The sequence below is a fragment of the Gossypium hirsutum genome, chromosome D07 (genome assembly GCF_007990345.1).
Source record: "Gossypium hirsutum isolate 1008001.06 chromosome D07, Gossypium_hirsutum_v2.1, whole genome shotgun sequence".
NCBI classification, from domain to species: Eukaryota; Viridiplantae; Streptophyta; class Magnoliopsida; order Malvales; family Malvaceae; genus Gossypium; species Gossypium hirsutum.
The window spans coordinates 25174255-25246343 of NC_053443.1; the positions used below are offsets into that span (position 1 = coordinate 25174255).

The 72089-nt window shown below is 33.4% G+C and overlaps 3 protein-coding genes, 1 long non-coding RNA gene and 1 other non-coding gene across 14 annotated transcripts; 1 reads left to right on the forward strand and 4 right to left on the reverse strand.

Annotated features, from left to right (window-relative positions):
- Positions 1-11225: 11225 nt before the first annotated feature.
- LOC121219461 (uncharacterized) lies at positions 11226-12619 on the reverse strand. The gene is made up of 2 exons (XR_005916241.1): positions 12457-12619; positions 11226-12348 (listed from the first exon to the last, which is right to left on the reverse strand). It is a non-coding gene; the product is annotated as an uncharacterized lncRNA (long non-coding RNA).
- A 7525-nt stretch (positions 12620-20144) lies between these two features.
- On the forward strand, positions 20145-24668 carry LOC107951646 (F-box protein At4g00755). Of its 4 annotated transcripts, none has more exons than XM_016886768.2 (6): positions 20145-20421; positions 21247-21444; positions 22664-23080; positions 23183-23331; positions 23771-23889; positions 24055-24668. In XM_016886768.2, exons 2-6 carry the CDS (start codon positions 21318-21320, stop codon positions 24323-24325), a joined length of 1083 nt encoding a protein of 360 aa, XP_016742257.1. In that variant the 5' UTR covers positions 20145-20421; positions 21247-21317; the 3' UTR covers positions 24326-24668. The 4 variants fall into 4 exon arrangements, with proteins under 4 accessions (XP_016742257.1, XP_040953603.1, XP_040953602.1 ...); XM_041097669.1 differs by having other exon boundaries at positions 20147-20463; positions 24035-24668; XM_041097668.1 differs by having other exon boundaries at positions 20147-20463.
- LOC107951647 (peroxisomal membrane protein 11C) lies at positions 24532-28056 on the reverse strand. Of its 4 annotated transcripts, none has more exons than XM_016886770.2 (8): positions 27506-28056; positions 26402-26611; positions 26064-26138; positions 25912-25986; positions 25739-25819; positions 25538-25612; positions 25280-25453; positions 24532-24874 (listed from the first exon to the last, which is right to left on the reverse strand). In XM_016886770.2, exons 2-8 carry the CDS (start codon positions 26591-26593, stop codon positions 24839-24841), a joined length of 708 nt encoding a protein of 235 aa, XP_016742259.1. In that variant the 5' UTR covers positions 26594-26611; positions 27506-28056; the 3' UTR covers positions 24532-24838. The 4 variants fall into 4 exon arrangements, with proteins under 4 accessions (XP_016742259.1, XP_040953604.1, XP_016742260.1 ...); XM_041097670.1 differs by having other exon boundaries at positions 27583-27887; XM_016886771.2 differs by having other exon boundaries at positions 27402-27876.
- Positions 28057-31111: 3055 nt separating this feature from the next.
- Positions 31112-31184, reverse strand: TRNAK-CUU (transfer RNA lysine (anticodon CUU)). Its single transcript has one exon. It is a non-coding gene; the product is annotated as a tRNA-Lys (tRNA).
- Positions 31185-31736: 552 nt separating this feature from the next.
- On the reverse strand, positions 31737-38439 carry LOC107951648 (protein-lysine N-methyltransferase EFM1). 4 transcript variants are annotated; one of them, XM_016886772.2, is made up of 17 exons: positions 38287-38439; positions 36555-36659; positions 36371-36464; positions 36094-36268; positions 35905-36010; positions 35726-35808; positions 35564-35590; positions 35249-35418; positions 34995-35108; positions 34792-34872; positions 34590-34654; positions 33537-33593; positions 33287-33358; positions 32827-33078; positions 32480-32595; positions 32274-32369; positions 31737-32038 (listed from the first exon to the last, which is right to left on the reverse strand). In XM_016886772.2, exons 2-17 carry the CDS (start codon positions 36603-36605, stop codon positions 31888-31890), a joined length of 1710 nt encoding a protein of 569 aa, XP_016742261.1. In that variant the 5' UTR covers positions 36606-36659; positions 38287-38439; the 3' UTR covers positions 31737-31887. The 4 variants fall into 4 exon arrangements, with proteins under 4 accessions (XP_016742261.1, XP_016742263.1, XP_016742264.1 ...); XM_016886774.2 differs by having other exon boundaries at positions 36555-36654; positions 38287-38423; XM_016886775.2 differs by lacking the exons at positions 36555-36659; positions 38287-38439 and having other exon boundaries at positions 36094-36279; positions 36371-36460.
- Positions 38440-72089: the final 33650 nt, after the last annotated feature.

Genomic DNA, 72089 nt, shown 5'->3' on the forward strand with positions numbered 1-72089 from the left:
CACGTTAACAATAAAATAAATTTTTAAAAGGAAAAATATTTTTATACTTTTTATTTTTATATATTTCAAAAATTAATTAATTTTAAACATGGCAGTCCATGTGTATGCCACTTTAGCAAAATTAATAAATGTTAACTTTTCTCTTCATTTATTGAGTGATTTGACAAACAACGCAAGTTTAAGAGATAAAAAAAAGCGAAAAATTAAATGAAAAACTAAAATGACTTTTCTTATGAAGTTAGAGGACCATTAAAAAATTAAATTTCTTTTCATTGATGATGTACTTAATAATAACTCTAATTTATATATAAATTAATTTTCTTATCCCATGTTACTCATGCGGTTTATAAAATTATTATTATTTAAATAGAGATTATTGACAAAATAATATTTAAAAGATATAAACAGAATAAAAAATATATACTTTAAGTTTTTTAAAGATAATATATTTATAATATTATGAATATAATTTATGCAGGGAAGAAAAGTTGAAAAATAAAACAATTATAATAAAGTTTAAAAGAATTTTAAAATTTTTAATTTTAGAAATTAACTTTTAAATAATTTATTTTGGTACGAAATAATATTTTAAATAATATAAAAGCATAGATTTGACTTTTTTTAAAAAAAAATCACTAATTTTTGTTTGTAATATGGATAGTGTTGTAGGTATAAATAAAATATTTAAAAATTATTACATAAGATAGGTTAAATTACATAAAAAAATTTAAAAATTTAAAAATAAAATTTAAAGAAAATATAACTCGACTATTATTAAATTTATTTTATATTAAAGGCACAATACAGTAAATAAGATATATGAACACACATTTTAAATATAGAGGAAGTATGAATATTAAATAAATATTATTTATCTTTATGATAAATATTATATATGTTTTATTTTTGAATTTCAAACTTTAAATTATATTTTAAGATAAATAAAAAATATGTTATTTAAATTATTTTTTATGAAAAATGTTAACTTTAAACTAAATATTAAAATTAATAAATTTAAATTAAAAATGTTAAAATTAAAATTGTGTTATGGATTTTTTATGAAAGGATAAAAAAATTTAAATATTAAGATAAATAATATTTAATTTAAATATTATTTATCTTTAGACTTTATGATAAATATCATCTTATGTTTTATTTTTAAAACTTAAACTTTAAACTATATTTTTTAAAGGAGAAATAAAAACATATTATTTGAAATATATTTTCTATGAAACTTTTAAATTTAAACTAAATACTAAAATTAATAAATTTAAATTTAAAATTTAAAATAAAAATATTAAAATTAAAATTGTGTTATGAATTTTTAAATTGTTGGGATTTTAAACTATATTTTTAAAGGATAAATAAGAAAATATATTATTTAAATTAAATTTTAAATGAAAATTTTAACTTTAAACTAAATGTTAAAATTAATAAGTTTAAAATAAAAAATAAAAAATAAAATTTTGTTATGAATATTTTATTAAAATTAAAATTAATATTTAAATCCATTTAAATTTAGAATTAAAATTAATATTTAAATAATGAACAAGTTTTTATATAGATTGGTTTTGGGATAACATATAAATTCCAAATGACAGTAACTTTAACTGGTTTAATATTTGTTTTTGTTGGGATAATTTTATAAAATTATTTAAATTCAGGATTTAAAATTAAATTAATGTTCATATAGTATATATTTTAATTAATTATTATTTAAATTTATTAGAATTATATTATATTTTAAATTTCTTCTATGATTTTTTTAAAAAACGTATATATCACTTAAATTAAATTTTAAATCTTAAATTGTAACATATTAGAACAAAAAAAAACATTTAAATTTTAAATTTTTTTAGATTTTATTATTAGTTTAAACCATATAATTTTAAATTATTATTCTGTATTAATTTTAAAAAACGGATATTATATAAAAAATAAATTTGTTGGGACGTAGGTTAGCTGAGAGCCTAATACCATTATCTGAATTATTTTTATTTTTAAAAGAGGTTCGTGAGAGGGTCCTCCCATTTAGGTAGGAATAGGATGGGCAGCAGGTATGGTTTTTGACTTTCATGCTTATAGCACTGGAAAAACAGACTCTTTTGCCTTCTAATTTTTTATATCAATATTTTCTTTAAATCTATTTATAACATTATATTAAATAATATTTGTTATTTTTTTTATCAATGGTATATATATTCATTTAGCATAATTTAATGTATATATTAGTCTAATAGCTAATCCTTTTATCTAATTCGGTTAAAATTCTAACATTTTCTTTTTAAAGATAAAATATAACGAGGTCTCTGTATTAGGAGTCAGTTTGTATTTTGCCATTTTTATTCAAAAATTGGGTAAATTGTGCTTAGACCAAAGAGCACATTAATTTTTTCTGTTAAAAATTTCATCCATTTTTTTTGTTGAAAATCGATGTGGTTGATAAAATGACTAAACAGTTATACGTGACGTGCCATGTGTACTTTATTTTGATTTACAGTGAACAGTCTTTAACAGCAGAAATAAATGAAATTTTAAATAGAAGGATTAATTTATTCTTTAACTTAATGTATAAAGATTAATTTGCCCATTTTTTGAATAGGACATTCTAAAAATAGATGAGTAAATTATGTCAAATTAAAATATAATGATTAAATATTGAGATTTAGTATAAAAAATTTGGATGGTACAATGAAATAGACGTATAGAAGATAATTAGATAGTGGAGGAATGTATGGATCAAAACTCATGTGATCCGTCTTCCTTCTATTAATAATATTACATATATTGCAGAGGCAACGCCGGAGTCACATTCGGATCAGTGCACTCTAATTTGGCATTCTTTCAAAATAAATAACCTTTCTTCTTTTGCACGTCTCCAAAACATAATTATTTAACTTAATATCTTACACTTTCTATTAGAGGTTCCCATGCCAGGCCAAATAAAAAATTTAGTTACATTTCTTAGGTTGAGTCCGACTCAAAAATGAATTTAAAATTTTGCTTAAACTCGATCTAGATAAAAAATATTAAAATTTAGCTTCGGCCCACTCGTATTAATTTTTTATATTATTTTTTAATAAATATAATACATCAAAAATACTAAAAATATTAAAATAAATGTTTTTTTAACAATTTAAAAACAAATTTAAAAATATATATGTGTGTGTGTATGTATGTATGTATGTATGTATGTATGTATGTATGTATGATGCGCTGCATGAAAATAATGATATGTGGTAAGCATGTGTGGGAGATCATGGGTGGGGAAGTAAGATCCTATTAAGAATACGAATGAAATCTATGTAAATGTGTCTATTAAGTTATCCTAGTAATGCATGATAAAGTATGGTTGGCGCAAACGGAGTGTCGGGAAAGTATGTGATATGATAATGGACCTTGCGGTGGTGTTTTGATGATGTTCACTGGTACAGTAAACACAAAGGCCAATATGGCGAAATGTAGTCTATTGGGACTGTAAACATGAAGCCAGTCGGGACAGTAAACACGATAAAAGACCAATTTGGCAATTATATGAAAATACCATAACCATAACATATTCTGGAAATGGTGGATGAGCCACAATTGTAACAGCCCAAATTTGGGGTTAGTCGGAATAGTAGTTTCGGGACCACAAATTCGACGAGAAAAAAATTTATTTTCATTATATTTTTATGGTCTACGATTTCACAAAATGATTTCGTGAAAATTTCGTTCGAAAATTTTGACGTTTGGGCACTCAATTTAGTCAAAAGGACTAAATTGTAAAAAGTGTAAAAGTTGAGTTCTATATGTTAGAGGTGTCCAATTGTTATGAAATTTTAAATTGGAGGTCTTTATATGGAATTAGACCATTGGTTAAGTTGGTGGACAAAAATGGGTATGGTTAGGCATGCTTCCAAAGTTTTTCATTAAGGGCATTTTAGTCATTTAGTTATTAAAATGAATTAAAAACAAAATTAAAAGCCAATTTTTATCCATCTTCAACCCCTAGGCCGAAAATTGCATGGAGAAACCATGGCTAGGGTTTTTCAAGCTTCCAAGCTCGATTGTAAGTCCGTTCTATCCCAGTTTTTAATGATTTTTACGTTTTTGAAATCCTCGTAACAAGATTTACCTATTTTTACCATTGTTTTGAACTAGGGTTTGTGTTTAAAAATTTACCCATGAATGATATGCATGTATTTTGACGTTTTATGGAAGAATATGAATGTTTGGAGTGTGATAAACAATTTGTACTAAGTAATTTTCGATGAAAATGCCTAAAATGATTAATTTGTAAAAGTTATAAAATATGTCACAAGTGTGTGAATAAGTGAGTATTGTGGACTGCTATAGTTATGAAAATGGTTCATCTAGGCCTAAAATGTAAAGAAATTGAATAAAAATTATTTTACGAGCTTAGGGGCAAAATCGTAATTTTGTGAAACTTTAGGGGCAAAAATGTAATTTTTCCAAAGTATGATTTTTGGACTGGAATGAATAGTGTGAAGGTTATATAAGTTAAATGTATTGTTATAAATCAAGAAAGACGAGAAATTGAAATTGATCGATAAAAAGAAAAGTGAAAAAAAGTGAAAAATTCCCGAATGAACCTTTGGAATAAAAAGGGATATGAATGAAATGACAGAAATTATCACATGTGTGGCACGGATTGTGTGTAGGCCACTATGTAAAAGTGAAAGTGATGGTCACATGTGTAGTACTATGTGCAAGCTACTACGTGTACCGGAATGATAGGTCGCATGTGTAGTACTATGTGCAGGCTACTATGCGTATCGGATAGTTTCGATCATGTGTGTAGTACTATGTGCAGGCTACTACGTGTATCGAATGGTAATGGTCACATGTGTAGTACTATGTGCAGGCTACTATGTGAACCGAATATCATTGTTTAGTAAAGTGGTTGCTATATGCTGATTCCACAGGACATCATTGATTAATAAGGTGGTTGCTATGTGCTGAATCCACCGAGTATTTGTTATTATTCCGAAGTGTTCATCAGGAAATTGACTAAGTGTAATTGAATAATGAATATAGGTGTGGAATTGAATTGAATATCGACTTAGAAATGGAAAAGTGAATTTTGAATTGAATTGTGATTGAAAGTGAAAAAGTGAAATTATGAAAGAGTACATTTAGCAATAAAACAGTTTAGATGGCAATAGTTGTGTGACTTTGAAAAATCACCAAAAATGAAGATTGAATTAGAGGCTGAATAATATATGAAATTGAAGCTGAATGAGTCTATTTTCACATAAAAGAAACAAAGCAATTAAAAGAGTTATATATTTTGAGATATTTGAAGTTTAGTTAGATAGAGTCAGAATAAGTTCGGAATCCCCTATTATGACTTTAGAAAATTTAAAAAAATTGTAAAAAAATAATTATGGGATAAAGTTTATATTTTTAGAATCTTCAGTGAATCTATTTTCAATAGAAGCAAATGAAAACAATATCCGAATTCTGTACAATAAGATAATTAATTTTTAGTGAAGAGAGGTCAGAACTGTCGAATAGTGAAACAGAGGAAACTTTAAAGAATAAATTGTACTATTTGGCTAAACCGAAAATTCCAAAAATTTTATGGTACGAAGATATGTAAATCTAGTTTCGAGGAAATTTTATAGATCTTAATTTGGAGTTCTGTAGCTCTGGGTAAAAATAATTTAGTGCCTCTGACTTGAATAGACAGCTTTGAATATACATGTGAGTGAATAGTGAAATAGTTAATATTGTTTAAGTGTGTTATACACATTAAGGATATGGAATAGAGGAGGAGGAGGAGGAAAATTGGAAGAACATATGAATGATTTGTGTATAATTGGCCATATGCTCGATTATAATCTATAAACGATTGAAAAGAAATGATATTTATAATTGTGCATTATTAGTTATAGTTAAAGTTCATGTGAGAAAATAAAGTTTCATAGTATGTGTATGCGGTATACTTGGTATATGATTTGGTATGTAGCACTGTCATAAATTGTTTATGAATTAACTCATGTTGATAAGTTTGATACATAAATAAATGTGGTGTTTATCCATGCTTATAATGCTTATACTATATGTTTATTTGGCTAGCATGTTTGGTGTGTATGCTTAGGCTTTGGCCAAGTTGTGGCTGGATTAAGCCACATTAAATTTATAAAATTATGCATTGAGATTGTAAATGTCTAGATGGAAATATGTTTGTGATCATAAAAGGGTGGTAAGGTTTAAAGTTTGTAATCTTTATTAAAATGGTTTATCATGTGGTTAGTCTTCAAAAAGACTAGCTTGTGACTATGGTTGAGTGTAATATTTATATCTTATGTGATATGCATATGTATTAGTATTGAACTTAATGAAATTGAATTGTACATGAATTAAATGGAAATTGCAAATGATATGATTTGAATTAAATGAATTATTGTGGTATTGAAATGTATATTGGATTGAGAAATTGAATTGAATTGTGAACATGAGAATCGTGAATTAAATGAAATGGAAATGAAGTATTGAATTGCATGAGTATGTATTGGGTCTCAGAAACCCTATTTGTTACAAATATAGTATTTTGAAGTTATAACGTGAAGATTTATAAAAGCATGTTAAAAATTTGAAGAGTTTAAATTTGAATGAAACTTTATAACTCGGTTTAACATGTTTATAAGTGTATGTGTTCTGGTAATTCCTCGTACCCTATTCCGGCATCGAATACGGGTAAGGGGTGTTACAATGTGACATCGCCAGATTCGGTCATAATGTTTAGACCAGATTTGGGGTGTTACAACAATCGTCTACTAGGGTTTGTGCGTGTCCCGGGGACGATGATAGGCAAACTTCAAGTGATGATGAGTTTAGGCAAATCCATATCGTAAAACACAGCAGTTTACATGAAGCCTCTGTAGCAATTCCCTTATAAAACTATTGAGGCGATTTATTTGGGAAGCCTCTATTGTGAGTCCCTTATAAAGCTTTTGTGGCAAGTCACCGTAAAGCTTTTGTAGCATGCTACCTGAAAAACCTATGTGTCATAATGTTTGGAAAGCCTGTCAGGCGAATTCCGTCACACCTAAGTGGCGAGTTAATAATCCGCCTTTGTGGCAAGATCTGGGTATGCCTTTGAGGCATTTTCTGAAAGAGTTTTTGGCAGTGTACTTGACTGATGAATCCGCCATAGTTATTCGTTAAGTCAGAAAGAGAGCTTGGCATATATGTAATTATGGGTGGTGTAAGTGTCCACTAATTTTGGAAGTTCTCACATTTTGTATCAAAGTCATCTGAGTTCTATTGGGTAACCTAAGATATTTCCTTCATCGAATCAAGTTCATCATTTGGATCGATTTAAAGATATGATGTAACTAGCGATATAACAGCTGCTAGAGCCAGTGTAAGAATCCATCGAGAGTAGAGCCTGTATGCCTATCATTCCAAGAAATGTATCCAACCTCTATCTCTAGGCGATTAAGAAATAGGAGTCCCTATAAGGTAGGAAGCTTGTGATCCGCCAATAGAGTGAAATGCGTATAAGGTGGTCAAGTTAGAGGTTGGCGTCTAGTTATCCACTAGGAATCAGAAACATATCCTCCAAAGTTTGAAAGAAAGTCTAGAAATTCCTAAGTCAATGAATTCAACAACACCATCTAAAGGTAATAATGGTTGAGAATCATTAATTTTTGTTGAACTTACATGCGTCTATTTGTGATGCAGGATTCTAGAATTGGAACTAGTGTGCCAAGAGGGACCAAGCTAGGAATGCGCCAAGATGGCAGAGCGATATTATGCATACAGAGGGGCATTTTTGGATAAAGTTTTAAGTTGTAATATATTAAACTTTTAAAAAAAAATTGTATTTAGTAAACGCCACTTTTAAGATCTTTTGACTTAGAAAGATTATAAACTAATAAGAAGTATGTTCAGTTTAGTTTTCACCTAATGAAAAATTCTGTTAGGTATTTATGTTTGGGGCATCTTATATCTGAGTTCGGTAAATCGGATTGAATATAGAGTGTTACAAGTTAATTATTATCAGAGCTTTTGATTTCACCAGTCCTCTAGAATTTAAGATAGGGTCAGCCCTGTATGCATGATACGCCGGGTTTGGCTTAGTCCCTCAGGTAAGTTAAATAAGTTAGTTATGGCAAATGCTCTAATACACCGTTGGTACTGTGGTAAGTCAAACATTTGGAAAGAAAGATGATAGTTTCATTACTAAGGAAAATAATACAAACTGAACAAAGAAATTAAATACAAGAAAAGGAAAAGGTCTTCAGTTTCCCTCCTATGCAAGCTGATCAATTGGGTCAGTAGGGGTTTCCTCTGTCCGAGGGCATTCTCTAGGGACTTTTTCAAGATCAATTAAATATTCCAAATTCTCCTCCTCTATCTCTGGCTCAATGAAAATGAAGAAGTTGGTCGATTACTTCCATTCCCTTTAGAACTTTTCCCAATCTTTGCCTTCAGGATTGTAAACATTGAAGTTTAGGGATTCAGTGGTGACCTTTTGTAGGCAATTAAAGTTCACCTAACTCAGATTGATAGAGCCCTACTAATTCATTTGATAATTTAATTAGTTTAATAAATCTATTAATTTGGACTACCACTACTAATTCGTGACTTAATTAGATTAGTAATTATTTTTTGTAATTAATATAATAATAATTTCTCTAATCTGCAATCACTTGGGTACGATTCTCAGAATACTTACCAATATTTTGTTGTAAACTTTACTATATTACAATTTGACTTGTACGCTTGTGGACACCTTCAATTTAATTTAATATATTTTTGTTTGATATTTTTACTATAAACGATAACACGTTTATAGGAAGCCAAATATTTAGCCTAAACCCAAACTAGCACATCACTCGATCTGATTCGTGCATCTCGAACATCGCGATAATTATCAATAGCACCTTGACATGCCAGATATTGCGATTAGCCAAAAATTCAGTCGGAATGTATTCTTGAATTCTCGGATCAGCGTATGGAATCCATTCAAACTATAATACGAAATTATAAAATTTATTAAGTACCTAATATTAAATTTCAAATATTTATGTAAATATTATATAATTTAAAATTTCAAAAATTAACATTGGCTTCTGATCGTTGATCTAACAATAGTCAAATATCTTCAAGCTCGTTCGCTATACCCACATGACTCACTTAATTGTTTCACCTATTCGAATAGTATGTTATTTAAAAAATATAATAATGAAAAAAATATTATGATAACTATATTATCAAATGAATTTACCTTATTGCGAGTGGGAAAGAATAAGGGGTGTTATTGTTGGGAAATGTGTCTATATTGTAGTAAACATGTAAATGTTTTTTATTAATTTAAACGATGAATAAATAAATAAAGTTATTTTCACATTTCACTATTATGTCCTTTTTATTTATGTCTTTTATATTTTACATGCATAGTGAAATTGTGACAAGCAAATATTAGTTCATTGATTGTCTATAGTTCAAACTGAAGATAAGTGGCATTGTAAAGAACGCTTACATTGCGAGAAAGACAACTTACTTCAGTAGATAATCTAAATGAGTCTGTAATCCCATAAAAGAATCAAAATTAGGATTTGATTCAAATATTGAGAAGGATTATTATGTCGTCTACAATTCCAATTAGTGAGATGGCTAATCTTGGCTATCGGAGCAGTTGACTCCATAAGTAGAGACATAGATGTATTCATTGGTAGAATGGTACATTGGACTGGACCCAAAATGAATTCATTCTGAATCCGTTTGTGAACTAATTCACTTGTGACGTTCATGGTGTGATTTACCTAAATCTTGAGTTAGTCACTGACCATGCATATGCAACTCATGTACTTTGATATAAGTGGAGGCTTGCGCTCTAAAGATGATCGAGTCCATAGCTGGTATGTTGGGTACATGACTAGTGTATGTCATGACTTTACTAGTAACAGTGGAATTCATAGCTCAATTAAAGAGTTAATGATATCCTCTCATTGACATTGTGTAGATTGATAAATATGAAACATGACCACAGGTTGCTTGTTCTCGAACGAGTAATTTATCATAGTCATTTGTTAATAGTGATCATATTAATCATTAAGAAAACACAATGGAGACAATGAGATAAAATAGGATTGTATTGAATGAACGTATTTAACTCAAATGAATCAATGATATCATATGAGGGTAATACACACATGACGATGTCATTGGACAAAATAGTTGGATAAATTGTTTTTGTAAAGAGTATACAATAAGGAGTTCTCAATCATGGTACTTCTTGTGGACTAACTTCATGATTAAGTAATTGTGAATTATCGAAATGATGTTTCTGGGCATAATTGCAATCACTAGAGCCTAATTGTATATGTCCGATTGGTCCCTCCGCAAGCTTAACAAAAGCTTGATCGAACTGCATTTGAATCAGAAGAAAATTTTACGAGTTTGAGAATAATTTAATTGAGTTGATTTATTTGATGTGGAATTAAATTAGGTGGTCGTGAGAATTATTCAACTAGAGAATTTGATTAAAGAATTTTCTTGAAAAATTAATTTGGAAAATCTAAGTGATTTTTGGAAAAATTAATTTTGATCAAGTAAAATTAAATTAATCAAATCAATTAACTTAATATGATATTTTTGGAAATTAATTTTAAAGTCAGATAATTGGCCCAATGGGTAATTGAATTTGAAAATTAGACCTGAGATCATAAATTTGGCCTAGGAGCCCAAAACCGATATCAAGACTCAAAAACTAGTCGAATCGGGCCTGGTATGTGAAATCAGGTCAACGGTCTAACCGATGGCTAGACTGGATTAGTCAGCTCGTTATTGACTCGAACCGAACCAAAAGTAGCCGGGTTGGCTCATGGTGCCGTAAGAGTGTCGCACCTGCATCATCAGGCACGGCGGTATCGGTGGTTGCAGCAACGGTGTCCCAGTGGCTAGCGGCAATTGGTTATTGGTGGTTGAGCAGTGGAAGAGTTACACTCCTATTGGGACTCTACTTGAGAATTTGATTTCAGATTAATTATTCCAAAAATAATATTATTTTAATATTTTAATATTAAATTTAATTTAATACTTATCTTAAGTATATTTTATTGATTTAATATTAAAGTGATTATCTTAATATTAAATTTAATTTAATGTTTATCTTGTAGATAAACATTCTATTCTTTTAATAAGATTTAATATTAAATTTAATCTTATATTTATTAATATGAATATTATATTAATTTAATATTAAAGTGGTTAAAGTTTAATCATAGTTGAACTCTCTAAACTCTCCATATATAAAGAGAGTCTTGAGTCATTATTTACAAACACTTGGATTCAAAAGAAAGTTGTAGAGAGAAAATTATCTAAAGAGATTATTTCAGAAAATTTCTAGAGATATTTTTTTGATTTACAACTTGACCTAAAAGTTTAGAGGAATTACAAAATTACCCCACTGGTAAGTTTTGTGAAATTTTTTTTGATTCAAAGCGAGCCCATACTCGGCAGATGTGAGCTTCAGGATAGCGGAGAAGACTACTCGGTCCAATCGCTCATCCTAGATGAATCGAAAATGTTCAATTATGATTAATTGTTTATTAATTTAGATATCACAACCAATATCTTGTTTTGGAAAAAATTTAAAAACTTTGGTTTTTACTTAAATTTATTTTTCGCTGCGTTTTTCAAACCCATTTTTCCAACAGTTTACTCAGGGACGTAAAAATTGTAGCTCGTACCATGCCCATGACTGAATAAGGAGTATGCAACCACAAATTTTAATTTTTTGTAGTTGCGTCGCCCGACACATCTCTCTGTACAATGTCGCCAACACAACTGATTCACAACTAAGTCCCCTCGCTTCTTTCAAGTTGACGAGTTATAGTAACCACCTTAAATGTACCAAAAATTGGAATTTATTAGACATTAAGAGACTTCTAATTAACTTCAGGATGAATATTCGGGAGTATTGTTCTCTTTCAACGGCACTCGCGGAGTTTTCGATATAATTGAAATTTTCTTCCAACCATTTCATCTTTATCTGACTACCAAAAAACTTATTTGACACCTTGCATAATAGTTGCTCACAAATTGCGCTCCAATCGCCAACGCCCAATGCCCCCATAACGGTTAACCCATCCACAGTAAACCGAGTTGTAAAGCTACGTCCTCGAGTGTAATTGTACACTCACTGCATGGAAGATGAAATATGTGTGTCTCGGGTCTCCATCTTTCTACCCAAATGCTGATAAGTGCGGGACCCAATTTAGTCCCTCCGAACATACGTGACACGTGCACAAATCTCGCCTCTTGCAAGTGTTGTTCAATAATACGCAATGCCCTCGCAATTACATTGTGTATGTATGTCTCTAAAATCTGATCTTCGATTTGATTATATAAATATAAAAAAATATAAATTTAATAATGTTAACAACTTAATAATGAACTTAATTAAAATTACAAAATTTAATAATATTTTCTTACCATTTGCAATGGGATGACGGAAATGTGTTTGTCATCCAAACGAATAAGCGGAACTATCATTATAAAAATCAATTAAAAACAAAGAAATTAAGAAATATAAAATTAAAACAATAATATTTTGAGAGAAAATGAATGAAAAATTGAGAACTAAATAGTTGAGAGAATAAATAAATTGAGAGAATTAGGAGAATGAGATTTGAATGCAAAATAAAGAAAATGACTTGAGTTTATATAGCAAATAAACTAGCTATTTTTAGCCATGGGAAAAAATTTTGTCGTTGAATTTTTTGACCATTAGGAGAAGTTACAATTGGACGAAAAAGCGTCCTGCTAGAAACTTTTCTATTTCACTCTCTAGAATTAGACTATTTCCCCCTCTAGAATTAGACTATTTCCCTAAATATCGAAAAAAAACCAACATATTTCCCCCAGTATCTTCCAAAATTGTCATATATTGCTAACTTACCCTTAAGTTTTCAAAAAGAGCCAAATTGCATTTTTAACGAAAATGCTAACTAAAACATTTATATTTTAACGATGTTGGCGTGACATTCCATATATAATTTATGCTAACATGACACTATTTGTCTTATATGTCATGCCAACAAATAATTTAAAATTATAAAAACATTCAAAAAATAAAAATTTCAAATTTTAAAAATATAAAAGGTTAATAAAAATTAAAAAAATAGAATGAAGTACATGTGAGTTTCTATACAAGCTTCTATATTTAAAAATTTAATGTCTTAGTGTTTCCATTAAAAAAACAGTTCAACTATTTTTTAAAAGTTTGATAGTCAAGTTCGACTCTTTTTAAAAAGTTGGGATGGTCAAATTTAGTTCAAAAAAATAATAATAGCTAAATTGACCAAATATATCAACATTAATGGCTAAACTTAACGCATGAAATGTTATTAAAAAAATGAAACTATCGTCATAAATTATGGAAAAATTACTTAATACATCAAACGTGAAAATGTTTTTAAAGTAATTAATAAAACTTGCAAAAAAATTACTTAATACATAAAATACTACTTAAAACATGAAAATATTTTAAAAGTAATTAATAAAACTTGAAAAAATTACTTAATACATAAAATATTACTTCAAAAAAATGTTTTTAAGAAATTAATTCATTTAAAATGGAAGAAGTACTTAATTAATTTAAAATGAGCTAGTATTTGGTACACTGACAATATATTTTTTATTCCACAAACAATCTTAAAAAATTGTCATGTGTCTATTCTTTTTAAAATATTTAATCTTTTTAATATTTTGTAAGACACTTATCAACCTCTAACTCTACTCCTGAGTCTTAAAAACTTCACCGGTAATATATATTAATATATGAAGTAATTGAAGAGATTAATTATTTGGATATAACCCTCCTACTAATGTAACCTTTAAGAATTGAAATTGAATTATTTCTTTAAAAGTATTAGGATGGATTTGGATAGATGATGTGTTTACTTGCTACTAATGTAAAAATAATAGTCACGATGAAATTAAATATTATAACGATACTATAATATAAAAAAATTTAAAAATCATTGATTAAAATAAAATCTTAAAAAAGAAGAAGCAATGAACGGTGTTGAATCTTTGTCCGGTGATCGGATTGGCGAGGGAGAGGATTCTATCATTGATCGTAACACCAAAAAAGTTCAATTTAAGGATGGAGGTGATGGCTCTTTGGCGAATATGGTGGTTGACTTGGCTTCGGTAAGCGGAGTTTCATGGAAAGACAAACTTTTGGGAGGATCGATTTCTAACTCTCTTGGTGGTGCCACTAATCTTGACTTAGTGTTTGAGGATGGTGATATCCTTAGATCCAACATTAATGGTATTCCTGCCATTGACATCTCGGATCGCATTAACAAAATTCTAGTAAAAGAAATGGAGTCCATTGTGGTGGTCAAGTTGCTAGGGTGCAATATAGGTTATGGGGTTTTGCATAATCGTATTACTAGTCTTTGGAAGCCTATTCAATCCTTTCGCCTAATGGACGTGGAAAATGGATATTATCTAGTTCGGTTCTAGAGTAGGGTCGATTATTATGTGGCATTGACATAAGGTCTTAGATAGTGTTTGGACACTATCTCATAGTCCAACCGTGGACAGTGGATTTTGACTTGTCAAGACCATTCCCTTGTGATGTGTTGGCTTGGATCTATTTTTTGGGCCTGCCGGGGTTCCTGTACCAAAAGAAGATTTTAGAGGAGATTGCAAGCTTGGTTGGTAAAGTGGTTAAACTTGATATTAAAACAAATAGTGGGTAAAGGGGACAATTCGCCCGAATGGTTGTTTTTGTCGATCTAGAGAAACCTCTTACCTCACAAGTATTGATCAACGGCCGATTACAACGCGTGGAGTTCGAGGCGTTACCTGAGATATGTTTCTCATATGGTAAATATGGCTATCTTAAGAGTTTGTGTATTTCTTCTTTGACAGATCGGAACAGTCACGGCGGTGAAGAGAATTCTAAGAGCTCCTTGAGTAGTGGAACAACTCCAGTGAAGAAAATGGATGTTCTACTGAAGACGGGCGAAGCCTTCGACTCGTGGATGGTGGTTGAGCGTAAATTTAGGCGCAAATAGGAAATGATTCGTGGATAAAAAGTAAAAATTTCAGAAGGAAATTTGGTAGGTTCTAGATTTGAAACTCTATCTTCTATGGATACAGAAGCCCTAACGTTAGGTATGGAGGTGCCTTCTAAGGATTTAGGTAAGGTTAGGTTTACTTAAGGTGATTTCATTAAAAATCTGAAAGGCAAAGGGCTTGAAAAGGTGAATAGGTCGATGGCTGTGGATAAGATGGGTGAAGAAATGTTGGGCCATGATGATGATATTGGGTCAGGCAAAAAATCTGGCCTTTAGAGGTTAATAGTGTGGGGTCTCATCGCGGGTTGGAGGCTTGGCGCCCGAAGGTTCTGAGTGACTTCCGGCATTGAGCCTTCCATATGAGTGTTCTAGGCCTCAGCAAATAGTGGGCTTTCAGTTGGAATGCCTTGGATTACAGCAGGCTGAGGGCCAGATCTCTAATTTGCGGGCCAGATCTCTAATTTATTAGGTTTGGGCTTAAATAGTGTAGCAGGTTTTGAGCATAAGGACCCAACAGTTTCTATTTCACTTTCCAATGATAAGGCTATCTCTTTACATATTAATCCCACTTTTGTAAAACATCCTGAGGTAAAAGTAGGCCTAATTTCTAATGTTTTTGACCCTAAAAAGCATACTGCTGTTACTTTTCAAGAGAATTTGGATAATAAATCCAAGTCAAAGGTGCGTGTGAATCCTTTGAGTATTCCTAAAGGGCATGACATAGTGTTGAAAGTAAGAAAAAGAATGGACATAGTGGGAAATCTTTATTTAAATCTATCCGTGGGCGTGGGGGGAAATTCAAACCTGCCAGTAGTTCACGAGTCTCTCTCTCAAAAGCCATGGATTCTATGGTAGAGCTTATTAGTGTGCAAACTGAAATTTTTCAGATAACCCAGATGTCAAATATGGCTGTGTCTAAGTTTCTGATATCTTTTAAGAGGTTAGTCTTTCTTATCATATTTATTTTATTTATGAATTTTACTATATTTTCTTAGAATTTTCAAGGATGTGCAAGTTCTAAATTTATTAGAGTATTCTAGGAATATAATCGAGAGCATCAACCAGATTTGATCAGTCTTTTAGAAACTAGGGTCAGTGGTGATAAAGTTGATTTGGTTATTGCTAAGCTCGGTTTTCAAAATTCTCATCATGTGGAAGCAGTCAGTTTTTCAGGTGGTATTTGGATTGGGTAGAGGGATTTAATTAGTGTGGAGGTTCTCCAAAGTTATCCCCAATTTGTCTTAGCTAAAGTTACTGATAGCTCCTTTCGGTAGACTTTTTCTAGTTTCCTTTATGTATGATAGTCCTAATAGTCAGAAAAGGAGACACTTATAGGAGGCACTACAAAGTTCTATTCCGTTGGATGGATCCCCGTGGGTGGCGATTGGTGACTTTAATGCCATCATTTCCTCTAGTGAGAAAAAAAGAGGGCGAGTTATAGGAAAAATGTGTTCGTTCTTTGGTAATTTTTTAGATTTCGCTTAGTTACAATATTTAGGTTTTCGGGGGTCGCAGTTAAATTGGCAAAGAGGGAGGATTGTTGAGCGCTTGGATAGGGCCATTTGCAATATTACTTGGAACACGAACTTTCTAAATTCAATGGTAACCCATTTACCACGACTCAATTCTAATCACAGACCTCTAAAATTGTCTCTTATGCCTGAAGTCCATTCCTTAAGAAGACGCCCGTTCAAATTTTTAGCAAGTTGGATTGAACACTCATCTTTTTCGAATTTTGTTAAAGAGAACTAGAAGGTGTCTGCTAGCATGTTGTCTCTGGATTCTAAGTTTACTGATCAAGTTAAGAAATGGAACAAAGAAGTTTATGGTCATATCTTTGCTCGTTAAAAGCTCCTGTCTCGTAAACTGGAAAATATTGAGATTGAACGTGATAGAACTAACTAGGAGTTTCTTAAGCAAGTCGAGATGGATGTGAGAGAGGAATTGGAGAATGTGCTACATCATGAAAAGGTCATTTGGTGGCAAAAAGCGCGTTGTGATTGGTTGGTTTTAGGGGACTGCAACACAAATTTTTTTCACTCGCACACTTTGAGGAGACGTAAATAAAATAGAATTACTGCTTTGAAAAATGGCTTGGGCGAGTGGATTATGGATGATGATCAACTGAAGCTTAAAGCGGTTAATTTTTACTGTAATTTGTATGGCGAGTATCCTAGGCCAATAAGATATTTTCCATCTATTGCTTTTCCATGCCTTAAAGATGAGGATTTTAATATCTTTAATAGACGGGTGTCGGATGAAGAAATTAATGCCGCTCTTTTTGATATGGCACTCTTGAAGACTTCAGGGAGTGACGGATATCATGCCTGGTTCTATCAAAGTCAGTGGGATCATGTTGGTAACTCGGTTTGTACGTAGGTTAATGAGGTCTTTGAAGGAAAAATCATTGATTTGGAGTTAAATAATTCTCTTGTTGTGCTTATCCCTAAAGTTCAGAATCCTGAAGATTTCTCTTAGTTCTGGCCAATTAGCTTTTGTTCCATTCTTTATAAGCTGGTCATGGAAATCATTGCTAATCGATTTAAAGTGGTCTTTCCAAGGCTTTTAGCTTCTGAGCAAGTTGGTTTTGTTGCAGACGAAACATCACTGATAACATTATCACTGTTCAAGAGGTTATTCATCCCATGAGAGGTACATAGAAAAACAAGAAATGGATGGCCATCAAAATTGACCTTGAGAAGGCTTATGATCAGGTACGGTGGGATTTCATTGATGCGTTGCTCCAAGCTGTAGGTATTCCTATTTTTTTTACGAAATGTTATTATGTCTACAATTTTTAGCTCTACTATGCAGGTATTGTAGAATGGTGTCCCAACTCAGAAATTTTAGCCAGTTAGGGGCGTTCGTCAGGGATGTCATTTATCTCATTATCTGTTTATTCTTTGCATGGAGTGGTTAGGTCATAATATCCGTAATGCTATTAATGTTGGTAGTTGGTCTCCTATTAGGTTGTCTCGAGGTGGCCCATCGTTATCTCATCTTTTTTTTGCTGATGACTTGATACTTTTTGGTCATGCTGATGATAATCAAGCTCGGGTAATTAAAAGTATTTTGGATGAGTTTTGTGACTATTCGGGGCATCAGATTAATTTACGAAAGACAAATATCTTTTTATCAAAAAGTGTAGACGACAACTTGGGGGCATATAAGTGGTTCCTTTGGTTTTTAAAGAGTTACAAATTTGGGATATTATCTTGGTGTACCACTTTTTCATGACAAGGTCATTAGCAGCACTTTGCGTTTCGTGGTGGAAATGGTGCGTAGTAAATTGTCTAGCTGGGATGCCAGTTAACTTTCTTTAGCTGGAAGGGTTACTTTGCGCAATATGTTTTTCTCTCGATTTCCAGTTATTTCATGCAGACAATGATGGTTCCCAAAGGTGTTTGCGATGAGATTGGGCGCATAGTTCAGAAATTTGTCTGGGGAGTTCATAACAACAGCTCAAAGACGGCCTTGGTTAGTTAGGATTCGGTGTGCCAACCTAAGTCTCACGGAGGTCGTGGTCTCAGATAGTTGAAAGATCGTAATACCTCATTCATGATGAAGGTTGGTTTTAACATCATTTCCAATACCAATGCCCTATGGATTCAGGTGCTTCGGTCAAAATATAGAGTCCTTAGTGGTTTACCAGAAGATTTATCAAGGAGTCGGTGTTTCTTTTTATGGAGATCCATTTCTAAGGTATAGCCCTTCATTCATGAGAACCTAATCTTGTCAGTTGGAGACAGAAATAGTATCAAATGCTGGCAAGACCCCTAGCTTCCAAATTGCAGTCCCTTATTAAATTTTATCCCTTCTTCTGCTATCCTTTTTCTAGATTGTTCCCTTAGTAGTATGGTTGCAGGTGATGACTCTTAGAACTTGGATCTTTTCAGGCTTTGGGTACCAGAGGAGATTATCAACAAAATAATAGGTGTACCATCGCCATATCCTTCGTCAAGTCCTGATAGAATTATTTAGGGAGCCACTTCGACGGGCTCTTTCTCTCTCAAAAGCACTTACGAGAAGGTTTGTGAAGGCACTTTTAATTTAAAAGAGTGGTTCTGGGAAATACCTTAAAATTTTCAAAGCCCTCATCGGATTCGTTTTTTCATCTGGTTGGCTCTAAAGCAACATCTCTTAAGAAACGTGGAAAGGGTAAGGCGAGGCTTTGAGAGTAGTAGAGCTTGTGGCCTTTGTGGACATGATTAGTATGTTTTGCATATACTTAGAAATTGTAATGCTGCCAGATGCATTTGGGATAACCTTATTCCACAGCAAGGTCTTTCTGATTTCTACACTAGATCTCTTCTCGACTGGATGAGGAACAATTTTCAGAGCCATTTTTCTTCCTCTTTGGATGGAATCGATTGGCCATGTCTCTTTGGGATTATCGTGTGGCATATCTGGAAGAATCAGAACTTGTTCATTTTCCAAGGCATTTCGTGGAGTGTTGATGAGATCATTAAAATCTCATATAGTTGGACGAAACGATATTCCTCTAATTCAATGATTTCATATCATAAAGCACGAAGTCATCTTCATAATTGGCCTTTACCTAATAGCTGGGTGAGTTTGAACACAGATGGTTCGGTTAGGTTTGACAAAGGTTTCGCAACAGATGGTGGCTGTATGAGAGATCATAATGGTGAATGAATCATTGGGTTCGCTAAATATTTAGGTAATTGCACCATTTTGGAGGCAGAGCTTTGGGGAATACTGGATGGGTTGAACCTTATTTTGGATAGACATTTTGAGAGAATCCTAATCCAACTTGATAGTATTGAAGCTATTAATGTAATGCTAGAAGATTCTTCAGGGAACTCTAAATTTGCCTTAGTCAGGAAAATTCATCATATTCTGAAGAGAGTGAAGCAGTGGAAAATTCAGTATATTCCCAGAAAAGAAAACTTAATTGCTGATAGTCTAGCTAAATCAGTTCGTACTAGGAGGCTAGGCTTAAGATTGTTTAAAGATCTTTGTTTGAGAGTCTAAGTTTATTAGCTTTGTATCTTTTTTTTTTTCAAAAAAAAAAAAAACTTTAACGTACTGCATATAAAAAACGACAGTAAGACGTAATAGTATGGGATGTTAGTGGCGTAAACACCATGTTTGTTAATATTTGTCTAAAAGCGTTTGCATGTTTTTAAAATGAGAAAGGGGAAAAAGGGAAATATATTAAAAGGAAGAAGTACGGGAAAAAGCTTGGGCTAGGTATAGTGAGTACGCCATCGCTCTGTTCCAGTTATCTCCAAATCCACCTCCAACAACCCCCTTCGCTCTCTCCTCATTTTCCATTGCTAGGGTTTTGCTCTCTTTGGGAGATTTTGATTTCATCTTTTTCTTTTTCCTTCTCAACAGAAAGGTGAGAATCCTTTCTTTCTTCTTTTCTTTTTTTCACCTATATGTAAGTTTTCTCCCTTCAAATATTCTCTCCCTTTCCCTTATACCCTAATATATATATGTTTTTTAATTTATTATTTTCTGAATTCTTAGAAATTTGGTTGCTTTATGGTGTATTCTTATTTACAATTTTGTGATTTGAAGTCAGTTTCCATTTTTTTTTAAAGTTATTTCTCGAACTTGTAGTTAAGCTCAATTGATTGGATTATTTGGTACTAATCATGATTCTGATTAGAATTGGCTGTTTTGAATAGGTTTTATGCATCAGAGAACTCTAAATACTGGTTGTAATAAACAAAATGTGATCGAACCCGTATAAAATTCTGTTTGTTTTACGGGAATTACTTCCCTAGCTTTGTCAGATTTAAGTTTGATGACAGTGTCATAGTTGGATTTGTCTTGTATATAGTTCAGTGAGTTCAATTGCTCAAAGGTTCTCTCTTGTAAATTTTGAACTTTATTCTTTGATTATAGGGTTGAAACTGAAAAGGGTACAATGTATTTTGGATACAATTGCGAAACATATTTTTGTGGGACTATAACCTGAAAATTTGACTTGCATGAATAAGAAACTTGGATTTTTGTCTAACCAACATGTTTGCATTGATGTTTTTCTCCTCCATAATATTTGGTCTGTTTAATCACATAAATATTACTATTTTCTTTTCATTTTTTTACAGCAATGTTTGGTTAACTGGAAAGAAAGTAGTACAAATGGGTACCAAATGGAACCTGAAAATTTTATTACTTCAAACATGACCTCTAACATTTTATTTATTTATTGAAGTGCTAAAGCAGAGGATGGAATTCTTGGCTGCATAGCTGCTTGACTCCTTTGTAGGAACTTAGACGAAAAAGATGAAAAATGGTGATGATTTCTTGAATTTCCTCCCTTGCGACTTGTCAATAAAGATACTTACTGCTTTAGAGGGTCCATCTGATCTTGTTCGCATCACTGCTGTTTCACGCAACTGGCGACGTTTTGGTGAGCTTAGATAATTTTTATATTCCTCCTCATTTAATATTAATATTTCTTTTTTCTTGTTAAATTGCTATAAAAACTCATGAGATCAAGACTGAATTTGAACTTTTTTCCATTTTGGTATAGTTCAAATGGAGCATAGCATCATCTGGATAATATTCTCAGGATGCAGTTTGGTAGTTGAGATTTCAATTTAGTTTTGTCATTTGGTCATTGCTTTTCTTGCCTCGTTTCTTGTTTCTCATTTATCTATCAAGGAATTTGTGCCTTTTTTAAGCAAAAAAGAAGAAAGAAAAAAAAAATTGTGTTTTGAAGTGAAATGGTTTTCAACAAAAATAATAGGTTATACTGTCTTTCTCTTTTCTTTTGGGGACTTTGGAAAGTAGCTGTAATTAATGGAAGTTGCATAGTGTTTCTTTGGCACTGAGCTAGTCATGGTTCAAATTAAAATGCATTCAAGCCTATCCCTCTTTCCTAGAGGGAAAAAGTAGAAGAGAAAGGAACAAAAGGAAGTGACTAAGTTCACCTGAAAAGCCTCGGAAATGGGGTAGAAATATAAGAAATTGTTGACACCAACGAAAGACACATTATTGTCATGGAGCCTGATGGGCTCTGCTCGTTTCCAGGTTATGTATAACATATGCAGAATGTGTTGCTTCTGTATGATTAGAAGATTGTGGATATTTTGTCCATTATATATCATTATAATTTCAGACTCCAACCTACTCTGCTTCTTTTAATTAGTTTTTCCAATCCAATGCACCAATGCATTGAACCAAAAAAAAAACAGAGAAATGCATTGATCCTTCTTCGTATTTCCTTTGATGTGACTCATTGTTCTTGTTTCATTATTACCAAAAAATTTGATACATAAACCTGTAGAATACTTTTTCTATTTATTCCTTTTTCTCGCTTCTGCATCTCTTTAGTCCTTGAGGACCACTGCTGATCTTGAATAAACTGCTTTATTTCCTATCTGGTCTTTTTTTTTCTTCTTTCTGATGTGGATTTGGTATACAACCATATCGTATTTAATATTCAAGTTCTGAAAAGCTAAAGCCTAAACTTGAACATTCTAAGAACTTGTTTCAGCATGTGTTGTGTTATTTAATGACATAATTTATATGTTCAAGATGATATCAATCTTGTTTTGCTGGTCTTTGATTGTCATGCATGATAGCTTGCAGTCATTGCTGACAAATTAGTTTTCAATGGTTTGCAGTGATTAGACATGGTCTATGTAAGCATCTGTCCCTCCAAATGTTTCCCCAATTATCTAGAGTTGATCGTGTCAACGAGCTAGGTGGCAGTACAAAAGGTCATGCTGGAGCTGGATCTAGCAATTTTATGGAGTGGGAAGCTTTGGAGAGGGAGCATAGAGCTTATGCCTTTTTAGCTCGATGTTGTTTGTCAACTACTGCTGGGGATTGCATCTCAGAAGCAATAATTGCTTCTAGCACTGATAATTATCCAGAGGAAAGCATATGTAATACTTTGGAACCAAGAGATAGGGTGGCTCGGACAGCTTCATACTGGTCTAGTAAAGGACAAAAGAATCCTGCCGTGCCTGAAACATTGACATATAGATTGATTGCTGATTTGTGTGTTGTTACAGAGATCAAGATAAGACCTTTCCAGGGTATTTGCTCCGATTGTCTAGCAACTTGTTTTTCCATTTTTTTATCCATCTGGTTTTTCTTAGCCTGAAAATTTTCTTATAAGATTTGTATTTTTGATCCAGCTTACTTCCAGTTTGGTTACCCTATATATTCAGCGAAGTCTGTGAGATTTCGCATGGGTCATATCAAGGATGCGGATGAGTCATGCCAGGATTCTGGTACTGACAGGTTTGCATGGACTTACACCTCACAAGAGTTTGAAATGGCTCAGGTTAGTTCAAGTAGCTGGGTTCCTTTTGCACTTATCTATTTGATTGATCTTTCTCTTTCATTACTACATCTGATCCAGTCATTCTGCCAGCATTCATTGCCCATACTGAATGAAATTAGTAATTATGTGTGATTCCGTTGTTGAAAATTGACTTGTATATATTCCATTGATCTTTTTCTATTTGTTACTACAAGAATATCAGATTTGGTCATTCTGTGAGCAACCATCAAAACTATATTCATTTGAAGTATAGTTGTAATTAAATATGATAGCAATGCATATGATCTACCAAAATGGCTCTTAACAGTATCATTTCTGTTTTCATTTGTTTCCATGTTCCAGGATGCGTTTTATTGAAGTTGGTTATTTTTTTCATTCATATAGTTTTGTAAGAACTTATACAAGAGCTCTGACAACATACAGTTTTTTACATAAACAGGAAAACCGCTTACAGACTTTCAAGCTTCCAGAGCCTATTCTTTGCATTGGTGGAATATTACAGATTGAGCTGTTGAGTAGGGTCCAGAGACAGGAAATAGATGGCTTGTTCTATATCTGGTACGGTCAAATGCACCCCTTCTCTACTCGTACATTGCAGTAGAGTTATGAGTATAGATTTGCCATAAATTTCAATCATAATATACATATCTAGGTATCTTTAGTTTTTCTATGACCATTTTGCCATGCCCCTCTAATAATGCAGTATGTGGGGCATCATTGCAGTGTGTCACATGTTCAAGTTGTGGGACGCCCATTATCTCCTGCTTTTAGTATTCAGATACTTGAACCTCCAGAAAAATTCGTGCTAGAGGTACAGAGTTATTCACTGCCAACTTTACCTGAGCAGATGAGCTCTATAACCAGTTTGCAGATGCGTGTGAGAGACTTGGAGCAGATTCTGAATTTACTGCAGGGAAATGGAGGTGAGGTGGAATATGGATATGAATGGGAAGTGGAATCAGACGAGGACGAGGAAGAATTTGACATGGAGTAACTTTCTGCTGTTCCTCCCCCCCCCCCCCGGGGGTCTGAACTAACCTTTCAAATGGAAGCTTGCTGGCAACTAAAGCGTGTAACCTTGTTCCGGATTAGCTTATTCTGGGTTCATGTGCTAGTGTTATATATCAAAGCCTTAGCCATTCAGAAATCGAATCTTGTTTTCTGCTAAATCGGGTATATGTTTATCCAAGTAATAAAATGTGTCACTAAATCGGGTATATGTTTATCCAAGTAATAAAATGTGTCAAACAGAGCACAGGATATATATATGAACTCTGCCTAAATTCATGAATGTGAAGAAATGATGGCAATGTATAATAGTATTATTTTTGTTGAAAGCCTGAAAGATATGCAACAACAGTGGTGCTATAAATAGGAAGTGTAATTTCAAGTTCACCCCCAAGTTGACGAATTCTTCAAACCTTGCACCGATATGAACTTAAATCCACAAGTTGAATTTATTTAGATGATGATGCTCAAGCTTGATGAGCAAAACAGGCTTCCCACTTCAGTTTACCTTGGACTTGGGTGGTGATGGAAGCAACTGCAACACACAGCACAACCTTGTCAGCCTCCGATCAGTCCAAAAACTTTTCACATTTGCTACATAAACAACAGAACTATAACCTAATGACGGGCTGTCCTATTTTTTTTATCCGTAAATAATATTTGAATTTAGGATCTGGTATGTCTTAATAACTTGATATAATTCCCAAGGTCACAACATTCATTCAATGATTAACTGTATCAGTAAGCTTCAATTCATAAGCTTGCATGATAGCTTGTATGCTATAACCTCTTAATTTCTTTACCTTTTCCTTAACCTTTAACCCTACATAATCAGTGATTTACGTATACATGCACTGAAAACATCCAACTGTCTACTAAGCAAAAAAGAAAAATAATAAAAAGAAGTCCAGTCTAAGACTACAAGCATAGAATCAAATACCTGATAACAGGAGATGAAAGATGTAGCGAATCCAAGAGCTCCTGTTACACGAGGGGTGACTTTCTTAGGTGCCAATTGAAGAAGGCCAACTGCTACCACTATATCCAGTCCTGCTTTAACAAGAGCTAGAGTCCTCTCATTTGATTTTTGGAGCTTGGCACAGTATTCCTCATTCTGTATAATCGGAAAGGGAGAAGACTGATTATAAGGACATTTGAGGAAAACGGCATATTAGAAACGTGCATGCTCTGAACATACCTTGTGCTTATCACTGTCCTTAAGATTCTTTTCCAACTTTTTCATTGATTTAGATAGCCTTCTGAGCTCCCCAAGCTGATAAAAAGATGGTATATGTCATAAATAAGTGGATACAGCTAATGAAACATGGTAAGTAAAAACAAGTTTGTAGGTAGAGACTCATTCTCAAATTGCTGAATGCTGAATAGCACAGCAACAAACCTCAACCAAGGTGGTACAGATTGAAGAACCCATCCAACAGAAAAGAGAAATTCGTCCAATGAGCTCAGTTCTTTCTTTGTTCTGTAAATGGCTTCCTTCAAGTTAACATTTGTAAACCAAGACTAACAAACTAAATAGAATAGAAAAAATGACGTGCATAACATATAGCATACCTTATAGATACCTGTTCTGCCAAGCCAGACAATTTGATCGAGAAACAAGAAAGTTGACAACAGTGCATTTTTGGACTGAAACAAGCATTACATTAACCCAAAAGCAGCATTAATTAAGTTGAGAGGTACAGAAAATTGGAAGTTTATCACACCTTTCCCAGCAGAGCAAGTGGAAGGGGAGTTCCTCGAGGAACTGGGCTAATAAGACCATGCAAATCATTGACAAACTGCAAATTCACAATTTAAAACAATAACCAAGTTACAATAATAATAAATAGTGTAAGAATTTAAGTTTGATACCAGATGCATTTTGTAGTAAAAAGTATAAATTTTATATGTTATGAGAAGTGTTCATTCAACCAAGCGTTAACTACTAAGTTGGAGTGTACTACTTTCACCCATAAAACAAAAAGGAAAAGATTATCAAATAAATACCCTTGTACAACATGCACCAACTTGTCATTTTTAGTATTAGGCATAGTGAGAGAACCTTAAAAAGACGGAAAACTTTCCGAGCCAAGCTGGTTGACTTGTCAACATTTTGGGCTGTGCCAGGTTGCCCATTACTTAAGAATTTCGAACCATATTGTATAGCCCTGCATATCTTATCCCTTGCTTCAGCCTTATTCAAATACAAAACTATAAGAGCAAGTTCTGCTCTAGTTGCGTCCAGCGTACTCATCTTTTATCTAAAAGACACCTGAAAAAGTCACAATAATTATATTTTCACATGAGCTTACACAGATCGAATGTAAAGAGCTAATCGAAGACAACATTATCAGCCAGTTTAAGCAAGCTACTAATAATGAAGAGGAGCTTCTACTTTCAATGAAAGACAAAGTACACGTCAAAAACTCGAACCCATCATTCTTTTGTGTGTGTGTAAACTTCATCATTACCAAGTATGTTGTTGCTTAAACAATCAAGGTCTAAGCAAATGGCTTGATCATCCTATAAACAAATTCGCAATCCCTAAATAGAATGCAGGCTCTAACAGCTTAAAGCCATGAAACTCAAAACAGAATATCCAAAAGCAAATTACCATTTGGTTTGATATCATTCAGTGAACTCCATAAAATATAAAGCACTACAAAGCATCAATTTCTTCTAACAATTTGGCTGTGCTGTCTGATGTTTATTCGCTTGCAAAAGATGATATAAGGAAGCTTTTAGCTTTAAATCTTTAACAAATAATATGCAAACACACACAGACACATAATCAGCTGAGTCTAGTACCTAAGGTTTAGCTTAGTTTTAGAATTCTCTCATAAAATACTCACAATAACGACAACCCAATCTAATTTAACACTTGCCCACTTCCCTGTCAACCAAGCAGACCATATCACCAAGACAAAGGGGAAAGTAAAAAAAAGAAAAGAAGTAGAAATTCACAAATGAATCCAAATCACCCATATTGAAAACCCCTGAATAAACCAACAAATCAAACAAGATAACAATAACCATAGAACATGGAAACAAACATTTCTTACAAGTAGTAACTAAAAGCATAAGAATAGTAGCAGAAGATAAAGGCATCTCAAAAACACAGGAATGAATCAAACAACAAGGTTTTGGTGAATTATAGTAAAAGTACCCAGATACAAGGAAAAGAGAGAATGGTAGCGAAGGAAGTGGCGGATGATTTGGCCTCGAAATCCACGAACTTTTTACCTTTCCTTTAAAAGGGAAGGGAGGTCTCAGTCTCTCTCACTCTTTGTGTCCTTTTTTAGTGTTCTCTATCTCTATGATAGAGGCATGTTTGGTCCAATCTTTTCCAAACCAAACCCCCGCTTTCTTCATTCCAATGTTTTGAGTTATGAACCGTTGGATTATGATCCTTGAAGACCCCATTGAATTTACGGCAAACACTGGTAATCACGCAACTCAAGAAATACGGCCTTATCCACATTCTTAGATTCTTGACTTTGGAGTTTGTTCTAAGAGAAGGAAAGGGTCCAATCCCATTGCCAATTGCTTAGCTGCAAAACTTGTTCACTTTGGTTTTTTTTATAACCATATTCCAATTCAAGTCCCAATCTAACAAAATTTCTTGATTCAACAATTTTTTTTTCCGAAGCATTATAATAAGGATTTCTTGATTATAAACAAAATTCTCTTCGATTGATTTTTGTTGAGTATTTATGTATCCTTTAGGAGGATGGAGCTACGCATTTATATAATATAATTATTAATCATTGATGTAATATGTAAGTAGGCTTTATGTTTGTCAACACGTATTTTACTCTAAATTTAATATGTATTTATACAGTCTCATGTGCGATCTCGTAGATGGGGTGTAAATGCCCTTTCTACAAACACTCAATGTCATGCGTGCTCGATATGTGAACCACTTAGAATCCAATTTAAATCCATTCCGATTATGGATCAATAATAGTAAATATCATACCAATTTTTTATTCAAATGTCATTTAAACTCGAGGATTGCTTTTTCTTATGGCCTATTTGAAAATAAGTTATTAGAAGAAATCTAAGCTCAATTTTATAAGAGATAAATTTTAGATTTTAAAATTTAAAAGTTGATTTAAAGTTTAGAATTTTTAAAAATCAATATTCATAAAATAAAATAAAAAAGTGTTTCGAAGTATCATTTTAAATTTATTGATATATAATATAAGTTGATTAATTAATTTCAGTAACTTAATTTAATTATTACAAGAGTTAAATGTTGAAGTGGGGTAGTGACCTATCAATACGATGCTCCTCAATGGTTGCAATTATGAGCATTTGCTTGTAGTTTTGAGTTCCCAAAACCCATCTAATTAGCTTCTTCTTTCTTCTTTCATTACTATATTTTAATTTTGAGATATTAAGTTTATGTATTCTTTTATTTATTTTAAAATCTTAGTCTCTCTATTAAATTTTGTCATTAAAATTAACAATGTCAAAGGTAAAATAATTTTTTAATCCTCAATATTTTTTTTTATATTTTAATTAAAAACATAAAAAATTAAAAACTCTTTGAAATTTAAAAAATACAAAATACAAAAGATTATAAAAATATAAAGAAAAATTCTAAAATTCTAAATGGACCAGACCGACTAGTCGAATCAAGAATCGATTGAGGTATCGATTCAATGCAAGTTAAAAAACCAGCTAACGCGAATCGGTACGGACTGGTTAAATTGAGCTAAAAATCAATTGAATCAATTTTAAATTGGTCAGACCAATTGGTTCCCAAAACAACCGGTTCAAAATAAATAAGTTATTAAAAATATTTAAAAAATTATAAAAATCGGTTCACTTACTTGTTCAATTGGTTTTTTAGCTCAACCTATACCAGTTTTTTACGTTTCACTAGACCATATCTCAATTGATTTTTTATTCAATCGGTTTGGTCCAATTTAAATAACATTAAATTTTATAATTTTTTAATATTTTAAAAACTAATTTTATTTTTTATTTTCAAATTTTAAAGTGTTTTATTTTTTTTTCATATTTTTATTTTTTTAAAATAATATTTTTTTTTGCTAAAAAGACCTCTACAGTCCTCTCAATTTTGATATTGAGCAAATTGGTCCCTCTCGAAAAAATCAAAGCAATTTAATTCCTTTCAATTTCGAAAATGAGCAATTAAGGACAGTTAATCACAACATTAATGTTTTTTTTTTGTCAATTTTACATAAATTTGATTGATACAATAACAAATTTAGCCCTCAATGTTTACATATTTTGTTAATTTGGTATTGATTCTAAAAAAACCCACAAAATTAGCCTCAATGTTTACACATTTACAAGAATATTATGGGCTAAATTTGTTAAATCATGACCAAATTGATAGAATGTGTAAATTATGAGAGCTAAACTTGTTATTGTACTAATCAAATTTATGTAAAATTGACGAAAACATTAACGTTATGATTAATTGTCCTTAGTTGTTCACTTTCAAAAATTTTAGGGATTGAATTGCTTTAATTTTTTTAAAAGGGACCAATTTGCTCAATATTGAAATTGAGAGTGACTGGAGAGGTCTTTTTAGCTAAATCTTTTAAAATATATTTTTATTTTGCTTAAAATAAGAAAAATAATATTTTTTATTATTTTTAAATTTACATACTTTTAAAGGGTATGGACTAAATTGACAAAAAAACTATAAATGTTGAGGGCTAAAAGAGTTTAGAAATTTTAAAAACCGGTTAATCTTCGAATTGGTACAAACTTTGTTGAACTGGGCTAAAAAATTTAGTTGAACCAATTTTTATATATTCTAATATTTTTATTTTTAATAATTTATTTGCTTTGAATTTGAATCGATCAAGTGGGTCATTTTGGGAACCAATTGGTAAGACCAATTTGAAAATTGTTCAACCAATTTTTTAGCTTGGTTCAACTAGTCTGTCCCGGCTCGAGGGTCAATTGATTTTTACCTCTTTGGATTGATACTCCAACCAATTCTTATCTAACTGGCCGGTCCAATCTAATTTAGATAACATTAAATTTTGAAATTTTTGTTCATATTTTTAAAATCATTTTTGTTTTTTGAAATTTAAAGAGTTCTTATTTTTTCATAAATTTTTTATTTATGTAAAAAATAATTTTTTAAATTTCTATGTTTTTATTTAAATTATGAAAAAAAAATTAAATTTTCTTTTAAAGAGTAAGGACTAAATTGACAAAATTGTAAATGTTAAGGGTTAAAAAAGTTATTTTACCTTTGACATTGTTAAGTTTAAGGGAAAAATTTAATAGAGGGACGAAGATTTTTAAATAAAAAATATAAGGAATCAATGTCTCAAAATTAAAGTATAGGAGCTAAATTTTAAATTTTGAAAAAATATGAGGATCTTTGACCTATTTAAACCAATGTTATTTCACATTTATTATATTTATGTATATATGATTAAATAGGAGGGATGATATTGATTTACAGTTAATTATTTTATTTTTATTTTTAATATTTTATAAATTTTAATATAATTTTATTTTAATATATTTTTAATTTTACCAAATTAATAGAATATATAAATATTAAATGCTAAATTTAATAATTTTTAAAAATAATATTAAATTAAAACATTAAGACTAAACTTATTATTATTATACCAAGTTAGATCAACATAGGTGGAATTACTAAAATGTAAGCATTTAATTGTACCTCGGAAAATCCAGCAAGTCCCTCCATAGTCCATACCACAAGATGTTTTGCTTATGTGAAAAAGCCGACAGAAAATACGAACTAAAACGCCCACCGTGGGGCTCGAACCCACGACCACAAGGTTAAGAGCCTTGCGCTCTACCGACTGAGCTAGACGGGCTTGTTGCTTTTTATATCTAAGATAATTAGATATATACATTAATAAGTCCTTGTGATCCACCAGACGCACGACTCGGTGACGTTGCCATACAGCAGAATCCCATAATCTTGGCATGTACAATAAATACGCTACCAGGGTAAGCAAAAGATTCTTAGCAAAGCGGCTGCTTTATTGTCATTCAAGGTGGTGAACATATTCCCCAAGTTTTGACAGCCCACAATTGAATGCTACCCCAACCGTCCAAAGAGGAAAGTAGCCCTGGAAGAATTGTCTTATCCTTCCTACTGCACCACACCTCTCATTCATTATCTTCAATCCCTTCACGGATAATGATTGGTTATGTTCATTACATTACAACATGCTTCATGTATGAGCTTGATCTTGTTCTTGGCATAGCCATTGACAAGGCCAAGATTGTTGGCCACAACCACCCAATTACCCGACACCGTCTTCTGAAACGTTGCCATTGCTGCCCTTGGTTGGATGTGTAGGAATATGGCTGGTCTTGAAGAACCAATCATGACCAAAGTGAAAATACGGAAGACACCGTGCTAAGTAAGAATTTTGTAAAACACATCTTTGAATGTTGAATTTTTTAAAGCGTATTCTATAAATCTTGAACATAGATAACACCCATGTTGTAATGACTAGTGACTAAATTAGCAAAACCACTCATTTGGAACAAGAGGAAGTCGATTTATACTCAATTTCCTTCACTTAGAGATAATTGCAAGGCATGTTCTGCTTCCTTAAGGAATAAACGAGTCAGTTCCTTCTGCCCTCTTCGATACACTATGCTACACCACCTATTTCTACTCATCAACTTCTGCTGGACCAAGTTGTTCGCCTCCTTGCTACAAAATAAAGCAAATAAGATGGTTCAATATTAACAGAGATATTTATTGTTCGATGCTATAAATTTTGCAAATGAAACAGAAAAGGCTGGATGTTCAGGGTGCAATATAATAGGAGGGGGAAAGGGAATTTTGTAAAGATTCAGAATGACTTGAATAGCCAGAACCAGCAAAAGTATAGATTGCAGTGACTGTCTTTTCATTGAAAGGAGGAAAGTTTAAACTTCTAGTATACCTTGTCTGCTGTTCTGCATTTCCAATAATGCAGGCATTCTCAAGTAGTTCAGAATCAGAGTCCTCTGTTCCGGAACTCTCTTCAAGGTCCATCATCCTTGCCATAGAGAATTAGAGTAATTCATTAAGACAGTTTTCTTTGCTAACACCTGAATAATACAGAAGTGTTAAGTTTCAAACTCTAAGAAGATTCTATGATTTACTTACTTTTTCTGAAGAAGGTCAACAAGCAATTGCAGAGCTCCAGAATCCCCACAGGCCTCCCATACAGCTGTTCTTATTTCTGTCTCAGAAGGCTGTCTTTCTCCTTCAGACCCAACAAGCTTGGAGAAGAAAAATAGTTTCAGTTAGGACAAAAAACAGTTTAAATCGTTTTTTTCATTTCTCAAGATGAGAGTGACTGACAGAGACTCAACTAGCCCCTTGAGGAATGTTAACATGTATTTTAGAGTAATATGATAGTAACTGCAATCAGTGTTTTTTTTTACTCCTCGTTGGACAATAACTGCAGTTCATTCAAGAAAGAACATGATGAAACAAAAGAGAAACCACACCTCTTCTAGCATTGCAGAAACCTTAGAAACCTCCTCATCTTTCATGGCTATGGTCCTCAAGGCAGTCATAAAATCTTCAGGAAAAACTAACTTACTCAAGTAAGAAGGTGTTTTGCGGTGACCACTCCAACTAAAATTGCAAATTCTATCATCGGCTTCAGAGGTATTGTTTGCTTTACAATTAGAGGATCCTGTTGGGAAAAACCCATGATCTAGCAAGTTTTTAGGTAGAAGGCACCGCATTGCAGCTTTCTGTGAACCAAAGCCAAATTAATCAGTAATACAAAATTGTTTTCAGGAGAATGGGAGAAAGGACAATAAGAATAACGAATGTAATGGTTCTACCAAAGAATATGAAGAAGAATACATCTCCATTGAAATATAAAAATAGCACTAAGTGGGATATTAACATATTGTCATTCATTATTTTCAAAAGAAAAAGTCATTCATGATCACTGACCTCGGCTACAAGTAGTTGCCCTTTGAAGTCAGAAAAGGAAATGTTCTGGATTGCCTCTCCGGGATAATGAATCTGTACAGTTGACAAATGTTAGCGAATAAGCTCAGAACAGCATGATAAAAGAAGTGAGATATAGTTGAAAGCCCCAATTCATGAATTTCTTCCGACTAAGTTGTACCTAAATAATAATATGATTCCTTTTGAAGAAAATATAGGAATTTGACAAACTGCAAATTTGGCATAAACATACCATGAGATAGTCATCTGGATTATTATCAACAACGAAACCATACAGGTAGAGAAGTTCCTGCATCAAATATGAGATGATCAAAACGGCCTCACATGTATCAATAAGTAAGTACAGTCCAGATAAGATACCGCCAAAAATTGATTATGAAAGAAATTTAATGTCATTTAGGCAGAGAGTGTTGTAAAACATGCCAAAGAGTGAAGGCGAAACTACTTCCTGATATACATGTTTTACATATCATGCTCACAGTTGAAAGCATGTTTCATGTCAGACCACCGGGGATCATCAAAATAGAAAGATGAACCAAAACAATCACAAAGAAATTAATCATGTAAATTTACCACAATAGTAACATTTAAAGTAATTTACAGAAAATCAGGGAGCAGATTTAACAATTTTCTTTTTCTTTTTTCTTTCTTGTAAAGTACATAATTCAATTCATAGAAATGACAAATACAAGAATAATCCATGGTTGTAAAAACCAGACGGCTATTCAATCATATAAGTTGACCGAAAAATCACATAAAAACTGGTAAAATTGGATATTTTATTTTATTTTACTTCTTTTATATTCTTTCAACAAAAAATTAGGCTTTTTCACCATGTTTATGTTCACTTTCATCCTTGGTTTTTTGTAAATAATTTTTTTTCCTAATTTTTGATGAATTTTTAAAAATAATATCTTTTTGAATTTTTTATGATTTTTTTCTTAATTATTATTAGTTTATATTTTTAAGCTTTCTAGATGGTGAATCACCTGGTTGAACCAGGAACCAGAGATCCAATCAGGTCAGCCTCTAGTTCAGTTTTTTCAACCAAGGAGCAATCTCTGGAAGTTGAGATACTTCTAGATATACAGAAATGCTACCAGCCATATTTAGCTTGCCATAAATATGGAGCATGCTCGCAAACAACAGCAACCATCTTGAAGTTAAACAGGGAATATCAAAGGGCACAGGAGGCTATCAATATTGACATATAAGTCTTTTAAAAGTATAGAAGAAACACTCATGTTTAGGAAGAAAGTTATCTGTTCAGGACAAAGCAAAGTACCTCATTTCCTTTGTTACCATAACTGATGGAAACTTCTTTGTCAACTGGCAATGGAGACTGTAAAGCTTTCCATTTTGAGTGAAAAAATAGTGCCACTCGTGGTTAGACTTCTCAATATTTAACACAAAAAAAGACCTCAAGTATAACAGATTTGATCAGAATATGTTACAAAAAGCAAACATGGGAGGCAAGAGGAGACTACCAGAAATAAGGTACATGGATAAAGGAATTTGAGTTATTGACCCTGTTCCATCAACTTCCCATGTTGCAACTGCCTTCAAGTCTAAATGTAAAATTAACAAACAAAAAACTTCAATAAGAATCGAGACTGAAAAACCAAGACTGCAGTAACAGACTGAACCAATTATAGACAAGAGAGCCGCCGACTAATAAGGACTAGCATACCATGGTTGCAAAAGTCAATGCCAGGGAGAAGACCCTCCACCCAGACAGTTTCTTCTTGTTTTGATGTCGAAGTTACTCCATTGACTTTGCTGTCATTCCCATGAGCCTCAAATCCTGATATAAATACATTGTAAATAAAAAACTTTAACCTCAGTCGAAAGTTAATGCAGTAATTTTCAACAGTAAAAGCAAATAAGAGGAAAGAGAGCTATACAGGAAATAAGTGGTAAATGAGAACTAAAGCATAACCTCACTTTTTCCATCGATTTCATTAATCGGCTCTTCACTATAACTATGACTGGTGGAACCCTCGGAATTTTTGTCAACTGGACAGGTTGTGCCCACATCGTCTTGAATTTGGGGGAATACATAAGAATGCGGAAGAGGAAGGTTCAAAGCACGAGACCAAAATATAGAATTTGCCCTAGCATTATAGAAATCATGCAATATTAGCCATCAAAGTTTTAGGAGCAGGGAATGTCATCATATCATTGTCAAGCTCTTCCATTTTCCCCACCCCACGCCAATTAAAGAGAGTTAGAAAGAGTTCATTTTGAGGGGATTCCTACCAAAGGAAATCTTCAAAGCACACCTCACTGCAAAAGAAGCATTAACAACAGTTCACGTTTGGGAAATAAGAAAATAACCAAATTATTCTTGACAAGACCAGAAACTCAACAATTTAAATGCAACAATGGATTGCTATCTTGTTTAATGTAATTAGTACAGACCTTTCTGAATCTCCATCAAGAACCAGAAGTTTCTTCACCAATTCCTTCACTTTATCTTCGTATACAGACATCAAATCCTTTTTCTATAAAACAATTGTACTAACTTTCATCATCATGGTTAGTCAAATTTCATCAATTTGATTTTCAAGAGAAACAGAAAACTAAATACTAATATTTACCCGCAATTCAGTTGCTCTATACAAGGTTGTTCCCCTCAACTCCAAAAGCTCATCATCAGTAAACCAAACCGGATTACCGAAAGTAGTAGGAAGCATATCAAGGTACCTGACCCAACCTTTCAATCCACATAAATAATAAAGGGAAAAAAAAGAACACTAAAATGCCAATCACATAAGTTAAGTACGTACGGTTTCCATGAAGAATTCTTTCGGAGACGTTCCACAATAAGAAATAAAATCATTAAGAACCTATCATCAACTTCTCCTTCTTCAAACATTGCTCTACACTCTGCTCCAATTAAAGGATCTTGCAGTACCCTCATTGGAGTTATTGCTAAATCCAGTGGAACAACAAGAAGAACCCCTGGCCAGTTTCTTTTCCTCATAAAATTTATGAAAACCTTACAAAGAATCAAACAGAATTCTATTTTTTAACTTCTTTGTTAAAGGGCTTTTTGCTACTGACCATCTTCGGGGGAACCATTGGTGGAATAAATACCGAAGCCTTTGGTGGAGTCGCAATACTTGATATTGCAGCCGCGGAATTGAGCTCCGTTTACCTGAATTAAAATCACTGTTAGTTGAACCAGAGGAATAGAAATGTAGAGTTGACGGCTTGAAGTTGAGTTCAGGGTGTTGGAGAACTAAACCTGAAGCCATTGAAGGAAGTGCTCGAGTTTTGCTTCCTCTGTACACGCCATTATCGTCGGTGATGGTTACTTGGCTCAAGTTGGCTGGTGACCAAAGGCACTACACTGAGGTTTAATAAGGGCTTTAGCAATTAGGTCCGAAAAAAAATTGAGAAACTTAAAACTGATCCCAGTTGGGGATGGCAGCGGGTTGGATATCTGCAATTTATGGATTATCCGAATCCACAAATTATCCAAATTTTACTATCCAATTTCGAATCAGAATTAAATACATTATCCGCCAAATATCTGAATCCGCAAAAAATCTGAATTTAACATTTTCAACCTTATGTCGGATATCTGAATCCAACATAACCCAAATCCAAATCCACTAAAACTAAAATTTTAAAAATAATATAAAATCAAATAAAAAATAATTTTAAATAAATTTTATTCATAACTAAAATAAATAAATGTAAAATAAATTAACAAAAAAAGCTAAATAATAATTCAAACAAACTAAACATAATAATTTCACAAAAATTTAAATATTACTAACAATTTAAACATAAAAATTCCAAGCAAATTAAAATTTCAATAACAATTCCAGACAACTTGATTTTCTAGTTCTGCTTCACTTCTTTGACTATATAATGATGGAATAGACCTCGATGGAGCATTGTCACTTTATTTTTCACAAGATTGAAATATATTATCATTTCAAGGCAGTCCTTTGTAAGCTTTCAAAACTGCAAATTAACCACCAGCATTCAAATGAGCTTTTGTAACCTAGTTGCTCTATGAAATTAGAAAATTCCCCAAGCAAATGGAAGCAAAACCAAAACCTTCATCAACCACTTACCAATCTTGCATTAAACATGAATCGCCTATTTCCATTTATAAGAATGCTGAATGTGTTTTGTTCATGCATGCATTGTACTTAAATAGCTTGACAAGTATAAATGGCATTAACTGGAATGATATCAGATGTCAATGGCTCTAAAATCCTCCTTACAGTCATCATCATAGAGCAGAATTTATCACTTGAGCTAAAACGATAAAGCTAAATTAACTAAGTCTAACAATTTCTATCTCTAGTTCACAATCAATATCAGTTGGAATATCAATATAAATGTTTAACTCCAGCCAGTATAATTTTACCTTTGAGCTAGTTCAACATGAGCTATCCCTAGAAAACCAAAACAATCAACATTTAAAGACAAGATCAAACAAACAGAAACCTTCTCACTATCCCCCATAAACTCATTGTTTTCACTACAAGCCATTTTTCAATATACCTATAAAATTTTAAAATTAACAATTCAGTTCATAAACATTAACAATAAGCATCAAAATCAAAACATTATAAACATTTTTCATGGTTCGAACATCTATGTTCTTCTAGCTAAGTAAATTTGGAGAGACAAAGAAAAAGAAAAGTTATTATTATTATTTTATTACATTCGGACATGACAGACTCTCTCTCTGTGTTTTGGTCTAAACTTCAAACTCTTTCCATTTCTTGTTTTTCTTTCTTTATTAGAAAATAAATGAAATATATTAGAATGGAAGTGAGTGACGTTTGGAAGTTGTAAGAGATTCCATGTTTCCTCATTAGCTCATTGTTTGTTTCCTTCAAATTCAATGCTGTCAAAGGAGACTAAGGGCTGACATAGTAACATCTATAACTAAAAATCAACCAGAAATAGAATCCTAAAACATCAAGAATGGGTTTACAAGTAACGAAACCAACCAGTCAAATGAGAATTTTAAGGGCCGGTGGTCGACGGTGCCTTGTTGGTGCTTGCCGGTGACTGCCTGACTGGTGAGAGGCTTAGAGCTTGAGACGACACTTTTGGGAATTTTTTTGGTTTTGGTTGGAGTTGGGCTTAGCCGCTTGTATTTTCAATATCTCAACTTTCTAACCCAAAACTTGGTTCAATGGTTGCGGGCCTGCTTCAACCAACTAAACTATTTTCAAAATCATTTTTATTAATATTAGATATTATCACACCAGGTGGAAGAAAAAAAATGATATTAAAATTATATTTATATAAAAAATCAACAATTAAATTATAGGTGAAATGGTAAATTGTTTATATTTAAACATTTTTTAAGCTTCCGTTTTATGTGACAACATTTTAGAGAATTTTCTCGAAAAGGTCAATCCCCTCAATAGAATGTTTATGACACCTTTCACCATTTTATTTTTAGTCACTAGCTAAAGAAAATGACACACTCTTTAGGGATATTGGCTCTTCCAAATGGTTCTTTATTTTGCATTTGGTGGGTTCAAGTTGATCTTGAAGCACTTTTCATCGAAAACAACCCATTACCATTCCATTGTCAAAGAAATGAGTTTCATTGAGCCTGCCGATTAGGATGTAATGTCCCTGCAATGAAAAGGACCATTGATCAATCTAAAAGATGTTAGAATTCACTCCAATCCCATCCTCCATCTATGTGTACCATATCATCTATGTGCACTCCACTTAGGTCTCGACAATGATCTTCCAGGGGATCAAAGTTCGACATTCAATTATCGGACCAAAATTTGATCTTTTCCCCTTTCTCATGGTCTATCAAATGTTATTCTTTTAGTATCTTTGAGATTGATTTCCAAAGGATTACTTTAGCATTACTTTTAAAAAGTAATTCTGGCACTCAATGATTTAAGATTTTAAATATTTAGCATTATTGTTAAAGAATTTTGTGAAATTTAAAATGCTCATTTTAGATATGAAATGGTAAAATAAAAAATAAACTAATTTAAATGATATTTAGATTCGTTAATATTATTACACTAAATAAAATATCAATTTTGAAAACTTTAAACAATTAAGATAAATTATTTATGCTAAGAGGGCTATGGCATTGTTGGTTAAGGTGAGGCCTTGGGTCCTTATGTATCCAAGTTTGAGTGCCACCATTCTTAATTGTGATGCGTGGATCTTCAATCCCAATACGTGCGTTTATAGTTGCTTTCTCTTCTTTGTTTGTTGTGTTTTTATATTGGCTATATTTTGTGTTTCGACATAATTTATATTTGTAATATTAAAATAAAAAAAACAAATTATTTGTAAAATTTTATTTCAATATATAAATCATATTTAGATATTAAAATAACATACAATTCATAAGTAATGGAATAATTGACCCAAATACAAAATATCTTTTTTTTTTCGTGTCTTTATTATTACTATTGACAAAATATTATATTTGAATTATTTTGTATTATTAAATATTCAATTTAAATTGTAGTAAAAATATAAAAAAAACTATAATAACTGAAATATAAAATTTAAAGACTTTTTAAACAATTATAATAAATTGTTTGTAAAATTTATTCAATATATAAGTCATATTTGAAATTTATAATTAATATATGTGAGAGCCCAAGTTTGCTCGGGCCCAAACCAGACAAAAATCAAACATAAAAAATAAATAAAAATTCCAAAATATTAACAATCCAGTTACAATACTATCCCAAATCGAAAGCCCAAAATTACAAGCCCAAATCAAAAAACTTAAAGGCCCAAAAGCCTAAATTTTTCTTTTCAGAAACAAAAACCCTAATCTAGTGCCTGTGCGCCGCTCCTCCCACGTCAGCGCCGCTCCTAGCGCCTATCCCCAACTGCTCCGTCAACCACCCTGCAAAGAAGAACAAACACGCAAGAAACAATGAAAAAAATAGAAGAATAATGTTGTAAAATCGGCTATAAAAAGCGTAAAAACCGATTGTAATGAGGGTTCTTTTTTTGAAAAAAACAGAGAAAGAAATACAAAAAAGAAATGCAATCAGAAATTTTTTAAACAACAGAATACGAGATTTCAAAGGTGATTGATTTTCTTTTTATTTATTTATTTTTTTCAAATCATTATATATAAATATAAAACATAAAACAAAAAAAGGAAGGTTTTTACCTGCTTCGGTTGACGGAGAGAAGAGGAAACTGAAGGGTTTCTCACTTTTGGCCCGATTTTGCCGAGATCTCGGTGCTTTTAACCCCAAAACGGGGCTCCTCATGAAAAAGAGGTTAAAAGGAACCATTTTAGGTTTTTTTGGCCACCGTCGCCCACGACCGGTGGCCGGCACGGCGGTGACTCGCCGGAGCCAAGGCCGGCCGAAGGGTGGTTTGGAGAAAGGGGAGAGGGTTTCAGAATATTTTTTAGAAATGGGGGTGAAATGATTTTTTTTGGAAATTTTTTTGACTTAAGTAAGGCTCCAAAACGGCGCCGTTTTGGCCTGTTTCCTCCGGCGCCAAAACGACATCGTTTTGGCCAACCCGAACCATTTGGCCTAGGATCTGCGTGTTTTTTTAAGGAGGGTTTATTTGCACCTTTAACCCTTCTGCTTTTGTGGCATCTTTCAGTTTAGTCTCATTCTTTTTTAATTATTTTATTTCTTCCCTGAAATTTTAAATTGTTCGCAATTTAGTCCCTAGATCAATGTGGACCCACTTAGGGGATGACACGTCCCCAAGGTTTGGGATAATTTCCATTTGATCCCTGATTTGTTTTGCGCGTTACAGTTTTGTCCTTTATTCTTTTTCTTTATCATTTGGGCCCCTAAATTTCATTTAAATTTAGTCTTTTTTGCATTTATTTTATTATAATTTAAACTCTAAATTTCATTTTAATTCAATTCTTTAATCATTTAATTTCAACCTTTTATAGATTCTTATACATATGCTGTTCTTTTTTTTTCTCTTTATATTTATTTATTCATTTATTTGTTATTTCTTTATTTTTTTACATATTTAAAAATTATATTTTACATTTCCTTAAGTATTTATTTATTTTGTTGCCCCAAATTATTATTATTATTTATCGTGTTTGGGTTATTTATATTAGAATTAGAATAGTAATTACATATATTATTTTATTTATTTGTTTATCTATTTATTATCTCTTACCATTTTTATATATTATTACTTATCGTGTTTGGCATTATGTCCTAACTTACGGGATATGATCCTTTCTTCTCGATAAACTTAAAATAAGCCCCTTTTCGTGAAAATTAATTTAGTATGTCTTAATAAAGGATCGTATTTTAAAATCTCTTCAAATTTTTAATTTTTGACATTAAAGACATCAAGTAATCAATTAGGTACCAATTTTGGGCGTAACGAGGGTGCTAATCCTTCCTTGTGCGTAACCGACTCCCGAACCTGTTTTTTGGATTTTGTAGACTGAAAAACATTGTTCTAATAAATCAAATCTCTTATTAAAACGATCAAATTACAAGGTGACCCAATCACACATCTTAAAATGATTGGTGGCGACTCCCATTTTCATTTTAATAAAAAGTCTATTTAAAAAAAAGAGATTTCAACATTATAAATCAGAGATAAATTTATAATTTAAACCAAACTTTTGAAAAGTCAAAAGGTAGAATTTGTGTTTGACTTAAAAAGTTAGTTTTTTTTTTCATTTAAAAAATTACTTAGAGATAAAAAAAGAAGAAGTTTTAACTTGAAAATCTAGTGTATTAGTATCGCAATATCTTTTTACCTAATTGTTTAGGGTTTGATTCTCTCCATATGCACATCGTGATATGTTTATATATAGAGGTATGCAAATAATTGGTGTAATTAAAAAATTACGATCTATTCAATTAACTTAATTAATTTTCATGATCATATCAATTTGATTTTATAAATTCAAATAAAATAAAATAAATAAAATTTTTAAATAATACATATTCAATACCTAACTCAATTTCCAAATATTGAATACCAATATAAAACCTAACTCAATTAAACTAAAAACATTAAAACAACCCAAAACTTAAAATAAAATAACCCAACCCAAAATATTAAATTTAACCCAAATTAATTACCCAAATAATTAAACTCAATTACCCCATTAATTAATCAAAACTTAATCTAATTATAAAATAAAAACATTGGAAAAATTATGTACAACTTAAACGACAAAAGCACTATATAAAATAAAATAAAAATAAAAACATTGTATATCATTGGAATTCAAAAGCTTGGAATGATATTGAAAGATGAAAAAAAATGCAATACTATATTTAGTTCATCTGCTTTTCGTAAACACTTTTTAAGGGCTATTGGAGTTCATCTAAATATAACAACATCATACTCCTCAAAAGAAATAACATAATGATCTCTACCACGCATGTTCCTCATGTACTCCATAATAGCAACTTCGTTATAAATACCCTCCAGATTGAAGTAAAAATGATCTTCTCCCCGGTTATCAACCTTGAGCTCTTACTCTTTACATTTAGTTTTCCTAGCCTTCACAACAATTTTTCTCCTCTTTTATGGACCTTCATTGCACCACCATCTTTTCATTCCTATATCCTCTCTTGTTGAAACTTATATCAACAAATATGTATTATGTTGGAAATAATTAGAAAAATTACTTGTTTTTTCTTTTATTTTCGAAAGAATTAAAAAAACCCTTTCATAATTTATGAAACAATCTTACTTTAAAATTAGAGGGAAAAAAAACCAAGGCACTGTTCTTAGTACTTAAAATCCTCCGTTATAGATTGAATGAGAAAATGAGCAGTGGTTGGTGTCAGCGTATGAAAAAGAGAGAAGAGAGGGTGAGTGAGAGAGCAGGACATGCAGCCGAGCTGCAATTTGGCTTTGTCAGAGGTTTATCATTGACACCCAACCCCCACTTGTCTTGGGAAGCTTATTCAAGTAACATGTCCAGAACTTTGAATATTAATGACTCCACCTGCGGCTTTGCTTTTGCACGCACGGCATGCAGTTCCTCGAAACCCACATATATTTACACCATCACTTACTATATAACTCAATTCCTACCATATCTAAACCATACTTGTTATAGAGAAACGTAATCTCATCACTGATGGTGATGAGATGATTGTCCATCTTATGTTCTTAGTCCCATCTACAAACCATAAAAGAGAGAGGAAAATTCAAATGCAAATAGAGAAGCAAAAACAAGGGCAATGGATAATTCCAAAGAAGTCCCTATTGGAATGAGTACCGGTTGTTCCCTTCTCACCGCAATGAAACACAGCATGCTGTAGTGGTAAGAGGTGATGGTGAAGTAGCCAGCCCAGAACCTGTCAATAAATGGAAACTTTGCGTTAAATAAGCTGACCCAACAATTAAAGTTTTCCAAAACTGGTAACCTCTCAAACCATCACCACCATCACCACCACCACCACCGTCTCTTTCCTGCATTACAACCCAAACCATCACATTATGCTTTGTCACTGTCTCTTGGGGTAGTTGGACCTACTATACGGAAAACTTACCCTTGATTTTACCCTTCATTAATTAATTTCCTATTTACCCTCGTCCCCCCTTCAACTCTTTTCCTATTGTTCCTCTTTGTAGTAAGATGTTTTTTTTGGTTATAGGGTTTCAGATGATGAAGAAAAAGTTATGTACATGGCCATAACAATTTTGTTAGAAGTGCATCAGTGACTAGTCTTTGACACTAGGCTTTGAGATGGTCACTAAATTTATATATTTTTTAATTAAGATATTCTATTATATGCTATTAATGTAAATTATATATGCAAATTTCTGTACTAATAAAAAAATTATAAAACTATAAAAAATTATTAATTCATATATAAAAGTATAAGAAAACAAAATACATAGATAATAATATTAATTAAAGTTGTAAGTGACATTTTTTAAAGAAATAAAATATTCTTTTACAATATATTTAAACTATATTAACTAATTTTCACACTAAAGCAATTCTAAAAAAGCAAAGCTTATTAACTAAAAAAATTACTGTAGGCGAAAAAGGAAAACGTCTTTATAGGTTTGAGATTTACAAAAGGTAAAGGCCAAGAATCGTGGCTTACCTTAAAAAAAAAGTGTAGTTATATTCTTTTTACTTTTTTAAACTACGTGATCTAATTATAATTTCTTTTTTCATTTTAGACATTAAAAATTAAAAAATTATTATTTAAGCACTTACGTTACATAATTCAGTTATTTTGATCACTCTTGTTAAAATTATAAACGACAAGCTGATATGACAGTTAAAAAAATGATATAATAACAAATTTAGTGTTCAACTTTTATATATTATATCAATTTAGTCATAATTTTAAAAAAATAACATTCAAAATTTAGTGTTAAACTTTTATATATTATATCAATTTAGTCATAATTTTAAAAAAATAACATTCAAAATTTACAAATGGTCTCAATTTAATCCTAATTCTAAAAAATTTAAATAAATATATCAAAATACATAATTATTTTTAAAAAATAAATTTAAATGTTATATTAATATTAATATTAATATTAATATTAAATAAATATAATTTTTAATATTAAATAAAATAGAAATCCTGCACCCCACCCTACCACCCCTTCTCCCATCACCATCCCTATAACACCCTTATACAAGGGCGTAGCCAGAGGGCTGGCAGGGGCCCCGATCACCCTAAAATGGAAAATTTTCCATTTAGGCCCCTTTAAAATTTATAAAAATTTAAATTAATAAAGGTAAAATTGCACTGTCCCCTCTAAAAATGATAAAATTTTGATTTAATCCTTTAAAAATTATAAAGATATGGATTATCAAAATGGTGAAATTGCATTTTTACTATCGTAAAAATATACAATTTAATTTTGGCCCCCCTAAAACAATTTTTTAGCTTCGCCTCTATCCTTATACCTGACCCGATTGCCGGGTTCGGACAACAGGATGTCACATTCGTTGCTGGAGCAACTCCGGTCACTTATATCATAATTACAACATTTAACCATTGAACCATGTCATAGACACATTTATATCATGGTACACAACTTAATTCGAGTATTAATTGAGCTCACGAAAGTTATTTTATTGACCCGAGCATGAAATGGGACCAAATTGCAAAGTTTCAATATTTTGGAAACATGTATCGATACCCTTGAAAGGTACCGATACCAAACTTAACTTTGATGTTGGGAAATAATTCATCTTAGATCAACAACTATCGATACTTGACTTACAGTATCGATGCTCCCTTACAAGTATCGATATAAATTTCTAGTATCGATACCATTTTACGATTCTGTTTCTTTTGAAAAGAATTAATCAAAATACAAATGTATCGATACCTGTCACACCTGAATTCCTTTAAACCCTAGGAACTTTAAGGGTTAAATTGAAAAAGATCGTAAGCTAACATTCTTTACTGAAAAATCAGGAAAAGATAGTAACCGAAATTGGACAGGGTTAAAAACTAAGTCTAGTTCAGTTGGATTGGAACCAGTTGGTCCCTTAGTAGGGGACAAAATGATTATGGATGAATGGTTGTGATATGGATGAATGGTTGTGATGAGGTGGGAGGCCGTGCATAAGGGGCTATATATATAGTTGGGGAATGACTTATCGAGGAGGATTCAACTCCATCTTGTTTCATTTTCCTCTCTTCTTCTTCTTCTTCTTCTTCTTTGTGGGTTGCTTTGAAGAAGAGACGGTTAAGGGAAGCTTCAAATGGAGTGATAATCATGAGGTTCAAGTAGGAAAAATAGACCGTTATGAGGGTAAGCTGGAAGGTCGTGTTAATAAGGCATGATGGTGAGAGGATGAGAACCACTTGGGCCTAAGTAAGAGAAAGGAAAAGAGTTCATAGGGATGGTGAGACGTTAGGAGGAACGTCGCAGTTGATCGAAGGCTAGTAGAATGGCCTGAAAGAAACCGCTCAAGGACCTATTCGCTAGTGCATAGGAACGGGCCTAGGATCAAGTCCCTTGTGAAGGCTTAAAAGAAATGATTCAAATGAACAGGGGGGTGTTATGTTTATTATTATCATTTATTATCATGTGAATAAAGAAACTCACTAAGTTCATTTGAACTTACAAACGGTTGACCTGTGGATATAGGGTTCGCGGGGCAAGGAACTCGAGGAAGGACCAAGCCAGATCGTGATGGGTTGAGAAGCTTAAAAGAGAAGTGTCATGCCAATAGGTTAGGGGTCACCTTTAGGAACTTCGCCACTGGGGAGATTATGATGTATTTATTTAGATTCCTTGGAGTCCGTAATGTGGATAGTAAACTTTGTTTAAAATTAGGACTGACTGTTAGATTATTTAATAGACAATATAGTATGTTTTAACGTAGTGAAATCTATGTATGAATGGTAAACTGATTTAGTTGTGACGACCTTACCTGGATCTGACAAACGGGTCGAGTAGGGGTGTTACACCAAATCATCAAGTCATCTTATATACCTAGGTATATAGCGAGATTCCTATATTCATGCCACAACCTTAGGGTTCAAAAATGACCAAACATCTATCATTTCAGTGATAGGATAGTGTGAGCTTCGAACGATCCGGCTTGATGTGTTCCGCAAGGTGATGATCTATAAGGGAAAAGGAAAATAAACGAGGTAAGCATATACGATTCTTAGTAAGTTCATAGGTATTAAACATAACTTACCTTAGTTTTCAATTAAATATAAAAAGCTACCACAAGTTGCAAATTTTTTCTAACATGGCAAACCAAAACATTAACAAGATAAGTATTTGCTTATAATCAAATCATATGATATCACAAGTACATAACATGCCAATTCAAGAAATTTACTTAACCAAACTCAGAACTTATTCAATTAAGGAATGTTACAATCATGTATACATATGACAATGTCAACATTTCAATACAACACTCATGTTCAATTCAACAATTGTCCATTTTGACATCATGTTGATATCATTTAAATTTTACTTTTTCATATTCACTTTAACCGTTTTGCCTGGTGAACCCTAATAAATAGATTTGGATACACATGTATCTCCATTACACCAATTGCTCATCCAAGCTAAATATTTTCATGTTAGGTTACTAGTCCAGGCTAAACCTTTATAACGACACATCCGATTGCTTGTCCAAGCTGAATATATACATGTCAGGTTACCCATCCGGGCAAAACTTTTAAAACGGCATCAGGTTACCAACCCAGGCTAAACCTGTGTCACATGTATCTTCGAGTCTGCAACAAATGCTGGATTTCAATACTATCTGTAACCAATCCTGTAAAAGTGCCCACAAAACCTATTGGAATGCCAATCATATCCTAACCTTTACTAAGTTCACTTGGCCATCTTTAACACATATAAACATTTCTTTATAATTTAGTCCAACTCTTACCTTTTATACCAATTTACCACAAATCAACCCACAATCAAGCATACGTACACAATTCAAATACATAATAACTTAAATACATTTATACCATATGAATTTACTTGGTCAAAACAACAAACAAGTTGAATCCTCACGGACTAATTAAAAATTTTGGCTTTTCCCCAATTATCTCTAGTTTGATCCAATTCTCAATCTACATAGTTATTTTAGACAATCCATCAATATTGAAAATTTTCATATTATGCCATGATATGTATGAATCTATATAATTTAATTTTTTAGATGCCCATTAAGCTTTACATTTTATTCAATTTAGTCCCTAAAATGAAATAGCCATAACTTTCAATTTTGAGCTTCGATTTTAAAACCAATTTTAATTAAATCCCTTAGGGAACCTCTATTATATATTATCATTGAAATTTTACATAAATTTTACATTTTATACACATTAGTCCTTTTGTGCAAAACTAATAGTTAAACCTTACAGTCTAGTCTTTTTTCACATCTAAGCTTAAAATCTACCAATTTAACACCAATTTCTTCAAGAAATGAACAATGAAAACTTTTAAAAACTTTAATAGTTTTGCAAATTAGTACATAGACTACCTATATCAAGCTCTCATGATCTCAAAAACATAAAAAATACAAGAAAATGACTTGAAATCACATACCAATCAAGGGTTGAATGTCAAGGGTTTTGAAAGCTTTCATCAAGCTTCAACAGATCCAGTGGATGGTTCTTGGTAAAGAAGAGAAATGTTCTCTTTCATTCCACCAACTTTTCCTTTTATACTAAATTTAAGTTAATCAAATTAATTAATTAAACATAAGATTAATATTAATCACACTTAAGAAATATAACACTATCGTTCACTTTAACATGTTCAAGATGGTTTATTTGCAATTTTAGACCATTGGTTAATTGCAAATTTAAGTCGCTATGATTTTGGCCAATTAAAAATTTATAGTGATAAGAATTTTATAATTTAGTTCATGTACCTTAATTAAGCAATTAATAGACAAAACTGAAGGACCAGACTTTAATATTCTATTATACTAGCTCCGTAAATATTTTAATTTAATATTTACGGACTTGGCTTACAAAAATAGGGTTTCAAAACCACCTTTTCTGGTACAACTAAAAATCAGACTATTACAATTTTTATATATTTCTTTGTATTTTTTAGAATTAGGATCAAATTTAGACCAGTTGTAAATTTTGAAGGTTAATTTTAAAAAAAAATTATGACTAAATTGATATAATATGTCAAATTTGAGGGCTAAATTTGTTATTATGCTCATTTTTTAACTGTCATGTCAGCTTGTTGTTTGTGATTTTAATGAGAGTGATTAGAATGATCGAACTATGTAATGTGGGTGCTTAAATTGCATACTTTTTATTTTGGGTGCCTAAAATGAATTTTTTTTATATGTAGTTTATTTAACTAACAGTGGGTGAAAAAAAGGAAATCATCTTTACAATTAAAATGAATTACCCACAAACCATGGAATTTCAAAAGAATGAGCTGAGACTCTTGTGAGATGATGTTGCCCAAATCAAACAACACTCATGGTACTACCTATTATTTGCACACGAAACAATAAACCCTCACGTTGAGCTTTCTTTAAAGTTTAGTGGTGATAAACTAAAATCCAATAATACCTTATGCATTTTGCTAAATTAAACGCAAGCTAACATACATAAACTCACATCGATTCAATATTTGACTTTATAATAAGGTTTATGCATAATCAATTTTAACTGACAACTGAAACACAATACAATTCCCATTAGTGAAAATATTTGTGAAATGACCATTAACAAGGTCATACCAAATCAACAAGCATTTTGACTTAAGATAACTTCAAATATCTGACTTTATAACAAGGTTTATGCATAATCAATTTTAACTTACAACTCAAACACATTAGAATTCCCATTAGTGAAAATATTTGTGAAATGACCATTAACAAGGTCATTTTAAACTTTGCCTCAATTAATTGAACATGGAAATTAATACAAATACATGGATATCCATCCAATTCCTCGAAAAGTGATGTGTAAAGCACAACGATACGATATATGATAACAATACTATAGTGTGTGTAAAACACGACTAGCCAACCGATACCCCAAGAATTCGCATAGCATCATAATACGATATTCCCAAGTGCATAAAGCTAACCACAATATATACAATCTTTAAAGAGCTCTATATATCTTATGACATGTCAATTATACTTAGAAAGCTTATCAATATTATTTAATAGGGTCGCTTTGATTATAATACATGAATTTTCAACACAACCAACAATTTTTAACATTTATCTTAACTTGAATGAGTCGATGGTTAAAGCTATTCTCAGGCACTCATTTGACACTGATTCGAATCGTGTTACCGTATCCCCACCCCTAATATTGTATAAAATAACAATTGAACATCTCATTAACAACAAAATAACAACTAGATTCCCCCACTTAACATATTTAACAATCGTATGAATCAATAATACGATATTCCCAAGTGCATAAAGCTAACCACAATATATACAATCTTTAAAGAGCTCTATATATCTTATGACATGTCAATTATACTTAGAAAGCTTATCAATATTATTTAATAGGGTCGCTTTGATTATAATACATGAATTTTCAACACAACCAACAATTTTTAACATTTATCTTAACTTGAATGAGTCGATGGTTAAAGCTATTCTCAGGCACTCATTTGACACTGATTCGAATCGTGTTACCGTATCCCCACCCCTAATATTGTATAAAATAACAATTGAACATCTCATTAACAACAAAATAACAACTAGATTCCCCCACTTAACATATTTAACAATCGTATGAATCAATAATACGATATTCCCAAGTGCATAAAGCTAACCACAATATATACAATCTTTAAAGAGCTCTATATATCTTATGACATGTCAATTATACTTAGAAAGCTTATCAATATTATTTAATAGGGTCGCTTTGATTATAATACATGAATTTTCAACACAACCAACAATTTTTAACATTTATCTTAACTTGAATGAGTCGATGGTTAAAGCTATTCTCAGGCACTCATTTGACACTGATTCGAATCGTGTTACCGTATCCCCACCCCTAATATTGTATAAAATAACAATTGAACATCTCATTAACAACAAAATAACAACTAGATTCCCCCACTTAACATATTTAACAATCGTATGAATCAATAGGATACACTAAGTCACCATATGCATATGCAATAAGAGAAAGGATTGTATGAAACATGAATATTATTCCTTTCTAATAGTTTAATGACACATTAACAATTTCATTCCTAAATTTCAGGATTTTCATTTGGATTTAAATTTTTTTCAGGATGAAAATACTGATATGACATTAAACTTTTGGAAAAAGAATACAAATGACGTGATATCATATTTCATACAATCCTTTCCGTATGAAATATACACATCAAAGTTCCAATCATTCATTAAGTAATTCAAGTAACCAAATTAATTTAGACCAAAACATAAAATATTTAAGAAATCAGAGACTATTCATCCAACACCTTTGCGTTCCCTTGAACTTTTGATTACTTGTTTGGTTTAAAATTACAATCAAAACAACAAATCCAATTAAATAAATAAGAAATAAACATGAACTAATTATGTACATTCAATGAAGCGAAAAAAAGTAGTGATTGAGAAGGGATTTTAAAAAGATTTATTTCTTGTTTTTTGGTTGAAGTGGCAACAACCCAATCAATCCTCAGAGGATTGGTTAGTGCCCATTGATGTTATTTCGGTTGAATTGATTGAATTTAGAGGAGCATCGAGATCCATTGTAGAAGCCCAAATTGCCCGGGCCTGATTTCATCAAAACCCAACCAAACCTCTAAACCCACTAAAACCCTTAACCCATGACCCATTTACATCTACCCAAACCCATTACAAAACCCAAACATTAAACCCAATTCAAAAGCCCATTAAGCCCCCCCCAAAAAAAAACCTAACCCCAGAAAAAAAAAGAAAAAAGAAGAAAAAAGAAAAACCTAACCCCCCCAAAAAAACTAAGAAACCCTAGCCACCTAGCCACTTTCCCACTTGCCCCATTTTCCTCCCATTTTTGATATCCATTGTCTACCACCACCACCTACAAAATAGAAAAAGAAATAATAGAAAATCATGTAAAAGATGGCTATAAAAAGCCATTCAAAAATCATGTAAGAGAGGAGGGGGGATTTTTACAAAGATTAAAAAAGGAGACAAACACAAAAATCCCTTCAAATTTTGAACACAAAAGAAACATCAACAAAAAGGTTGCATTTTTTTCTTTTTTCCTCTTCTTTCGAATCTTTTTTCTTTCTTTTTTTTGTGTTGCTTTTTTCTTTCTTTATATATACATATATTGTTAAGAAAAAAAAATTTACCTTTTCCGGCCACCGTGGGCGGTGGCCGGCGGTGGCTGGCGTCGACGACGGGCGGCGACCGATGATCGACCGGTGACCGGCCCCCTTGGCCGGGTTTCCTTTCCCCCCTCCCTTCTCTCTTCTTTCCCCCTTCTTTTTTTTAGGTATTTTATATATATTATGTATATATTTTTTAATGCCATTAGTTATATATTTCTTATGTATATATTCTTAAATAGTATTATATACATATATATTTTAAATACCATATTGTGTATATATTATTATTACAAATTATTACTATTGCTAGTATTATTATAACTATTATTATATTAGTGTATATTTTATGTACATATGTATATATATTTTTGCACATATCATTATTTTATATTATTGTTGTAAATTTTTTATGTATATATTTTTTATGTACGTTTCCTAATATTTTCTTTTATTGTAGATATTATTATTATTATTACATACTTTTATTATATGCATATATATATATATGTATTTTTATGTACATATTATTATTTTATATTATTATTACCAAATATATTATTTTTCCTATTTTATTATTAGTACATGATTTGTTTTTATTTTGTAAATATCATTATTATTGTTATTCTAATATTCTAGTATTCCATGTTAATATTTTTCATTAATGATATCATTTTTTTGCATCTTTTATCTATTTTTAATTTCTCACTTTAGGAATATTTTTTCTCATGTTTTAATTAATTTCAAAAATAAGGCAATGTACCGATTTAATATTAAGCCATCGATTTCATCGCTATGTTGGGTGAAATTCGTCGGCTTGTGTTAAAAAACGGGACACCCTTTCTAAAAAAATCGAAAACTAAAAATTCTCATTTTTCAACCGGATCACGATTAAATATTATATTGAACTCGTATTTTTGAAAATCAAGTTAACACATGTTTATGAGATACCAATTTTGGGCGTCGCGAGGGTGCTAATACCTTCCTCGCGCGTAACTGACTCCCGAACCCCAATTTTTCTCTGGACTTTCACGTAGACCTAAATTTGGCCTTCCTTTTGTTTTAAAATAATTATATTAGGTGTCCGATCACACCTATAAAAAAGGATCGGTGGCGACTCCCTTTGTTAATAAAATCGAAAGTTGGTTTTCAAATGTTTAATAAATCGCCACAATTAGCGACCCCGAATCCACCAAATTTTTACGTCGCTACAGCTGGCGACTCCACTGGGGACCCTTTTTGAGAGTCGAGTCGAATTAAACTCGCGTTGTCAAAATTTTTAAAGTTTCTTGTTCAAATTAACATTTAGTCGTGATCCTTAAATTTTTTGTTTTCAAAAAAAAATCATGCATTTGCATCGTGTTGTATATATTCTAACTTGTTTTATCAGGTTGTTTTTCAGCTTTAAATTTTTGCGATTTTAGTTTTGGTTTAGTTTTTCTAAATAAAACATAAAGGTTTACAAGTTTCTCCCCACACACCGTGCACGTGCATTTTTGTTGCATAACATGAGCTCTATACCCGGGCTCCGTCCCTGTTAAGAGAAAGTAAACGCTACGCCTTCGTGAGTTAACTCGTTCCTCCGCACAGGCTAGTGAATACTTTCGGGTTACATATGACTTATGCTTTCGTGAGTTAACTTGTCCCTCCGTATAGGCATAAGTAAATGTAATCCCTCGAATTGAACTCGTGAGCCTGTGATGGGTTATGACCGAGGCTTCGTGCTAATCTTAGCAGATGATAGTACGAGCAATCCGAGTACCTGTCTAGAACCGAGACCGCATATAGTGAACTATACGAGCCATCCAACTAGAGCCGTGCCGAACCTCCGTCCGTTTACTGGTCACCGAAATAAGTACACGGGAAAAAAACCTCTCATATTCTGTTTCTTTTACATTTATGCCTGTTATGCAAAGGAATCTGGTCCATTGGACCAAGTAGCTTAATTTGTTAGATTTTCCACAGTCTTTCTCTGGTCATTTTTGCTGTACTAACCAATATATTTGTCTATGTTCTTATTTTGCATCATGCATTATAGGCATCATATTAGGAATGTGTTGACTAGAGATCGGTTGCCAAAAACGGGTTTCTGATGGAGGAGTCAATTACACGAGTAACCGAAACGTTGTGTAATAGACTCTTTTGATTAAGGAAATGCCTAAATAGGGGCTATCTTGAAATCAACACCAATTTTTTGCATTCCTTGCATAACTAACATTTTGACATTCATGCATTCATTCATGCATTCATTCATACATTGCATATCCCATACTCGGTCGCTGAAGATAAAATATATAATTCGCAGTTGTAATACCACAAGACTGGAACCACGTCATCCGTATAAAACGCGCTGACAAGCTAGAGTAATGGAAGCTAAATTCAATGAGAGAATTGAAAGGATGGAAAGGGCTCAAAAGGAATTACAAGAGCAACTGGCCAAATCGCAACAAGAGACGAGAGACCTAATGGTGAGATCTCGAGAGGAATCACTCGAGCAAAGAGATCAGATGGCTAAAATGATGGAGATGATGACAACTTTGGTCAAAGGAAAAATGCAGAACCCCAATGTTATGGAACCTCAGTCAAGAATACACCACAATCAGGATCCACTTTATCCCCCGGGATTCACTCCACCGCCCGCATATACAATACAAAGAGGGCATACTCAAGGGGAACCTACAGGCTTGGAACATCGACCTATGCCACCTGTTTCACCCACTAATTTGGGGCAAGGAATATTCGCGTCGAACCCAGGGGCTAGTCCTGCTAATCCACTAGTTCCAGATCTGGATGACCTAGCAGAGGTAGCCAAGTTGAAATTGGATAACCATGACGCAAAATATAGGAGTCTAGAGGAAAGACTCAAAGCAATAGAAGGGACTGAAGTCTTCTCTGCACTAGGTGCCAAGGAACTCAGTTTGGTACCTGATCTAATTTTGCCTCCGAAGTTTAAAGTGCCTGATTTTGAGAAGTATGATGGGACAAGGTGCCCAAAAGCACATCTCATTATGTTCTGTCGAAAAATGACCGGTTATGTGAACGAGGATAAACTACTCATACATTGCTTTCAAGATAGTCTAACAGGGTTAGCTCTTCGGTGGTACAACCAACTCAGTAGAGAAAAGATTCGATCCTGGAAGGACTTGGCGTCAGCATTCTGCGAGCAGTACAAGCATGTGTCAGATATGGTGCCAGACCGGATGACTTTGCAAATTATGGAGAAAAAGCCGTCAGAAACTTTAAGACAGTATGCGCAGAGATGGAGGGATGTCTCAGCCCAAGTGGAACCCCCACTAACAAAAACGGAGATAACCGTTCTTTTCATCAACACTTTGAAAGCACCGTTTCACGACAAACTAGTGGGAAGTGCCACGAAAGACTTTGCGGATATTGTAATATCCGTGAGCTTATAGAGAATGCCGTCAAGAGCGGTAGAATGGAAGGTTAAGAAAGTTCAAGAAGGGCAGCGCCCACGAAGAAGAAAGAACCAGAAGCCGACATGGTGAGAATGGGAAGCCGTTATGCCCCTAACCCATATCCAAACCAACCCCGACCTCGAAATTATCCACCTCCAAATTTCTATTATCCTCCTCAAACCCCTTATTACCAAGCACCACCTCCTTCCTATCCCGTTTACACCACGAACAACCAAAGACCCATCACATCATTCCCACAAAACACGATACCTGCTCAAAGCCAACCCAGAAATGAACTAAGACCAGCAAGGCTTAATCCCGAGAGACCGCAGTTTACTCCCATCCCTGTGTCATATGGGGAATTGTACCCAAAACTTTTGGAGAAACAGTTAATATCCCTCCATTACATGGCACCCCTTAAACCTCCATACCCAAAATGGTACGATCCAAACGCTAGTTGTGCATACCATGCTGGGAATCAAGGGCATTCTACGGAGAACTGTCTTGCCTTCAAAAGGAGAGTTCAAGGACTCATTGATGCGGGCATTTTGTGATTTGATGGTACTGGCAGTACAACCGGGAATCCATTCCCAAACCATACCGAAGGGAATGTGAGCGCAGTAAGAGAGGAAAACAAACGACAAAGTAGAAGATGGGTTTCTGAAATAAGAACACCTCTGCAGAAAATCTGGGAGGTACTAGTTGAAAAAGAGTTGTTCTATCGTCTTGACGAAGTATTCGAAGGAAAAGATGCAAAAGGTCAGTTTTTGTGAGTTCCATGGCCTTGAAGGGCACGACATACAGTCCTGCGATAAGTTCAGAGGATTACTGCAAAGTATGATGGATAACAAGGAGATTGGGATCTTTTATAAAAGCGAGGAGCCCGATAGAGGAGAAATATGCGCTTCTGACAATCAATCATCAGGTTTCCCATATAGCGCCGACCGACCGTTAATAATTTATTATGACGCGAAGAAAGAGCCGGTGAAGCCAAAAATGATAATCGAAGTACCATCTCCTTTCCCTTATAAGAACAATAAAACAGTACCGTGGAGATACGATGTTAATATTGTGACACCGGAAGTTGGAAATTCCAAAGCCATAACTGAAGATGTGGGAGAGGTAGGTCATTTTACCCAAAGTGGACGGTGCTATTCTAAAGAAATTGAATCGGTAAAGAAAAGTAGTGACTCGAAGCAAAAAGGGAAAGCAGTGATGCACGAAGTCGAAGTCGAGCAAGAAATTCCACCCGTGCAAGAAACTAAAAAGCCTGTGAACGAGGAAGAAGCTTAGGAATTCTTGAAATTTATCAAGCACAGTGAGTATAGTGTGGTGGAACAATTAAGTAAGCAGCCAGCACAAATCTCAGTTTTATCTCTACTCTTAAATTCAGAGCCACACCGGAACGCTTTGCTGAAGGTGTTAAATCAAGCTTACGTAGCTAACAACATATCCGTTGAGAAGCTTGATAGGTGGGTTAACAATCTGAATGCAGACAATTTCATCTCTTTTAGTGATGATGAGATACCGCCAAATGGTAGAGGCTCGGTGAAAGCGCTGCATATCACGACTCGCTGCAAGGGCTACATAATACCAAACGTGCTCATCGATAATGGGTCAGCGTTAAATGTTATGCCATTGGCCACGCTTTCCAGAATACCGATGGATTTGTCCTACTTAAGACCCTGTCATTCCACGGTAAGGGCATTTGACGGGACAAGGCGAGAAGTTATGGGAAAGATTGAGATCCCTCTGGAGGTGGGCCCTTATATTTATGATGTTGAGTTCCAAGTCATGGACATTACGCCCTCTTATAATTGCCTTTTGGGAAGACCCTGGATCTATTCTGCTGGAGCAGTCCTATCATCCCTCCATCAAAAGGTGAAATTTATCATGGACGGCTGTTTGGTCACAGTCGAGGGCGAAGAAGATATTGTCGCATCTGTCTCTGCCGATGCACCGTACTTGGAAGTGAACAAAGACGCACTAGAATATTCCTTTCGATCCCTTGAATTTGTCAATGCCACTTTTGTTGTTGAGGGAAACAAAATTCTGGTGCCAAAACTGTCGAGAAATACTAGAATGGGGGTCAAATTGACCATAGGAATGGGAGCTCGAGCAAGAAGAGGTTTAGGTAGATATCTGCAAGGAATAGTCAGGGCTTTAAAGCCAGTGCACCACAAGGCCCGATACGGTTTGGGGTTCCAGCCTGACATGCGTCAAAGAAGAAGACAGTGGAAGAAGGATCAGGAAAGAAGGATTGCAAGAACTTTGGGCCGAGAAGTAGAATGGGAGCCCATAACATACCCTCCTTTGTCAAAAACATTTACATCTGCGGGAATGATATACCCCGGACAGGATAATATACAAAGTACGTTGTTTTTAATTGAAAGGGGTATTCAGAATGTCAGTATAAATGTCATTGACAAAGGAAGTGAGGCTATTAAAGATGTTTCAACGATACGCCATTGTCCTCCTAGTTTCATGTTGAACAATTGGACTGTCGAGGACCTTCTTGTAGTTTATAAGTCTTCAAAGTAATGCTCAAACATTAACCCTCTATTGTGTCCTTAGATATAATAGAACTCTTTTGTAAGAGCTTGCATTCACTCTTTATCATTTAAATGAATATCAATGAAGATGCATTTTATCACGATCTTTCGCATTATCACTAATTTCATAATCATCTCCTCATTTCATAGTCTATCTGTACATTTGCCTCATACCATACCATAACATTTCGTTTGTTGGTTTCAATACTTGGATGCCCCTCTATAGTTTCCTTTTCCATTCAACTTTCAGGTGCTCAGATATCAATGGCATGAACAAACCCGTTACGAGTCCTGAAATCGATTTTGAGAAGGCTGTTTGTTTAGGAGAATTCGAAGCCGAAGAAAATGCTGAAGACTATGTCTCATCTCCTGAATTGTTAAGAATGGTGGAACAAGAGGATAAACAGATTTTGCCTCATGAAGAATCTGTGGAAACAATAAACTTGGGCACTGAAAAAAGGAAACAAGAAGTGAAGATTGGGACTTCTATTTCAGAGAGCACTAGGCATAATTTGATCGCTCTACACCGCGAGTACAAAGATGTTTTCGCATGGTCATACCAGGATATGCCAGGGCTATATGAAGATTTAGTGGTCCACAAGCTCCCATTAAAGCTAGAATGCAAGCCTATCCAGCAAAAATTAAGACGGATGAGACCCGAAATGCTGTTGAAAATAAAAGAGGAAGTCAAGAAGCAATTTGATGCTGGCTTCCTACAAGCCTCCAAATATCCAGAATGGGTGGCTAACATAGTCCCGGTACCAAAGAAAAATGGCAAAGTATGAATGTGCGTGGATTACAGTGACCTGAATCGAGCAAGCCCAAAAGATAATTTTCCCTTGCCACATATTGATACGTTGGTGGACAACACAGCAAAACATTCATTATTTTCTTTCATGGATGGATTCTCGGGGTATAATCAGATCAAGATGGCCCCTGAGGATATGGAGAAAACTACATTCATAACAATGTGGGGAACGTTCTGCTACAAGGTGATGCCATTCGGGTTAAAGAATGCTGGGGCAACATATCAGAAGGCTGTGGTGACGTTATTCCATGACATGATGCATAAAGAAATAGAGGTCTACGTCGACGATATGATTACTAAATCCCGAGGGGAAGAAGAGCATGTAGTGAATCTCAAGAAGTTGTTCGACAGGCTAAGAAAGTTCCAGTTAAAGCTCAATCCAGCCAAATGTACGTTTGGGGCTACCTCGGGGAAGTTGTTAGGCTTCATTGTCAGTGAAAGAGGTATCGAGGTTGATCCAGATAAAATAAAAGCCATTCAAGAGTTACCATCTCCGCGCATCCAAAAGGAAGTTAGAGGATTTTTAGGGAGATTAAATTACATCACCCGATTTATCGCTCAGCTTACCAACCAATGCGACCCAATCTTTCGACTTCTTCGAAAACATAACCCTGGAGAATGGAATGAGGAATGCCAGGTGGCCTTTGATAAAATAAAGCAATATTTGTCTAGTCCTCCAGTGCTAGTACCACCAACTCCGGGAAGGCCATTGATATTGTATTTAACTGTGTTTGAAAATTCAATGGATTGCGTACTGGGGCAACACGACGAGTCAGGAAAGAAAGAAAAGGCGATCTACTACCTTAGTAAAAAGTTCACTGAATATGAGGCAAAGTATTCGTCCATTGAAAAATACTGTTGCGCTCTGGTTTGGGTAGCTCGGAGACTCAGACAATATATGTTGTATCATACGACATGGTTAATTTCAAAGCTAGACCCAATAAAATACATGATGGAATCACCGGCACTCTCAGGAAGAATGGCACGATGGCAGATCCTCCTATCAGAATATGACATTGCCTATGTAAGTCAGAAGTCGATAAAAGGGAGCGCAATAGCTGATTTCTTAGCGACTCAAACGACGGAGGAATATGAGCCCTTGAAATTTGATTTCCCAGACGAAGACTTAATGTGCATCACAGAAATGGAATCCGAGTCATCAAAAGAGAAGTCATGGAAGATGTGCTTTGATGGTGCGTCAAATGCTTTAGGGCATGGAATTGGAGCAATCCTGGTATCACCAGACGGGAATCATTATCCGTTCACTGCAAGACTGAACTTCTTCTGTACCAATAATATCGCAGAATATGAGGCCTGTATCATGGGGCTTCGCGCAGCTATCGAACGAAACATCGAGATCTTGGAGGTGTACGGGGACTCAGCCCTAGTGATTTACCAAATCCGTGGAGAGTGGGAAGTGAGGGACTCAAAATTGATTAAGTACAGCGATTTAGTGGCTGGATTGATCAAGGAATTCAAAGAAATAACTTTTCATTACTTCCCGCGAGAAGAAAACTAATTGGCTGATGCCCTGGCCACCTTGGCTTCAATGTTCAAAGCAAGTAAAGAAGTAGAAATAATGCCCCTCAAAATGAGCATATACGAGGTCCCTGCACACTGTTGTAGCATTGAGAAAGAGGTAGACGGACAGCCATGGTTCCATGATATCTTAGAATATATCAAGAATCAAAGCTATCCCGAACAAGCGAATGAGAACGACAAAAGAACAATCAGAAGAATGGCAGCGGGATTTGTTCTTGATGGGGATATCCTGTATAAAAGAGGAAACGATTAGATGCTTTTGAGATGTGTGGATGATGTTGAAGCCAGAAAAATACTTGAAGAGGTCCATGAGGGAATTTGCAGAACGCATGCCAATGGTTTCAATATGGCCAGAAAGATCATGAGACTCGGTTATTATTGGCTGACAATGGAAAGTGACTGCATCAATTTTGCCAGAAAATTCCACAAATGTCAAATCTACGGCGATAAAATTCATGTAGCCCCTTCACCCCTTCATGTCATGACTTCTCCGTGGCCTTTTTCTATGTGGGGCATGGATGTCATAGGGCCAATTTCTCCAAAAGCTTCAAATGGACATCGATTCATTTTTGTGGTTATCGATTACTTCACAAAATGGATTGAAGCCGCTTCGTTTGCCAATGTGACGAAGACTGCAGTGTGCAAGTTTTTGAAAAAGGAAATCATTTGCCGATATGGTTTGCCTGAAAGAATCATTTCAGATAATGCCATGAATCTGAACAATAAGATGATGGAAGAAGTGTGCGAGCAATTCCAAATAAAGCATCATAACTCCTCGCCCTATCGCCCAAAGATGAACGGGGCTGTGGAAGCAGCCAACAAAAATATTAAGAAGATCATTGGGAAAATGACTGAGACATATAAAGATTGGCACGAGAAACTACCATTTGTTTTGTATGCATATCGCACATCTGTGCGAACATCTACAGGAGCAACTCCTTTCTCTCTGGTTTATGGAATGGAAGCTGTGCTACCTATTAAGGTTGAGATCCCCTCTCTGCGAGTCTTAATGGAATCAAAGTTAGAAGAAGCAGAATGGGTACAAGCTCGATATGATCAACTGAACCTCATTGAAGAAAAGCGTCTCAGGGCAATTTGTCATGGACAAATGTACCAGAAAAGAATGATCACAGCCCATGACAAGAAGGTACGGCCAAGAGAATTCCATGAAGGAGAACTCGTGCTGAGGAAAATTCTCCCAATACAAAAAGACTTGCGAGGAAAATGGGCACCAAATTGGGAAGGACCATATGTCGTAAAGAAGGCATTCTCAGGAGGGGCTTTGATCCTTACCGAGATGGATGAGAAAGAGTTGTCGAATCCAGTGAACTCAGATGCTGTGAAGAAATATTATGCTTAAGATGAAAACCCGAAAGGGCATCTTAAAAAAAAAGGGATCAAGGCGAAAACCCGAAAAGGGCGTCTTGATTAGTACAAAAAGATTAGGATGAAAACCCGAGAGGGCGTCCTAATGAAACAAACCTGGCGGTCGAACGATAGGTCAAGCAGTGAGGCTACAGTATTTGAAGCATTTCTGAAAGTTCGAAATCTTCTACGCAAGAAGCCGCACTCGAAAAGATTTTTGATTGAGGAACGAGGAAGAGTTCATGTGTTGAATATCTAGAGCATTTCTATCCGTTGAATACGATCCTTTCTTTCTTTTTGACATTTTTTACTCTCATTGGTTAACTTGCTTTGTTTGCCACATTTGAAATAGATGAATATGAAATATCATTTTTGTCCCAATCTGACCTTTTTCATGCATCTCATTATGTGTTTATTTACATGATAAATGGTGAAATGACATACTCTAAACAAAAGAAATGTTAAGCATTACCTGGATGAAAATTTGATAAGCACAAGAGTCTCAAAGTAAGAATAAAGTTCAATCGGGGGCAGAAGAGTGATATCTGAGAAACGTCGATTACTCGTGAAGCTTGAAGACAGGTATAAGGCCTGAAGAGAAAGTCGAGAATCAAAGCAATGAACACAGATCCTCAACAATCGTGGCTAAATGGACATCCGACAAACATGCTTAAGGAGCACTGCATAATCATGTAGGCATAAAAGCATTTAAGACAAACATGTGCATATCATGATAACATCATACATGGCATATACAGGTACTCCAGCGGAGCAAGAAATCTTGAATGAGAGTCGCACTGAATCAAAGGAAAAGACACCCGAGTTCTACCAAAGGACATGTTTTGGTATTTTGATGTTTTTAATTCATGCTTTTCAAGGGAAATCAACTCATATTGCGAGAGATGAGTTGAGCCTCAAGACACGTTGAGGTATTTTTAATTTTTGTTTTCAAAATCAACTCATATTGCGAGAAGTGAGTTGAGCCTCGGGGCACGCTGAGGTATTTTTAGTTTATGTTTTAAATTGACTCATATTGCGAGAGGTGAGTTAAGCCTTTTAATTTTTATTTTTCAAAATCAACTCATATTGCTAGAGGTGAGTTGAGCCTCGGGGTACGCTGAGGTATTTTCAATTTTTGTGTTTTAATTTCAACTCATATTGCGAGAGGTGAGTTGAGCCTCAGGTCACGCTGAGGTATTTTTAATTTCTGTTTTCAATTTACATTGTTCAAGAATCAACTCATATTGCGAGAGGTGGGTTGAACCTTTTAATTTCTACTTTTTCAAAATCAGCTCATATTGCGAGAGGTGAGTTGAGCCTCAGGTCACGCTGAGGTATTTTCAATTTCTGTTTTCAATTTACGTTGTTCAAGAATCAACTCATATTGCGAGAGGTGGGTTGAACCTTTTAATTTCTACTTTTTCAAAATCAGCTCATATTGCGAGAGGTGAGTTGAGCCTCAGGTCACGCTAAGGTATTTTCAATTTCTGTTTTCAATTTACGTTGTTCAAGAATCAACTCATATTGCGAGAAGTGGGTTGAACCCTTTAATTTCTACTTTTTCAAAATCAGCTCATATTGCGAGAGGTGAGTTGAGCCTCAGGTCACGCTGAGGTATTTTCAATTTCTGTTTTCAATTTATGTTGTTCAAGAATCAACTCATATTGCGAGAGGTGGGTTGAACCTTTTAATTTCTACTTTTTCAAAATCAGCTCATATTGCGAGAGGTGAGTTGAGCCTCGGTTCACATGCTGAGGTATTTTCAATTTCTGTCTTTCAAAAAAAATTCAACTCATATTGCGAGAAATGAGTTGAGCCTCAAGACACGTTGAGGTAATTTCAATTTATGTTTTCAAAATTCAACTCATATTGCGAGAAATGAGTTGAGCCTCAAGACACGTTGAGGTAATTTCAATTTCTGTTCAAAATGAGTTGAGCCTCAAGACACGCTGAGGTAATTTCAATTTCTGTTTTCAAAATTCAACTCATATTGCGAGAGGTGAGTTGAGCCTCAGGACACGCTGAGGTAATTTCAATTTCTGTTGTCAAAAAAATCAACTCATATTGCGAGAAATGAGTTGAGCCTCAAGACATGCTGAGGTATTTTCAATTTTTGTCTTTCAAAAAATCAACTCATATTGCGAGAAATGAGTTGAGCCTCAAGACATGCTGAGGTATTTTCAATTTTTGTCTTTCAAAAAAAAATCAACTCCTATTGCGAGAAATGAGTTGAGCCTCAAGACACGTTGAGGTAGTTTCAATTTCTGTTCAATTTATGTTTTTCAAAAATCAACTCATATTGCGAGAGGTGAGTTGAGCCTCAGGACACACTGAGGTATTTTTAATTTCTGTTTTTCAAAAATCAACTCATATTGCGAGAGGTGAGTTGAGCCTCGGGGCACGCTGAGGTATTGTCAATTTTTGTGTTTTAATTTATTTTTCAAAAATTAACTCATATTACGAGAAATGAGTTGAGCCTCAGGACACGCTGAGGTAATTTCAATTTCTGTTTGTCAAAAATCAACTCATATTGCGAGAGGTGAGTTGAGCCTCAAAGCACGTTGAGGTAATTTCAATTTCTGCTTTTCAATTTATATTTTTCAAAAAAATTCAACTCATATTGCGAGAGGTGAGTTGAGCCTCAGGACACGCTGAGATAATTTCAATTTCTGTTGTCAAAAAAATCAACTCATATTACGAGAAATGAGTTGAGCCTTAAGACATGCTGAGGTATTTTCAATTTTTGTCTTTCAAAAAATCAACTCATATTGCGAGAGGTGAGTTGAGCCTCAAGGCACGTTGAGGTAATTTCAATTTCTGCTTTTCAATTTATATTTTTCAAAAAAAATTCAACTCATATTGCGAGAGGTGAGTTGAGCCTCAGGACACGCTAAGATAATTTCAATTTCTGTTGTCAAAAAAAAATCAACTCATATTGCGAGAAATGAGTTGAGCCTCAAGACATGCTGAGGTATTTTCAATTTTTGTCTTTCAAAAAATCAACTCATACTGCGAGAGGTAAGTTGAGCCTCAAGGCACGTTGAGTTAATTTCAATTTCTGCTTTTAAATTTATATTTTTGAAAAAAATTCAACTCATATTGCGAGAGGTGAGTTGAGCCTCAGGGCATGTTGAGGTAATTTCAATTTTTGTTGTCAAAAAAAAAATCAACTCTGAGCCTTAGGTCACACGCCGAGGTATTTTCAATTTCTGTTTTTCAATTTTTGCCTTTCAAAAAAAATCGACTCATATTGCGAAAGGTGAGTTGAGCCTTGGCTCACACGCTGAGCTATTTTCAATTTCTGTTTTTATTGTCTATTTTTAGAGAGTCAATTCATATTGCGAAAATGAGTTTAGCTCAGGACCACATGCCGAGTAGAGAATAAAGATTGAAGCTGATTGAAGACGTCAGATTCTGTCTCCTTAAAGTTGCAGTGGAGTTGATCAAGGACATCAAATCTTGCCTTTCTGAAGTCGCAGAAGAAAAGACCACAAACTTTATCTCACTAAAGCGATAGAAGAGCAGATTGAAGTTGTAGATCTCACCTTTTTGAAGTTACAGTGAAGTAGGTCGAAGCCATAAATTTCATATCCTTGAAGTTACATTGGAATAGATTGAAGCTACAAGGCGTATATCATAAGATGCAGTGGAGTGAACCAAAGCTACAAGATGCGGTGGACTAAAAAGGGACTAACTAAACAAGAAGAGTTCCAAAGCAAGTCAAGACCTAGCAAGACCGGGCAAATTTGGTCTTCCTTGAAAGTCTTTGCTCTATTCCCGTTGCACGACAATGAGCAAAGAGGGGCAGCTGTAGAAGCCCAGATTGCCCGGGCCCGATTTCATCAAAACCCAACCAAACCTCTAAACCCACTAAAACCCTTAACCCATGACCCATTTACATCTACCCAAACCCATTATAAAACCCAAACATTAAACCCAATTCAAAAGCCCATTAAGCCCCCCCCAAAAAAACCTAACCCCAGAAAAAAGAAGAAAAAAGAAAAACCTAACCCCCCCAAAAAAAACTAAGAAACCCTAGCCACCTAGCCACTTTCCCACTTGCCCCATTTTTCCTCCCATTTTTGATATCCATTGTCTACCACCACCACCTACAAAATAGAAAAAGAAATAATAGAAAATCATGTAAAAGATGGCTATAAAAAGCCATTCAAAAATCATGTAAGAGAGGAGGGGGGATTTTTACAAAGATTGAAAAAGGAGACAAACACAAAAATCCCTTCAAATTTTGAACACAAAAGAAACATCAATAAAAAGGTTGCATTTTTTTCTTTTTTCCTCTTCTTTCGAATCTTTTTTCTTGCTTTTTTTTGTGTTGCTTTTTTCTTTCTTTATATATACATATATTGTTAAGAAAAAAAATTTACCTTTTCCGGCCACCGTGGGCGGTGGCCGGCGGTGGCCGGCGTCGACGACGGGCGGCGACTGATGATCGACCGGTGACCGGCCCCCTTGGCCGGATTTCCTTTCCCCCCTCCCTTCTCTCTTCTTTCCCCTTTCTTTTTTTTAGGTATTTTATATATATTATGTATATATTTTTTAATGCCATTAGTTATATATTTCTTATGTATATATTCTTAAATACTATTATATACATATATATATTTTAAATACCATATTGTGTATATATTATTATTACAAATTATTATTGCTAGTATTATTATAACTATTATTATATTAGTGTATATTTTATGTACATATGTATATATATATTTTTGCACATATCATTATTTTATATTATTGTTGTAAATTTTTTATGTATATATTTTTTATGTACGTTTCCTAATATTTTCTTTTATTGTAGATATTATTATTATTATTATTATTACATACTTTTATTATATGCATATATATATGTATTTTTATGTACATATTATTATTTTATATTATTATTACCAAATATATTATTTTTCCTATTTTATTATTAGTACATGATTTGTTTTTATTTTGTAAATATCATTATTATTGTTATTCTAATATTCTAGTGTTCCATGTTAATATTTTTCATTAATGATATCATTTTTTTTGCATCTTTTATCTATTTTTAATTTCTCACTTTAGGAATATTTTTTCTCATGTTTTAATTAATTTCAAAAATAAGGCAATGTACCGATTTAATATTAAGCCATCGATTTCATCGCTATGTTGGGTGAAATTCGTCGGCTTGTGTTAAAAAACGGGACACCCTTTCTAAAAAAATCGAAAACTAAAAATTCTCATTTTTCAATCGGATCACGATTAAATATTATATTGAACTCGTATTTTTGAAAATCAAGTTAACACATGTTTATGAGATACCAATTTTGGGCGTCGCGAGGGTGCTAATACCTTCCTCGCGCGTAACTGACTCCCGAACCCCAATTTTTCTCTGGACTTTCACGTAGACCTAAATTTGGCCTTCTTTTTGTTTTAAAATAATTTTATAAGGTGTCCGATTACACCTATAAAAAAGGATCGGTGGCGACTCCCTTTGTTAATAAAATCGAAAGTTGGTTTTCAAATGTTTAATAAATCGCCACAATTAGCGACCCCGAATCCACCAAATTTTTACGTCGCTACAGCTGGCGACTCCACTGGGGACCCTTTTTGAGAGTCGAGTCGAATTAAACTCGCGTTGTCAAAATTTTCAAAGTTTCTTGTTCAAATTAACATTTAGTCGTGATCCTTAAATTTTTTGTTTTCAAAAAAAAATCATGCATTTGCATCGTGTTGTATATATTCTAACTTGTTTTATCAGGTTGTTTTTCAGCTTTAAATTTTTGCGATTTTAGTTTTGGTTTAGTTTTTCTAAATAAAACGTAAAGGTTTACAAGTTTCTCCCCACACACCGTGCACGTGCATTTTTGTTGCATAACATGAGCTCTATACCCGAGCTCCGTCCTTGTTAAGAGAAAGTAAACGCTACGCCTTCGTGAGTTAACTCGTTCCTCCGCACAGGCTAGTGAATACTTTTGGGTTACATATGACTTATGCTTTCGTGAGTTGTCCCTCCGCATAGGCATAAGTAAATGTAATCCCTCGAATTGAACTCGTGAGCCTGTGATGGGTTATGACCGAGGCTTCGTGCTAATCTTAGCAGATGATAGTATGAGCAATTCGAGTACCTATCTAGAACCGAGACCGCATATAGTGAACTATACGAGCCATCCAACTAGAGCCGTGCCGAACCTCCGTCCGTTTACAGGTCACCGAAATAATTATGTTATTTATTAACATAATGAGTGTACTGTAATCCAGTAAGTAAATAATTAGAGCTAAAGTTGGCCTAAAAAATATAAGATTCTCAATATTGATTTTGGTATAATTTCTATAACTTTAATATGATTTTGTTAACGTTAGATATGATTTTGTTACCTTGGAATCGGTAAGAGTGGTATTATAAGGTTTGCAATTTGACTTTTAACTTTTCTTAAATTGAGAAAAGAAAAACCCTAAAAATGTTTTTTTTCTAAGTAGTTTGTTTTTTATTTTTTGTTTTGTTTAGTGGCAATGTTAGCTTTCGGATTGGCTATCGCTCATCTTTTTCCTCTCCCATCAACCCTTTCTTCCTTTCTTCTTCTCATTCACTACACACATTTTCTCTCTTTTCAGTTTGCAGATCTATTATGTGGGTATCTTTGTTGTCTTCACAAGTTGTGATGGACAGATGACGATGCCTGTTGTTCGCTAAAACTCCACCGGCAACCAATAGTTTTTCTTGGAAAATGGGTGGCTCTTCGTCAACTTCTTAATTTGTTTCTGGTTGGAGAGTATTTCAGAATAATAAATGATTTCATGTGTCAATTTGGACCTGTGTTGTCTTAATTTTATATGTTTTTTGTTTGTTTTAATATTGTTTAATAAGTCTTCAGTTTTAGAAGTTGTTGTTGTCCTCTCTAGTTTGGTGAATGCTCGATTCTTTTGTCGATTTTTGCTCTCCGATTTGGAGCATCCGGGGCTGATTTCATTACCATATTAAGTACTTGCAATCACTCCAAATATGTCGTGCTTGAGTTATGACAAAACCAATTGCCAACGTGTCATAATGATCTATTGATTCTAAGGCTAAAGCCTTTGTTGTGTTGATAGAGCTTGTCCTTCACCATCTACGATGAGTGTTTGCTATGTTTTTCTCTCTGAATTATATGGTTCCATTCATTGAATGAATTAATGAATTTACCTTTAAAAAACTTTTCTTAAATTGATGACCTTCCTTGCCCTGAAATGATCCTGTTCAATAGGAAAATCTCAATTTATTGGGTCTTTTGATATAATTAAATAGAAAGTCTCAAGGGCATCATATCCTAGGAGCCAAATTATGTGATTGAATAAATCATTCTCTATCTATTATGGATCGAGTACTCCTTCTCCTTCCCCTTCTCAAACTCCGATTCGTAGTTTTCATAGAGTTTCTCTGATCAACGATAAAACAAGATCTATTTTGCGTCCTATATAAGGTATTCCTCAGCTCGGACCAAAGAAGAAATGTCACTCGATCATTATCAAACTAACCGTAATTTTTTTTTCTATTTGTGAGGATCCCACCAAAGTACCTTCTACTTCTAATAGGACATGAACTAGATAAGAATCATTCTCAACGAACCCATAAGAAGTGATCCTAGTTTTTTCATCGGGTTTGGGTAAAGACCAAAGGTCCTGAGCGATCGGTTCGATAAAACAACTCAAAAGATAGAGAAGTATCTTTAATTTCTTCATGCTCGTTTTGTACCTTTGAGATACTTTTGATAATTTTTTGGCATGGTAAACTTAAAATTAAGGTATTTTAAAATGGATGATTTAAAAGTTTAGTATTTGTAATTATTTTATTTGGATGAATATTTTTTAAAAATAATCTATTGAAATTTAAGGAGATAAAAGAATAATAATATGGAAAATAAAACAAATACATAAATCGTTTGAAAAAAAAAAGTAATATGAGTATTATTAGATATGTAAAAATATATAAATATCATATTGTTTACAATGATGATTCGAACCTAAGCTATTTTTGGAGAAGGTAACACTTGACTAATAGGCCACAATTCGAAGTTTAAAACTTATAAATTTTATTAATAATAGATTAGAGTTAAATTTAATGAAATATTATTGTTGATACTATAACAAGGGAGAAAAGTAAGAAGGAGATAAAGATGTGGTGGTGGTGGAGCTATGGAGGCCAGTTCACTTAAAGAGGTGAAGAATGAGAATAAGAATAAGACTATTTGAGGAGGTAATTGCTTAGAGTAACCTTAGGGTGCTTAAATTCCCTTTTCTTTGTCGTTGATGAAAGTACTTATAAGAAAGATCCTATTGTCCACTAGTGTGACATGATAGATCATCATGAAGATATTTATCATCACTTGATATGTGAAGGACATGCATCGTGGGGCCCATTTTGTTATGCATTCGATCAGTACAAGGTTGTTATGCTCAAGTGAGTCCCACGTGGATTTAATGGTGTGTTCACACTTGAAGAGTCTTCACACCTAAAAAGCAAGTGCCTACCCGTTCTAATGAGAATCAAGGGTTGGGAGCCTTCTTGGTACAATGGGTGGTTGGGGTGAGGGGGTTGGGGGATGCATCCTTGTGTAGAGTGGGTGGTCAAGTGAGGCACCATTTCAGGTGAATTTAATAGGAGGTCAACATTTTTTATTCTACTGACACGTATCCAAGAGACGGAGGGGTATAACAATTATTAATAATAAAAATATAAAAAATATATTAGAGTTAAATAAAACGATTTTTTGTTGTGTGATTGGGGTGAAATTTAAATGGCTAGTATTTCAAAATTTATAAAATCAAAATGCTAGTAATTGTAATTGCTTAGTTTGGATAAATCACTTTTTTAAGAAAAATTGGGTTATTGGAATTTTATAAATTAAAAATAATTATAAAAATAATAATATTAAAAATAAATAATATAGAAAATATTAAATATAGAAATAATTATATTTGTAAAAATTTATAAATGTGTTTAATAAAATAAAAAATTTAAAATATATATTAAAATTAAGAAATATAGTTTTTGAAGTTTAATTTTATTTTATTTTATAGTGGCATCATGTGTATTAAAAATAAAATAATGAGGAATTTTGTAAAATTACCACTTCAGATGGTTTTTGAAAAAGGCAATTGAGCCACTTAACTCCCCTCTTAAAATTCTTATAAACCTTCAATTTCTCCATTATTTTTACACAAACAAGTAGATTTAGTTTTAGAATTTTGAAAACCTTAATAGAAATAAAATTCCTCCTCTAAATCCCCCATCCAAACACAGCCTAATAGAATCTTGAATGAAATATCTCAGTCGAAGTATCATGGAGACCCTTATACAAGGAATCAAATTACATTTTGTCCCATCTACATAAAAAATGAACAAATTAGTTCTTTTACATTAAATCAAAGGAAAAATGGGTCCTTTATGATAAAAATTTATTCATTTTACACTATTAAAAATTGGCATGGCTGAGGGAATACTCAGAAAACGAAACGTGGCGTGTCACATGTACCTTATGCTGAAGTACAATGACCAATTTTTAACGATAGAATTGAATGATATTTTTTACAGAAGGACCAATTTGCTTTTTGCTCTAACATATGGGGACTAATTTGCGCATTTTTTTAGTTGAATGGAGAAAATGCAAATTGACTCCTAGTGTCACGAGTCGCTGATCAAATCCCGTGACAAATGCACACAAAACGTCCCACAGAGGTCAATTGATTAAATGAGGCTCATTTGACCCATATGAATTGACTCGATTCATGAAACATGTGGAGAAGCCCATTTACTTAATGCCTTGGTGGACCAATGAAAGACTCAAGTAAAACTAGGGTTACTATGGTAAATATGTAAAGTAATCTTAAAAGATTTTATAATATTAAGGGATTCTAGAAAATCCCTTAAGAATTTCAATTTGTATATTGAATTTGATCTTGACCGTCGATGTAATTTAAACTGTATTGTTAGATATGGGGGGCTCAATTGTAAATAGAGGCCTTCCCCCTCATTTGTAATCCCATTCATAGTTATTGAATATATTTGAGAGCATTTGCTCAAACACCTTGTGTGCATTACTTTCTTGTGGCTTTTCTATTTGATTCGTGCTCCTTTGTCTTTTGAGTTTACTTCCACTTTATTTCGGTGCGTTGTAGAATTTCTTTTGTGAATTCTCACTTTTGAGAGTTAGGCTAACTTAGACAACTTTGAAGCAAATGAATCGTCTAAGGTTGCATGGTTTGCTAAACTAAAGTTTTAGCACCATGAGAGTTGGTATCTGAGCTAAGGTTCGAAGGTGCCGATTGAGATGACAAAAGGAGTAGACGGGCAGATTGAGCCTAAGAAGACCCGGGGGAGGGGGTAG

Excerpts from the sequence above, each read along its gene's own strand:
- LOC107951647 (XM_016886770.2), bottom strand. The coding sequence starts at position 26,593 with ATGAGTACGCTGGACGCAACTAGAGCAGAACTTGCTCTTATAGTTTTG. Across the intron at positions 25,820-25,911 it reads GCAGAACAGGTATCTATAAG|AACAAAGAAAGAACTGAGCT; the intron begins GTATGCTATATG and ends AGCCATTTACAG. Across the intron at positions 25,454-25,537 it reads AGGACAGTGATAAGCACAAG|AATGAGGAATACTGTGCCAA; the intron begins GTATGTTCAGAG and ends CCGATTATACAG.
- LOC107951648 (XM_016886772.2), bottom strand. The coding sequence starts at position 36,605 with ATGGCGTGTACAGAGGAAGCAAAACTCGAGCACTTCCTTCAATGGCTT. Across the intron at positions 36,465-36,554 it reads ACTTCCTTCAATGGCTTCAG|GTAAACGGAGCTCAATTCCG; the intron begins GTTTAGTTCTCC and ends ATTTTAATTCAG. Across the intron at positions 35,109-35,248 it reads TAATGAAATCGATGGAAAAA|GATTTGAGGCTCATGGGAAT; the intron begins GTGAGGTTATGC and ends TATTTATATCAG.
- LOC107951646 (XM_016886768.2), top strand. The coding sequence starts at position 21,318 with ATGAAAAATGGTGATGATTTCTTGAATTTCCTCCCTTGCGACTTGTCA. Across the intron at positions 23,332-23,770 it reads AAGAGTTTGAAATGGCTCAG|GAAAACCGCTTACAGACTTT; the intron begins GTTAGTTCAAGT and ends TTACATAAACAG. Across the intron at positions 23,890-24,054 it reads GATGGCTTGTTCTATATCTG|TGTGTCACATGTTCAAGTTG; the intron begins GTACGGTCAAAT and ends GCATCATTGCAG.